Genomic DNA, 71,571 nt, shown 5'->3' on the forward strand with positions numbered 1-71,571 from the left:
TCCAAATTAGAAAATAGGGCACTTACAAATCAGAAATTTTTAACTGACCCCCATACACACACATTTCCTTTTACTATTGGGTTAACTGTTACACTTAGCATTTATCTTTAAGGTAGGTAAAACATGTTATATCAAGGTATTAAGGAAGAAATTACATCTCTTGCATAAGTGGTCCCCTGGGTTGCACTTACAAAAATACACTGGCATTGTACACTCAACTATACTTGTATCATAGGTTACGAAAACTGTTCCAAAATGAATCTTTAAGGTTGAAGGGACCCTTTAATAGTTAATCTTTGGGCTTAAGGAAGAAAAATTAAAATAGTCCCATACTGCATTTCACATCTCTTAAAAATAGGAAGTGTTTTAGCAGCTTAAAACCTTTTCAGTTATATAAAACTTATTACACTAGGACTTACTTTGTAATACAGTGTACAACCAAATCAATTATAACATACATAACACTGGCACTTGAGCACAAGGGCAAACTTTAAAAACAAGTTATTTTGGACCTTTAAAATTAGGCCATAGTATAAAAAAGAGTCAATGGTCTTACATTCAGCAAATTCATACTAAAATATTCTATTTTTGTAGAATAAATGCCAACAAAACTTTACATATGCTACAGGTTTATTACATATATTTACATGGCTCTTTTTTTCCTAGGTACTTCAACCTTTCACATTATACACCTCCCTGCTTTAAGGAAGCTTTGCAGGGATGATTTGAGGCCAGATCACTGTCAGAATAGCTTGTGCAGTGCTATAATACAAAAATGTATTTTCAAAGCTACTCAGTGACCACCAAATACTATTTCTATAAAAATGGTTTTGGTGCATTTGTTGGCAAACACCTACTCACTGTATGTAAGAAACAGGGCCATTGGGGTATACTGTTTCATCTAAGTAGCCCCTACTGCCCTTTCCACATCCACCACCATACAGGAAAAATTCACATTTTCTTTTGGCAGTGCATCAGGTTGTTGGCAAATTACTGGTTTGGCTATTTCTAGGACATTAAACTTGCAAATACTCAACTAGTTTTCAATCCCTGTATGTCTTAACTAGATGCTTACAATCAGATTCACTAGCTTTCAACAAGTAAATCTACCGAAGATTTTCCCTCAACAAGCAATAGGAAAAGTTGATTCCTTTATCATTCCCCAAATCTAAACTTGAATGGTTTCACATAGGAGTTACTCAATTGAGAATACTTAATAAGTACAATTATTGATACTTTAGATATTTTAAGTTGCACTGATACTACCATTACATCACAGTGCACACAACACAAAACAAGATGCAGTCTAATTGTATTTTCTGTTAATTAGCAGTTTTACACAGATTAATTGCCTAGTGAATTTGGTCTGAAACAACTGACAACTACCCTTAAACGTAACTAAATTTAAACATTAGTACTTTATCTTATTTTATACCTGTACTTTAAGTAAGGTTTTAAGTTGAAATGTCATTGTTTCCTTATCAGAAGGATTAAAAGAAACAGGAACCCAGTGGCTTGGTGGTTTAGGAAGAACACTTGGTGATGGCGGCTCACTAAATTTGGCTCCAGCATAGTTCTGATTAGTTTGAGACTTAAAAAGTAAGCTGGGACTTGATAAGCTAGAGTGATTATTTGGAAAATTTCTGTTCTTTCCACCATTTTGCATGGCCTGCCATGCAGCTGCTGATGAGTTATAAGTATGTCCTCTTTCTTTCTTATGAACAATCTTCATCTGGGAATTCTGATCCTTCGTCTTCTGCCTATTAAGCTGTTGCTGGTTCTTACTAACATTTCTAGATTGAGGGGCTGGAATGTTATACCTCTCTCCACCACCCATCTTCAGCTTCTTTGTCACCTGTAAGGGAATGGAAACAAAATACTAAATAAAATTCCAATAAGAGTTCAAAACTTTAAGAAGCTTCAATAGCCCCAACTTCTAACTTCAGAAATGTTGGGGGAAGCCTCAGCTGCTTTCATTTCATTATATGTTCACACTTCATTATATGCATAGCCTTTATCACCTTCCTAAGAAAAATGAGCTTACCCACAAATCTGAAAAAACCCTCTATTTAAAAATAAAAACGGGCCAGCCCAGCTGCATAGCAATTAAGTGCACGCACTCCACCTCAGCGGCCCAGGTTCAGATCCCTGGCGCACACCGACATACCACTTGGCTTGACAAGCCATGCTGTGGCAGCGTCCCATATAAAGTAGAGGAAGACGGGCACGGATGTTAGCCCAGGGCCATTCTTCCTCAGCAAAAAGAGAAGGATTGGCAGAGGTTAGCTCAGGGCTGATCTTCCTCACAAAAAAAATAAATAAAAGAAAAACAATTGGCTTAGGATGAGTCCTTTGTAACGTGTCTGCCCCATTACAACGTGAATTGTTTTATACCTTTCAGTCTGCTTTTCAGATTGCAGGATTTCCACTACCTGTCCTCTTCCTTGCTGCCAAGCCCAAGATAATAGATGTTGCTTTCTGACCGATCCTTTCCTTTGTCTCAATACAGACGTTTTCATGGGCCGATCTGCAGAGTTCAGCCTAGGAGCTGAGGCCAACATCTGAGTCTCCTCAGCACGCAAGTTTGAGAGAAGTCCTAGCTAGGAAAGTAAAGGTTACTTCATTATTTCAATTCAAAAACACGGGAGAAGGTGATCATTTATACTTAAACTAAGAATGGCTACTTCCTGAACTAAAAGGCAGAAAATAAGCCATCTCCGAGATGGCTTTCTGTGACCTTTTAACTGTCATCATTTAAAAACTCTTCTCAACCTTGAGATCCAGGAAATCCTGGAGAATTTTACAATGGTATCTCCAAGTCCCAAAACAAGCTGCTTTTTTCTTCCTGGGGACCTTTTAGAATCTCACACGGTTTTTGTGACCAAGATGTTAAAGTCCAACTAGGGAAGCATTCACCTTTACAACCATTGCCAAGAAACTGGCTTAAAATTAGTTTTCTAAAGAGACCATTTTTGGGGCCCCCCCGGTGGCATAGCGGTTAAGTTGCCGCGCTCCAGTTCGGAGGGCCGGGGTTCGGATCCTGGGCGCGGACCCACTGACTGCCCGTCAAGCCATGCAGAGGCGGCGTCCCACACCGAAGAGCCACAGCTCTACAGCTATGATACACAACTATGTACTGGGGCCTCGGGGACAAAAAAGAAAAAGAGGAAGACTGGCAACAGACGTTAGCGCAGGGCCAACCTTCCTCGAAAAAAATAGACCATGTTTTTAAAGTCTCACTAGAATTTTTCAGTCTTTGGACACATCACCTAGGCGTTTTCGCCAAGCCTCTTCTCCCAGCGTGTCTACGTCATGCAGTGTTTGCTTTAGTGAGGAACACTCGCGACTCCTCCCCGTTTTAAAGTTTTCACAAGCCATGACAACCTAAGCCAGTTTCCCATCTTAATATGTAAAAATGCCTCCCTACAGTGAACAGTGAGCAGTCCAGGAAACCAAGTTACCAAATAAGCACTCCTCTTTTCGAAAGGGCAACGGGGCCTTCCAGACTAATTTTAACAGCCCGGGACCTCGACAGCCAGGAAAAGTCGGTTCTTCCGACGGGGCTGGCTTCCGAGTGGCTCCCTCCCTCTCGAGCCGGCCCGGCCGGGTCCTCCGCGGCCGCCCCTCAGCCCGCCTCCTTCCCCCAACAATGGGGAACGCGGCCGCCAACATGGCCGCGCCCGCGGCGCCGCCACCACTCACCGACTTCAAGCTCGGGACTCGGGCGGCGGCGGCTCCTGCTCGGCGTCGAAGCCCCCCTCCCCTTCCAGGGAGCGACGAGGCACGGAACGAACAAGCCCACGAGCGCCGACGAACGAGCTGCTGGCCCCCTCACCGTCCCGGCCCAACCTCCTCCTCCTGCCTCTACCGACAAAATGGAGGCGGCGGCGAGCGCAGGAGCGGGGCCGGGAGGCTCCGCAGCCAATCAAAGCACGCCTACGCGGCACCCGGCCAATGAGACACCGGCCGCCGCCTGTTGCTGGGGCCGCGGGCGGGGGGGCGGGGGCGAGGGTTTGAAATCCTCCCCGAGAGGAGCATGTCGGGAACAACTGCGGCGGCCCCGCAGCCGCCCTTCGGCGGGCCTCCCGCTGCCCCGGGACGCCTCCGGGAGGCGCCCGCCCCGCCGCCTCCGGCGCCCCCGGCGCCCAGGGCGCGGCGGACTGTGCCCCCTGCCCGGGCTGCACACGCGAGCCCCTCGACCCCGGAGCCCGCTCTGCCCGCGCGCCTCGGCGGCCGTCCGGGCGGCCACTCCTCCTGGGCTCTCCCGCCCGGGCCCCGCGGCCCCTAGAACCCGGCTGGTTTCCCCCGCAGGAACAACTGAAGGGGCATTTGGTTCCCGAGTTAAGTTCACTGAGCCGTGTAACCCATTTTTACAGATGGGAGGTACTCCACAAAGTTGCTTTCGGAGACCTGGCCCCTGCCTGTTTTGACTCTGGCGCCCCTCTCATCCTTTCCTCGGTCGCCGGAACTTCTTGCAGCCCCCGCGGCCTGCGGTTTCCCCGCGGTCCTCTCCTGTCCTCTCCACCCACAGCTTCGAAATTCTTCACAACTTGCCTCGCCTGTGAAGGCGTTTCCGACACACGCGCCGATCAAGTTAATCAGTCCCTCCTTTATGTCTCCACTGGTCCTTACCTTCGATTAGAGCCGTGTGTCATACCGTATTGTCACGACTTGTGACTGCGTGTATCTGTCCACCCGTCCCCACACACACCCTCGAGGGGCAGAGCCAGGTTTTGTTTGTCTGAGCACGGTGCCTCGCACAGTGTAAGTGCGCAAGAAAAGTTTATTGAGAGAATGGGGGCTCTCTTATTCCCCTTTTTGCCCAATTTGTAAGTGAAAAGCGGGAGAAAAGATACAGTTCAGTCGATTATGCCAGCGAACTGCAGGTGAGAGGAAAAGGGCAACTTCTTTGGAGTAAATGGAGAAGCAACCCAAAGTGAAGGTTTTAAAAGAGAACACCAATTTCCATGAACATATGAACATTTTCACTACAGGCTTTATATATACTTTTTATAAGTCCCACATAATTCTTTTTTCTTCTTTTTTTAATTGTGGTAACATTGGTTTATAACATTATATAAATTTCAGGTGTACATCATTACATTTCGATTTCTGTATAGATTATATCATGTTCACCTCCCAAAGACTATAATCCATCACCATACACATGTGCCTAATCGCCCCTTTCACCTTCCTCCCTCCCCCATCCCCTCTGATAACCGCCAATCCAATCTCTCTCTCTGTGATTGTTGTTGCTTGTAATTCTTTTTTAATCTTCAGTTTTTCGCTACCCTTATCCCCCACCCCTGTGTTCTTCTAGCCATGGACCTTAAGTTTTCTTAAGAAAACTACTTAAGCTACTGCATTTTAAAAGAGGAGTTTGTTGTGATCAAATTAATTTGGTAAAATGTAGAAGAGATATTTTTGAGCATGGGACTTTCTGGTGCTAATCGTATTATAGTAAAATAAGAGGTACATGGTAAACAATTGCTAGCTTACTGAAAGTGTATCTATTAACTAAAAATTCAAAAAGCTGGCTTAGACAACTGGCCAGATAACAGCCAGGCTGTATTTAATGGGTTCAAAACTTTCACTTCATAAAAGACTCTTAAAATATATTTTTTAAATATAATTGTAAAGTGAACAGTCTGAGCACTTTCTTTTTCTAATTCTTTTTTATCATCGTCCACATATCTTTCAAATTCATCCCTGCTACACTCCCACCCTCCCTCCTTTCTCTCTACCCTCTAGGGATCCGATTGTGTTACTTTTTTAAAAAACATTTCAGTGATCCCAAACTGTATTACAGAATTTAATCGCCCTTGGAATCTTATCTGTATAAACACATAGGTAATGTATTGGATACTTATAAACACAGACATAATTTATTGGATACTTTGCACACACACACACACCATGCTAAATTGTCTTGCTTACATCGTTTCATTTAATTTTCACAAATTATGGAGTAGGTGCTATTTTGATCTCCACGGTACAGATGAACAATCTGAGGCCCACGCACTTTAAAGCTGAAAAGCCACGCACTAAGATTTCAGAGCCCAGGCTCTGTGTTCCCCGAAGCATCTGTGTCTGAGTCACCTGTGTCCTCCCCAGTGCCTGGAAAGGTGCTTCGCCCAGAGCAGACACTGACTGACTGTTGAGTGGGCTGCCGGGGCTGCTTGGGCCGTATGAAGGCTTCATCCTGCCCACCAGGTTCTCTGCCAGTAGGCCAGAGTCAGGTTGCCCTCAGGAGAGCTCTGTTAAGGCCTTTATCGTGTCCCAGACTCCCAGCAGCCTCTCAATCTAGCTCCTGCCTCATTCTTCATTAATATTTGCCAAGTGCCCACAACAGCTCAGAATTGAAGAGCAGGAATTAAAATTATACCCTCCTGAGGACATCCGATACAGCCTCTGCCTGTCTCATGCTGGTCTTTAAAGTCAGTTCCACCAACACAATCCAATTAGTGGTTCTCAGTTCAAAGAGGAAAATATTGATGCAAACAGCTCTCAGGATGTAGATCAGCCACCTGTGCTGGGAGCCAAATGCATAATAAATCCGTGGGTGTTTAATACCAAACATTTATTTAACAAAGATTTCTCTGGTGCCTTCTTTGAGCCAGGCACTCTGCCAAGCCCTTGGGGATACACCAGTGAATGAGGCTCCATCCTAGCCCTAAAGGAACTCAAAAGCTGTTGTCTTTACTGTTTATCAGAGAGGAAGGCTGGTGTCTGGGGAGATTCATTTCCTCAGTTCTTCGGCTGAGAGTCAAGGACAGGCAATGCCAGTGGTAAACACAAAAATCAACCTGCTGACATCGTTAAGGCGTGCCAGTTACAGACATTGCACCCCAATTCTGTGATGTGGAGGGGAGAAGGAGAGGATTCCCACACTCCCTGAAATCCTCTCCCAGGAGGATCCATTTTGAATTATGTATCAGTGGGAGCCAAAATCAATGAAACCAGTTACGTAAACATTCTCTACCTAATCTGTAAATAGAAGGGGGACAAAAAAGTATTTCTGAAAGTCCAACTTTGGAGGAGTAGCAAGTTACAGGGCAGTTGGGGCAATCATCCAGGTTTGCCAAACCTTTGGAACAAGTCTCTAGTTGGACTGGCTTTCAGGCTGTATCATTTACCTCCCAGTGTGTCTATCTCAGAACAAACTGTGTCTATCTCGAGCTCACCTATGAATTCAGAGTATAACTTTGAATGCTTACAGGTCTGTCAGCTGATGGCTTATTTCAGTTAGGAGAAGCAAGTTCTTGGAACCTGCCAAAAGAGTCAAGTGGGACACCTGCCAGATATCATGATGTGCCTTAGGGCTCTGACCGTGTTGCCATACTGGTATAAAACACACCCCACCTCCACACACCGTGAATTTGTTTCCTGGGGAAGCATCTGTGCAAGTTCCCCAGTTGCTCACACATTCCCGAGCAGTTGCAAATTGGTTCTCAGCCATTACAGTCATTTTGGTCTAATTACTAAATGGGGCACAGGAAGTCAATGCTGATCTCCCATATTTCCTGTGACTCTGACCCACGGGTTCTCAACCTCCAGGACCTTTAAACGGTTCTGATGCATGGACTCCCACCCTAGATTCAGAATCTGTGAGGATGGGTGCTTGGGTGGTCCAATTCCAGCTGAAGGATGGCAGAATATGCCACCCCAAAATATGCCATTTTGGCATAAGGATTATTTTGAGCTAAAAGCACTTGAAAAACAGCAGGTGCAAGAAGGGCACTCTGACCCCCTCCCTTTTTCTTCCTGAAAACAGGAGGGAAAATTCCCATGTGAAAGACGTCCTCCTACACCAGGAAGAAAGAAACATTCTTATCACCAGAGATAGGGGTGTCGTGGCGGAGAGAATTCTGTACAAACAGACCTTGTCAAAATAACTCATCTTCCTTTTTCCTCCCCAGATATTTTAGGTACTTCTCCACAATTGTGTCTTTTGGTTCAATTTAATATAAAAATATTTAGGCTGTACCACTTCTTTGGGTCTTCATTTCCTTTTGAAGGCTCCCATGTCACTTAAAATTTATAGTAAATAAATTTGAATCCTTTTCTCCTGTTAATGTTTTATGTTAATTTAATTCTCAGGCCCAGCTGAAGATCCTAAGAGGCTAAAGGTAAAAGTGTTGCTTCCCCTACACAGCTGATTCCAGTGTCTCGCTCTGGTTGAGATCTATTGCTCTAAGTGTTTCTAAGGGCACTCCCTGATGTGGGGGTGTATGCATGAGGAGGACCCCCTTTGTCCTGTGTAATTCTCAAGGGTGGTGATCACGCTAAACAAACCACCAAAAAAAGTGAGAAACTAGCTCCTGAATACCCAGAGTTATTTAGATTGGCTTTTAAAAGTCTTCATCACACAAGTGGGCTCCCAGCCTCCACCATCAGACCCCTTGCTAGTCTGTTGATCCAAGCTCTCCATTTCTTGGCCCACTCCAGGGTGTGAGCTCCCAGTCCTTCAGGCCGGAAGTGGTGTGAACAGAGAGATGGGCAGCAATGTTAAGAACAACCAAAACAGGCTCAGACTGGCAATGAATTGATAATAAGAGGAAGTCTGGGATACCCAATACTCACTGAAAAAAAACATAGTGGAATAGGGGAGCCATTTACTTATATATAAGACCGTGACAATACCTGTTTCCCAACAATTCACACCCATAGCATGAAGAAGAGACACACAATCCTCAGCTCAGAAATCACAGAAGGCTCTAAAGAGAATCAAATGAGAAATGGAAACACTCAAGCTCCCACACCATGTTTGCTCAGCTTGACAATTGCTGAATTCCTATAGACGTTTTAGCCTTATCACTTTCTACTTCGTGTTGCATTGTATTGTAGCACCTAGCGTTTTTAACATAGTCTAAAGCTATACTATCAGAGTGCTTTCAAGTTTATTATCTCACTCGATCTTGGCATTAGCTCTGCAAGATAGGCATTACCATTCTACAGATGAAAAGTCTGAGGCTCAGAGAGACCTGTTCAAGTCTGCAACAAAGATCTTCCATCTTAAACATTTTTACTGGAGTTTGTCCTGTTACCTAAGTAACATGTATTAACTGTAGAAAAGGCAGATAAACAAAATAAAAATAAAAATTACTCAACATCTTACCTCCCAGAAATAATCACTGTTAAGATTTGAGAGTATGTCCTTCCAGTCTTTTTTCTGAGAAGCGGTATTGAGCTGTAAGCACAGACTCCAAAGTCTGTCCAGAGACAAATCTCAGCTCTGTGGCTTACTAACACATGACCGTGGCAGGATTTTTAACCTCTCTGTGCTTTAGTTTCCTCCTCTGTAAAGTGGAGATAATAACAATACCTAACAGTTAGTGTAAAGATTAAATAAGTCAGCATCTTCGAAGTACATGGAACAATGCCTCGCACACAGAAAGCCCTCAATTACTGAGCTTTTTTCTTCTCTTTATAAAAATGGGTAATAAATAGTGTTTATTCTTTTGTTTCCTGACTTTTTCACTTTTTAAACTCAATAATATTGTGAACACATTTCTGTGTATATATACACACCTACATCATTAACAGTATTTTATGTTATAACCATCTGCCATTAATTTCACCATCCCCTACTATTGTTTCCAATTTTTTACTATTATGTGCTGAGCTGAACATCCTTATAGATAAATCATTTTCTTAAATAAATTTCCTTTAAATAAATTCCTAGAGGTGAAATTACTAGGGTAAATATATAGGTAAGCCTTTTGATCTATGCCCCCACCATTAGGGTAAAAGTCACGTCTCAGGCTTCTGGCTTTGAGGGGACTATTCTCCCTCCTTGTTATTTATGGCTGCCTCTCTAACACTGGATCTGTAAGAGGAGTTGGTGAATTTATGTGGAGGGGAAATAGTCGAAAGAATTTTAAAGATATTTTAAAGATCACATGTATATATGGCCCTCTTAAGAATTATGCCTTTCTTTCTTTCTTCAGGGGAACACGATGCTAATAAGGTCTACTTATTCATCGCAGTCGACAGCCTCCATAGCTGTCTATTTGGCAGTTAATGAGCTACGAACATCTGAAATTTTCCACTGACTCAGGCAGCCGGTGTTTGTCCTTTGGCTGATTACATGGGTTTGGGAAGAGACTGTGAGTCAGGCTTCCCTGCCCTGAGAGCCTGTGTTTTGCCACAGCAGAAAAAACATACAGATTGACATAGTTTTAACAGATGATTAAAACTGCTTGGCCTAGTTGACACCGTGGTATGACTTCCTCTCTTGGGAACAGCAGGCACCAAGGGCGTCTCCATTAAACCCACAGCTTCTAAGGCATGAGGAGGTGAGGTAACTTGCCCAGGACAGTCTGATCTCTTGACTCCACTTCACCATGGCTGAATTTTTATACCATCTCCTTGTCTTTAACTGATACATCTTTATTTTATTTTTTTATAACTGTTACCTTGTGCAGTTCAAAGGTATGATCTTTTGCATATTCCAAATGTACCTCTCATTAGATAATAGCAGTAAGTATTGAGCACTTTACTATGAGCGAGACACTGTACTAAGCAATTTACATGCATTGTCTTATTTAATTAATAATAAATAATAATTTATTATTATTTAATTCTCACTGAGGTCAGTAGTGTTATTATCCCCATTTACAGACGGGAAAACTGAGGCTCAGAGAGATAGGTTAAGTGATTTGCCCAGTCACACACAGAGAACTCAAACCTGAGTCGGTGTGATGCCAAAACCTGTTCTTAACCACTCTTTTTTACACTGGCATAGTCTTCAGGGTCAATATTCCTAGGAAGTTCTCAGACTACAGCTTGCTCTGGAATGGAAGGTAGCCACCATTCTGAGTCCAGGCCCAGTAAACTTGCACATATATTCTTAATGCCTTTTAGAAAGCAAACAAAGAAAAACAAGAGTTTCTAGTCCCCCCGTGTGGGGTTATTTTCAAAGGGATCCTGCCCACAAGACTGATTCCTGCAGTGAAAGTATACTGCTAAGAGGCAGAAGCTGAGGAAGTTTCTGCAGCAGACAGCCTGAGGAGAAGCATTGCCCATTTCAAAGAAATTGCATCTAGGGGCCGGCCCAGTGGCGCAGCAGTGGAGTTCCCACGATCCGCTTGGGCGGCCTGGTGTTCTCGGGTTCAGATCCTGGGTGTGGAGCTACTCACCGCTCATCAGGCCGTGCTGAGGGGGCGTCCCACATAGAAGAACTAGAAGGACCTACAACTAGGATATACAACTATGTACTGGGACTTTGGGGAGAAAAAAGAAAAAGAGAACAGATGTTAGCTCAGGGCCAATCGTCCTCAAAAAAAAATAAATAATGGGGCCAGCCCCGTGGCTTGGTGATTAAGTGCGCATGCGGTGCTGCTGGCGGCTCGGGTTCAGATCCTGGGCGTGCACCAATGCACCACTCATCCAGCCATGCTGAGGCGGCGTCCCACATACAGCAACTAGAAGGACATGCAACTATGACGTACAACTATCTGCTGGGGCTTTGGGGAGAAAAAGGGCAAAAAAAAAAAAAGGAGGAGGATTGGCAATAGATGTTAGCTCAGGGCCAGTCTTCCTCAGTGTAAAGAGGAGGATTGGCATGGATGTTAGCTCAGGGCTGATCTTCATCACAAAAATAAATAAATAAATACATACATACATGCATACATACATACCTGCCCTGAGCTATGAGGGGGGGTCACACCCTACTCATTAAAAAAAAAAAAAGGAACTTGCATCTAGGTGAACTCATGAGGAGGAGTTCCTGAAGAACCCCCAAAAGTGCCCATGAGAGAAAGAGGCAGCTTTCGATATCCATCAAGCCAGGAAAACATGAGGCCATCTGACAAGAGCTCTAGTCCAGAAGGAAATTCCTTGTTCTCCTTTACCATTCTTCTTCCTTGACTGCCATCCCAGAGATGTCAAAAACTATAGTTAGCAAGCTGCAGAAAGAAGAATAAGGAAGAACAGAGCATTCAACTCTCAATCAAGTTCAGAGTTCTGATTACAGTCGTGTGCTGCATAATAACGTTTTGGTCAACGAAGGACCACCTATACGACGGTGGTCCCATAACATTAGTACCATATAGAGTAGGTATGTAGTAGGCTACACCATCTTGGTTTCTGTAAGTACACTCTATGATGTTCACACAATGATGAAATCACCTGATGCATTTCTCCTCCGTTGTTAAGTGATGCAGGGCTGTATTTCCTGGACTGGCCGATTTTAATTACTGAATCAAAATTGAGTTTAAAATTTAAAGTGACCGCAGAATTCTATTACCGAAAAGAAAGGATGATGATGAAAATAAGAACTGGTATAGCACAAACAACATCCGATCAGACATTTGATTAATCAAAAGTAGACAACCAGTAGGCCCTTCAGGAGCATACTGGCTAAATGTCAGCCCTGCCTAGGAGTAAGCAAAAAGGTAACCTCCCCACCCACGGCCACAAGGTCTTCATCCATTGGCTGCAGAAGAACTATCAACTTTGAGAAAATTTTAAAAAGAATAAGTTTATGCACCTAATAACAGACATCAAATAAGTGAAGCAAAAATTGATAGAATTGAAGGGAGAAATAGACATTTCTACAATAATAGTTGGAGACTTCAATACCCCACTCTCAATAATGCATAGAACAACCAGACAGAAGATAGGTGAGGAAATAGAGGACTTGAACAACACAATAAATCAATCAGATCTAACAGACATATACAGGACACTCTACACAATGACAGCATACAATTGTTCTCAAGTGCACATGGAACATCCTCCAGGATAAACCATATTTTATGTCACAAATTAAGTCTCAATAGATTTAAAAAATATAGATATTCAAAGAATCTTCTCCAGGGGCCAGCCCCGTGGCTTAGCGGTTAAGTGCACGCGCTCCGCTACTGGCGGCCCAGGTTTGGATCCCGGGCGTGCACCGACGCACCACTTGTCCAGCCATGCTGAGGCAGCATCCCACGTACAGCAGCTAGCAGGATGTGCAACTATGACATACAACTATCTACGGGGGCCTTGGGGAGAAAAAGGGGAAAAAAAAAAAAAAAAGGAGGAGGATTGGCAATAGATGTTAGCTCAGGGCCGGTCTTCCTCAGCATAAAGAGGAGGATTGGCATGGATGTTAGCTCAGGGCTGATCTTCCTCACAAAATAAATAAATAAATAAATAAAATAAAAAGACAAAGAATCTTCTCCTACCACAATGGAATGAAGTTAGAAACCAGAAGGAAAACTGGAAAATTCACAGAACTGTGGAAATTAAACAACACATTCTTAAACCACCAATATGTCAAAGAATATATCACAAGGGAAATTATAACATACTTAGAAATGAATAAAAATGAAAGTACAACATACCAAACTTAGGGGACCCAGCAAAAGTAATGCTAAGGGAGAAATTTATAGGTATAAACACATTAAAAAATAAGAAAGATCTCAAATCAACAAGCTAACTTTGCAAGTTAAGGAACTAGAAAACAAAGAACAAACTAAACCCAAAGCTAGCAGAAGAAAGGAAATAATAAAGATTAGAGCAGAGATAAATGAAATAGAGAATGGAAAAACAATAGAGAAAATCAACAAAACCGAAAGTTGGTTCTTTGAAAAGATCAATGAAATTGACAAACCTGTGGCTAGATTGACTAAGAAAAAGAGAGAGAAGGTTCAAATTACTAAAATCAGGAATGAAAGTGGGGACATTACTGCCAATTCTACAAAAATAAAGATTATAAGAGAGTACCATGAACAATTGTATGCCAACAAATTGGATAACCTAGATGAAATGGAAAAATTCCTAGAAACATGAAACCTACCAATGTTAAATCATGAAGAAATAGAAAATCTGAATAGACCTATAGCTAGTAAGAATATTGAATCAGTAATCAAAAATCTGACAAAGGCCCTCAAACTAATGGCTTCCCTGATGAATTCTACCAACATTTTTTTTTTTTTTTAAAGATTTTATTTATTCAGTTTTTTCCCCCCAAAGCCCCAGTAGATAGTTGTATGTCATAGGTTCACATCCTTCTAGTTGCTGTACGTGGGACCCGGCCTCACGTTGGACGGAGAAGTGGTGCCTCGGGGCACTCCCGGGATCCGAACCCGGGCCGCCAGCATCAGAGCACGCGCACTTAACCGCTAAGCCACGGAGCCGGCCCTCTACCAACATTTAAAGAACTAAGACCAATCCTTCTCAAACCTTTCCAAAAAATTGAAGAGGAGAGAACACTTCCTAACTCATTCTATAATACCCTGATACCAAAGACAAACAAAGACACTACAAGAAAAGAAAACTACAGACCATATCCCTTATGAACATTAATACAAAAATCCCCAACAAAATACTATCAAACTGAATTCAACAGCATAGCAAAGGGATTATACACTATGACCAAGTGGGATCTAGTCCTGGAATGCAGGGATGGTTCAACACTCAGCAATCGATCAGTGTAATACACCACATTAACAGAGTGAAGGAAAAAACCCACATGATCATCTCAATTGATGCAGAAAAGGCATTTGACAAAATTCAACATGTTTTTATTATAAAAACACTCAACAAACTAGGAATAGAAGGAAACTACCTCAACATAATAAAAGCCATATATGAAAAACCCACAGCAAACATCATACTCATGGTGAAAGAGTGAAAGCTTTTCCTTCAAGATCAGGAACAAGGCAAGGATGCCCACTTTCACCACTTCTATTCAATATAGTACTGGGAGTCCTGGCCAGAACAATTGGGCAAGAAAAAGAAATAAAAAGAATCTAAATTGGAAAAGAAGAAGTAAAATTATATCTGTTCACAGATGATGTGATCTTATATATAGAAAACCATAAAGATTCCCCAAAATTAACTATTAGAACAAATAAATGAATTCAGCAAAGTAGCAGGATACAAAGTCAACACTCAAAAATCAGTTGCATTTCTACACACTAATAATGAACAGTCTGAAAAGGAAATTAAGAAAACAACTCCATTTACAATCACATCAAAAATAATAAAATAGTTAATAATTAACTTAACCAAGATGTGAAAGACTTGTACAATGGAAACTAAAAACTAGAAGAAATTAAAGAAGACATAAATAAATGGAAAGACATCAGTGTTCATGGATTAGAAGACTTAAGATTGTTAAGACGTCAATACTACCCAAAGTGATCTACAGATTCAATGCAATCCCTATCAAAATCCCAATGACTTTTTTTTCAGAAATAGAAAAACCATCCTAAAATTCATATGGAATCTCAAGTGACCCTGAATAGCCAATTTCCAAAGCAGAAGAACAAAGTTGGAAGTCTCACACTTCCTGATTTCAAAACTTACTACAAAGCTACAGTATTCAAAATAGTGTGATACTGGCATAAAGCTAGACATACGGTTCAATGGAATAGAATAGAGAGCCCAGAAATAAACCCTTGCATATACGGTCAAATGACTGTCAACAAGGGTTCCAAGACCATTCAATGGGTAAAAGATAGTCTTTTCAACAACTGATGCTGGGAAAACTGCATATCCATATGCAAAAGAATGAAGTTGGACCCTTACCTAACACCATATATAAAAATTAACTCAAAATCGATCAAAGACCTAAACATAAGAGGTAAAACTATAAAAACCTTAGAAGAAAATGTAGGACAAAGCTTTACCACATGAGTTTGGCAATGATTTGCTGGATTATGACACCAAAGGCACAGACAACAAAAGAAAAAATAGACAAAATGGACTTTATGACAACTAAAAACTTTTGTGCATCAAAGGACACTATCAACAGAGTGAAAAGGCAACCTATGGAACAGGAGAAAATATTTGCACATCGTATATCTGATAAGAGATCAATATGCAGAATAAAGAATTCCTAAAACTCAACAACAAAATTCAAAAATAGACAAAAGACTTAAATAGATAGTTCTCCAAAGATGATATACAAATGTCCAATAAGCAGATAAAAAGATGGTCAATATCACAAATTATTAGGGAAATGCAAATCAAAACCACAATGAGATACCTACCACTCCACACTTATGAGAATGGCTACTATTAAAAAAAGTAGAAAATAACAATTTTTGGCAAGGACATGGAGAAATTGGAACCCTGTTCACTGTTGGTGAGAATGTAAATTGGTACAGTCACTATGGAAAACAATATGATGGTTCCTAAAAATGAAAAATAGAATTACCATATGATCCAGCAATTCCACTTTTGAATTTATACCCAAAAGAATTTTAAGTGGGGTCTTGAATAGATGTTTGTTACACTCATGTTCACAGCAGCATTATTCAGAATAGCTAAAATATGGAAGCGACCCAAGTGTTCATTGATGAATGATTAGGTAAACAAAATGTAGTATATATGTACACTGGAATATTATTCAGCCTTAAAAAGGAATGAAATTTTGATATATGCTACAACATGGATGAACCTTGAGAATATTACGCTAAGTGACTAAGCCAATCACCAAAAGATAAATACTGTATGATTCCACCCACATGAAGTTCCTTGCGTAGTCAAAATCATAGAGACAGAAAATAGAATGGTGGTGACCAGGAGCTGAGGGGAAGGGAGAATGCAGAATTATTGTTTAATGGGTATAGGGGTTCAGTTTTGCAGGATGAAAAGAGTTCTGGAGATGGATGGTTGTGATGGTTGCATAACAATATGAATGAACTTAATTACTGAACTGTGCACTTAAAAATGGTTAAGTTGGTAAATTTGGTGTTATGTGTATTTCACCACAATAAAAAAATTGGAAAAAAAACAGAAGAAATAAAATAAAGATACTTCTTTATACCATGAATCTTCTTTTTCAACGTACCATTATAGTTGCTGAGGTCTGTCTCTGACATTTGTGGGTTCTAGGGCAAGAGTACAAATGGAGACCCACGTATCGTTTGTCTAAATACTTAGGTGGGACAAACTAACGAACGTCTAAATGTTTGTTAAGATGTTCTATCTTCCTACCTTGACAAATTTACATTCATAATGACAAAATCAACCACAAACCTTCATATCATTTGGATGCAGTTGCCTCTTGTTTCAAGGTCATGAGGCAAGAGATGTGGAGAAGCATTTCCCCGGGGCCTGAACAGTGTTAGTCATAAGAGTGGATGTGGAGGGTTGTGTGTGCCAGCACTGAATGCCAGATGTGCCCAGGTGTTCTTGTCGTGCAGAGCAACCCATGTGGCCACACAGTCATTCAACTCCTACGGCTGGCAGAATTAGATTAATTCAGATGTTCTGGTTTTTCGTGCCTGTATTCATTCATTTCGAGGTAGAATGACAATCGTCTGGTTGTGTATTTCATTCTTAACAATTATTTCTTGTAATTTGATTTTGACATTTCATTTTTATCTCATTCAATAAATTTATTTTTTTTAAAGATTCTTTATTTATTTATTTATTTTCCCCCCAAAGCCCCAGTAGATAGTTGTATGTCATAGCTGCACATCCTTCTAGTTGCTGCATGTGGGACGCGGCCCCAGCATGGCCGGAGAAGCGGTCCGTCGGTGCGCACCCGGGATCCGAACCCCGGCCACCAACAGCGGAGTGCAGGCACTTAACCGCTAAGCCACGGGCCGGCCCAATAAATTTATTTTATGTGTGGTTGTGATAAGGGGCCCTCTAAATTGTGGGGCCAAGACCAAGGTCCTCTCTTGCCTGATGTAGGAGGTAATGTATTTGCTTATATGTCCCTAAAATCTAGTAGAAATGAAATAGAGATCAACTGGGGTATCTCATAGTCCTGTGACAGCCGTCTCCATTGGAAGGACCTTGGAGCAGGTGTTGGGCACATAAGGAGACCACAAGTGCCACCAACTACCGTGGCTCAGGGTCTTCTCTTTGGCAGCCCTTATCTGATAAGACCCTGGCAAAACTAACACCTCAGGCCTCTGTCTCTTTTTCAAGGATCTGACACATAAGAGTTATAGGCTCTGTACACTGGGACTTTCCTTCATGGAAGCCCTGTAGAAAATCCCATTATGGCTGCCCATATGCCAATCCATTCCTTTGCCTGAATGTATGCAGCTCATTCAAACATCTCTGTGAGTTTGCTGAATAAATGCCTATATGGAAAAGGCGTGGGCCCACATAACTAAATTATGTATCCATACTATGACTTTAAAAAAATCAAGTTGTAGAAAAGTATGTTTTGTTACAGATAGGCGTCAAAATATATTGCCAAGTGAAAAAAACAGGTTATAAAATAGTAGGGGCTGGCCTGGTGGCGCAGTGGTTAAGTGCTCACGCTCAGCTGCGGCGGCCCGGGGTTCCCAGGTTCGGAACCTGGGCGCCCACCGACGCACCGCTTATCAAGCCATGCTGTGGCGGCGTCCCGTATAAAGTAGAGGAGGATGGGCATAGATGTTAGCCCAGGGCCAATCTTCCTCAAGAAAAAAGGGGAAGATTGGCATCGGATGTTAGCTCAGGGCTAGTCCTCCTCACAAAAAAAATAAATAAATAAAATAAAATAGTGTATATAATATGAGACCATTTTTATAAAAATAGTAATAGCTATATCAGTTATTTATGGCTGCATAACAAATTATCCCAAAACTTAGAAGCTTGAAACGACAAACATTTATTATCCCACAGTTTCTGCTGATCAGGAAGCTGGGGGCAGCTTAGCTGAGTCCTCTGGCTCAGGGTCCCTCACAGGATTGTAATGAGGTGTCAGCCAGTCATTTCAAGGGCTGCGGGTTCTTTCAAAGCTTGGTTTGAAGAGGATTCACTTCCAGACTCACTCATACAGCTGTTTACAGGCCTCGGGTCTTCACTGGCTGTTGGCTGAGCTCATCATTTCCTAGCCACACGAGCCTCTCCACAGGACAACTCACAATACAGCAACTATTTTGCCTCAGGGTGAGTTAAAGTGTGAGAACAAGCAAGACGGAAGTCACAGCCTTGCTGCAAAATCATCTCGGAGGTAACATCCCATCACTGTTTTTTTATTGTGGTAAAACATACATAACATAAAATTTACCAACTTAACCATTTTTAGATGTACAGTTCAGTGGCATTAAGGGCTTTCACGTTGTTGTACAACCATCACCACCACTCATCTCCAGAACTTTTTCATATTCCCAGACTGAAACTCTGTACCCATCAAACAATAACTCCCCATTCCCTCTATCATCAGCCCCACCATTCTATTTCCTGTCTCTATGATTTTGACTCCTCTAAGTACTTCATGTAAGTGGAATCATACAATATTTGTCCTCTTGTGTCCAGTTTATTTCACTTAGCATAATGTCCTCAAGTTTCATCCATGTTGTAGCATGTGTCAGAATTTCCTTCCTTTTTAAGGCTGAATAACATTCCACTGTATAGATACACCACGTTTTGTTCATCCATTCATCTGTTGATGGACATTTGGGTTATTTCCACCTTTTGGCTATTGTGAATAATGCTGCTATGAACGTGAGTGTAAGAAATATCTGTTTATGTCTCTGCTTTCCATTCTTTTGTTATATACCCAGAAGTGGAATTGCTGAACCATATGGTAATTCCTTTTTTTCTTCTTCTTCTTTTGTCCCCCCCAAAGCCCCAGTACATAGTTGTGTATAGTTGTAAGTTCTTCTGGTTCTTCCATATGAGCTGCTGCCACAGCGTGGCTACTGACAGAAGAGTGGTGTGGTTCTGTGCCCGGGAACCGAACCCGGGCTGCTGAAGTGGAGTACGGCAAACTTAAACCACTAGGCCATCAGAGCTGGCTCCCATAATAGTAATTGTATGTTTAATTTTTTCAGGAACTGCTATACTGTCTTCCACAGCAGATGCACTATTATACATTTCCACCAGCAATGACCAAGTGTTCCAGTTTCTCCACACCCTTGCCAACGTTTGTTATTTTCTGTTTTTTTGTTTTTGTTTTCATAATAGCCATCCTAATGGTTGTGAAGTGGTATCTCATTGTGGTTTTGATTTAAATTTCCCTAATGATTAGTGTTATTGAGCATCTTTTCATGTACTTACTGACCATCTGTATATCTTCTTTGGAGAAATATCTATTCAAATCCTTTGTCCATTTTTGAATCGGGTTGTTTTGTTGTTGATTTTTAGTAGTTCTTTATATATTCTGGATATTAATCCCTTATCAGATATACAATTTGCAAATATTTTCTCCCATTCCATAGGTTGCCTTTTCACTTTGTTGATGCACGCGATTTTTTAGTTTTCATGAAGTTCAATTTGCCCATTTTTTCTTTTGTTGTCTGTGCCTTTGGCGTCATAATCCAACAAATCATTGCCAAATCCAACATGGTGAAGTTTTTGTTCCAAGTGTTTTTCTAAGAGTTTTAGCTCTTATGTTTAGGTCTTTGATTCATTCGGGGTTAGTGTTTGTATATGATGTAACATGAGAGAGTCCAACTTCATTCTTTTGCATGTGGATATTTTCCCAGCACCATTTGTTGAAAAGACTATCCTTTCCCCACTGAATGGTCTTTGCACTCTTGTCAAAATCACTGGACCATATATGCGAGGGTTTATTTCTGGGCTCGCTATTCTAGTCCACAGATCTGTATGTCTATCTTTATGTCAGTATCACATGGTTTTGATTACTGTGGCTCTGTAGTAAGTTTTGAAATCAGGAAGTGTGAGACCTCCAACTTCATTCTTCTGTTTTCAAGATTGTTTTGGCTATTCAGGGTCCCTAACACCCCATCACTTTTGCTATAGTTTGTTTGTTGGAAGCTAGTCACTGAGTCCAGCCCACAATCAAGAGGAGATTACACAAAGGATGTGACTACCAGGAGGCAGGGGTTACTGGGAGCCTTCTTAGGGGCTGCCTACCACTATAGTTAACATTTATGGAGGACATAATATACTAAGCCGCGTGTATATATACTCACTTACTCCTGATAATAATCCTGGGAATCTGGACCTATTATTATACCTAGTTTGTACTAGAGGGAATTGAGGTTTGACAAGATTAAACTGTTTACCCGTGGCCCCACAGCTACAGAATGATGGAGCTGGGATTCAAACCCACCTTGTCCAATTCCAAAGCTGTGCTTTTAAGTGTTGTACTATCCATGCACACCTGGCTGCTTCAATGTCTCAGATGAATGTGAAATGTTGTTGGTTATAATTTAGAGCTTAGATTTATGATTGGCAAAAATCTCAGGTGACTGCTCATGAGTAGAAGAACGAGCTCTTTCAGCTGTATTTCACTAGTCAAATGAATTTGAGAAATACTTCTATTTTGGTTCAATGTCAACTTGTTGTGGAAGCTTGCTACCCACTGTGGGAAAAGAAGGACACACCCACTAACACAAACATGGTGGAGAATTTCCCTTCTTGCTACACTGGAAACTATTTAGATCTCCTGGTTTCTATAAGAAGGACCTCAGCTTCTGGACCCAACTTCATAGGCAGCTGCCTCATAACATCAAATGTCTCTCCAATTTCCCCAGAGTTTCTGGGTCAGGTCACACACAAGAGAACTTTGTGAAAACAAGTTTCCACAGAACCTCTTGGCCTGAGAGAGTTCTGCTTTCAAATAACTCTGCCCCCGCCTCCTCCCCAGTCAGATTCTGCCACTTGGGCTGGAAAGCCTCCTTCCCACCCTGAGGAATGTGTCAGGGAGTGTCTGACGGAGTCATCAAGACTCTTTGCTTCTCTTTTTCTCCTTCTTTTGTGACCACATCTGCAAACTCCCAGAAAGAAAACATTGGGTTGAGTTTAAAAGCCCAGGATATTAGAGAGCTTGGTTTAGAAGTGTTTCAGGAATGTTGACAATGTTTTTAAACATGTTTTTAAAAGGTGTTCTTGTTTTCATTACGTTTTTATGATCAGATATAATGGCCTTAGTGCTTCAGCTTAGAAGGGGAATCCACTCCATCCACAGTTTTTTCGGAGCCCCACTTCAGTGCTTGGCGCTGGGTTGAATGCTGTGCAGGTGCAGAGATGAATGGAGACATGGGTCTTGCCTTTAAGGAGCTTTGACAGCAGGCTCCAGAAAAAAGAGCAACTGTGTATACTGCAATGCAGAACATGCCAAGTGCCATGAGGGAGCTGCAAATAACCATAAAAAGGGTTCCTCACCTTTGCACACGGCGCTACTTTGGTTTACAGAAGGCTTTTCACTTACTTTCACAAGCTCTCATTCAGTTTCTCCCACCTCAGTTCCAGCACAAGCTCTAAACAACCTGGTTTTGAATCCCAGCTCTGCCACTCAGACGAGGCACAACCTGGGCAACTTCTTAACGTTTCTGGGTCAGTTTCCTCATTGGTGAAATGGAGATAATAACATTCTCTATCTCATTGCGTGGTTGCAAGGATTAAGTGAAGCGGTCTGTTTAAAGGGCTAAGTGCCCAGGATGTGAAGAGCGTTCAAAAAATGTTAGCAGTAATAGCATGTCCATTTTATAAATGATGAGGCTGAGATTTAGCTAGTCAAACAGTCTTGCCTAGAATCATTCAGCTAGTAAGTGGTTGGGCAGAGCTTGAACCCAAGACTTCTGACTCCAAGTCCAGTCTCTTTCTGTTGTTCGGCAGCCTGAAAACTATGGGAGTCCAGAACCTGACTCGGGGGCTGGGGAAAAGGACTGAAGGCTGGGAGTAGTGGAAATCCGGGGAGGTTTCCTAAGACAGTATGGAATGGAGACTTTTCTTTTTTTTTTTTTTTTTAAAGATTTTATTTATTTTATTTTTTCCCCCCAAAGCCCCAGTAGATAATTGCATGTCATAGCTGCACACCCTTCTAGTTGCTGTATGTGGGACTCGGCCTCAGGATGGATGGAGAAGTGGTGCCTCGATGCGCACCCGGGATCCGAACCCGGGCCGCCAGCAGCGGAGCGCGCGCACTTAACCGCTAAGCCACAGGGCCGGCCCGAGACTTTTCTTAAGTTCTGGTATCTGACAGCTTTCCTCTTACTTCCAACAATAACTCAGTTTGGTGGTGTATCCTCTTAGATATGTTACTGTAATTTCTTTCTTCGGGCAGAACATTTAACTACTTTTATTGGCTCCCTCCTCTGTGTTCCCAAACACATTGTACAAATTCTATTATAGTGCTCATCATAGGTATTTGGGTTACCTGCTGTTCTGGTTACTGTCGCTGCATAGTAAATCACCCCAAACCTTAGTGGTTGAAAGCAACAGTAATCATTTTATTGTCTCTCAAGGTCTCTGAGGGTCAGGAATTCAGGAAGACCTCGGCTGGGCGGTCTGACTTGGGGTCTCTCACATGGTTGCTCGTGGTGGATGGTGGACGGAGCTGAAACAGCTGAGAGCTAGCTGGACATCTCTCTGTTTTCATGGACTCTCAGAGCCTCTCTCTGTGGTCTCTCCATGTGGGTGAGTTTGAGGGTCCTCACAGCATGGCAACCTAAGGGCAGTCAGATTGCTTACACGGTAACTGAAAGCTTCAGGAGCGAGTATTCTCAGACTCAAAAGTCACATGGTGTCACTTCTGACTTACTCTGTTGGTTGAAATAGTCACAAAAGTCTTCCTAATTTCAAGGGGAGGCAACATAGACCTCATCTCCCAATAGAAGAAGTCATACAAATGGGAGATATTGTTGAGGTTGTCTTTGGAAAATACAATCTGCCAGAGTTGCTTTGGGGTCTGCCTTCCCTACTAGAACACTCATTCATTCAATCACTCATGAATCAATTTGTACTCTCATTGAACATTTGTTGAGTGCCTACTATGTGTCAAACACTAAGCTAGGCCCTTTATGTAAATTATTTCACTTAATCTTCATGGCAACCTTTTGAAGTAAATGCTTTATCCCCATTAACAAGTAAGGAAACTAAGGCTCAGAATGGCGCAGTGATTTCCCTGAAGTCACACAAATGAATAGAGAAGCCATGATTTGAACCCAGACTGCCCATTCCAGAGCCTATGTCCATTCCTGACACCAGGTCACACTCCCAGCATCAACATAACCTGGTCGCCTCTAGGGCCTTTGTGTCTGTACCTTGGTGAACTTCCTTGCCCTCCTTTCCCCCAGAGCAGGTCAGTGGCTGGAGAAAGGAATGAGGGAGACACTGTCTGGGGCCAGTGGGAAGGAACCCCAAGTCCTGTGCCAGCCCATGACTTCCATTTGTGGTCCCAGAGGTTCCGGCCGCACAGTGCAGGGTTGTGATTCATGCCCTATTGATTTGCCTATTCACACGTGGCAAATAGGGTTTATTTTGGTGCCAACCCTAGTTGACAGTGGCAGCCTGGAGCGCTGTACTGAGGAAGATCATGAGCAGCATCTGGGCTCAGCAGGAACAAGGGCCTTGATCAATGAGTCATGTCTGCCATGGACACATAACTAGGAGTGTGAGCACTCTCCCCCTGCATCTGCCTTCCAGTCTTATAATATTATGTCCTTTTTCATATGAGAGACTACTAGGACGCAAGCACCAGGAGAGCAAGGATTTCATCTGTTTTGTTCATTGCTGTATCCCCAGCACCTAGACAGTTCCCAACAGGAATGAGGATCTCAATAAACATTTGTCGAATGACTGAGACAGTGATGGGATAGAGGTTAAACGGGTTGACTCCAGGAGCGTCACAGTCCTGGGTTTGAATTTCAGCTCTACCACTCGCTGGCTGGCTAACATTGGGTAAGTTACTTTATTGAACGTCTCTGAGGTTCAGCTACTTCATTCATGCATTCATTCAATAACTCAACAAATGTTAGTTGAATACCTACTATGTACCAAACACTGTTCTCGGCACCAAAGAGGCAGAAGTGACCAAAACAGACATAGATCCCTACCCTCATGGAGTTTATATTTTAGGGAGGTGAAACAGACAAACAAATAAGTGAAATGTGAGTGTCAGATGATGACAAGTGCTTTGGAGAAACACAGAGCGAGGCAGGGGGACAGGGAATTCTGGGGTGAGGTAGGAAATTTGCCTTCTAGCCCACAAGACCATGTGAAGATTAGAGTCCAGGGCACAAAGGATAGTGAAGCTGGTTTTCCCCAAAGCACCTGGAGCTTCTCCTACCTCCTTCTTGGGGTATACTGTGTTATACTTCCAGGCGTAACGTAATATGGATAAAAAATCCTTACTGCTAGGTGTTGTGAGGATTAAATGAGAAGATATTTGTGAAAAGTTAGCTCTGTGCCTGGTACAGTGAGAGCTCCATACAAGGAGGTTGTTATTTTTTCCTTTCATTTATTCAATGGACATTTACTAAGCACCAGCAGGAAGTCAGAGCTGGATGGTCCATCCCATCCTCTGATTTTACTGGAGAAGAATCTAAGGCTCAGACTTGTTCAAGATCACACGGCCAGAAGGAGGCAGAACCAGAGCTAGAACTTGGTCCCTGATCCTGTCTTTCCTCTACTGTAGCTTCCTCATCCATCCAAGAATTCCCCACAACCCCTTGCTTGTTGACTGTTTCCTATGTCCTTTCATGGGTCCTGCAAGCTATTGTTAAAGAGAAAATTATTTATGACACTTGTTAAAGACGGTGAGGAAGACTTTATTCGAGGGGGCCCATCGTGATAGGCGTAGGGACCACTGCAATGGGGTCTTGCAGTGGGGGAGAGATTGGGCTCAACTCTGAATACAGCATGGGCAAGTGGGACTTATAGCCAAGGAGCAAGGTGGGAGTCAGTGGATGGAAAATTACTAAGAAGAAACGTCAGGAGTAAGGAGGGATTCTGGCTGAAGCCATCTAACAGGATTCCTGCTGAAGGCAGGCCAGGGTTATCAGACATCACTGGGGGATGATGGAAGATGAGGAACCCGATTAGATACGGAGGATGATCAGATATTGAGGGCGGAGGGATTCTGGCTAAGCCAACCTAGCAGGATGCAGAGACAAACACGGAAATCCAAAAGTCGAGGCCTAATTGAATAGTTCAGGGGAGCCTGAATAGAGTTTGCCCAAGGAGAGAATCTTTGAGGCTATTCAGTTGACGATTTAAAATCATGAAATAATTCAGTCAACTTTCTTTTCCTGGAAGGTTCGAGATAAACCTATCCACAGCTTCTCAAGCAGCTCTGGGTCAGGAGTGTCCAGCCTGTTGGACACTTTGGCATCTCCCCAGAGTGGAAACTGCCGCTGCCAACCCTGGGGTTTCTCAGTCACTGAGATGCAGCCAGTCAGGCGGGAGGAAGCGCCTCCCTCTGACCCGCTTCCCTTGACCCCTGCCCTGGGGCCTTGGATGCGAGCCCCTCTTTGTTTAGTGGAGCTCTTCCTGCCCCTCCTCTGCCTTTGGGCTCATTCTGCCCTCAGCCCTGACTCTCTTTGCCCTCCCTCCACTTCTCAGAATTCTTTCAGGAAGGGGTGGGGTAGGGCAGTGAAAGGAGGATTCTCCCCGCCCCCTCCTCCAGGAGCTTGTCACCCCCCTACTAGCTCCCTTTTCATGTTCCCTGTTCTCTATGTTGCTGATCACTCCAACTCAGCCCTGGACCCTTCCCTGTCTTATGCCCTTTTTGACTCCTCCATAGTCCCAAGCACAGTTCGTGACACGTAAGTGGACAAATACATCCCTACCAGCTAATTGACAGATTTGGCTATTTAATAGAAAAAAGAAACACACAGATTGAGAAGTGGGATTTGTGATGCAGAGCAGGGAAGACTTCCGGTAGGAGAAGTGATTTGGGTTAGGCCTGGAAGGAGTCAAGATCAAATAGATAAGCAGGAAGAAGAGGGGGCAGGCTGGGAGAACCAGAAATGTGCAGGCAGATTAGAATTCCAGACCTAGACAGGAAGCCGTCTAACAAGTGTTTTTCAAATTTCAGTTTGTGACCCACTGGTGAGTGATAAAAACTATTTCTTTGGCTACAAATAGCATTTTTAAAGGAAATAGAGTAGATTGGAAAAGAATAAAATAGAAAGGAAACTATCAGAGTGTATCTCATGCAGTAAGGATTATTACTGTTCCATGAAATTGATGTTGCAATTTTATATACAATATATAAGAATTATAAGTATACTGGGTCATAATGTAAAATAAATTTTTCATGGATTACAGTTAAAAAAAAAAAAAAAGCAAAGCATTTTTTAACAAAACTTCTTACCGAACCCGGTCTGTTCATTTCACAGGTGAGAGGACTGGGGCTCATAGAGAGAGTTGGGGCGGAACTGGGGACAAGACACGGACCTCCTGACTCCCAGTGCTCCTTTTCTACAAACGTTCCTACATTCCTGAGCTAAGCGAACAGATGGAACTCAGCTCTTAAACACTATGGCTCCTATTATTTTTACCATCCCAAGGACACTCAGCCTTTATTCATGTAACAAACACCTGTTGAGGCCTACCCTGGGTTGGGCATTCGTGCTGGGATAGTATGGAGTTTATAGTGGGAGTGTAGGATTTACTGCCTGACATTGGTTTCTCTTGGGCTAACTTTTTTATTTTTTTGGTCCAATTGGGGATGTTAAAGAAAAAGCGTTCTGACACTTGCTAAAATGGTAAGGAAGACTTTATTCAAGAATATTGCAGTAGAGGTGTTGCAATCAGAGAGAGAGATGGGGCTCAGCTCCAAATACAGCAAAGACAGCTGGGGATTAATAGCCAAGGAACCGGGCAAGGGGGTCAATGGACAGACGGTTACTAAGAAGAGACATCAAGGGAAGGGGAATTCTTGTTAAACTGACCTAACAGGATTCTTGCTAAAGGCAGGCCAAGGATTTAGTCATCAAAAGTGGGGGATGTGGGAGGCTGGCCCGGTGGCGTAGTGTTTAAGTTTGTGTGCTCCACCTTGGCGGCCCAGAGTTCGCGGGTTTGGATCCCAGTTTATCAAGCCATGCTGTGGCAGGTACCCCACATATAAAGTAAAGGAAGATGGGCATGGATGTTAGCAAAGGGCCAGTCTTCCTCAGCAAAAAGAGGAGGAATGGCAACAGATGTTAGCTCAGGGCTAATCTTCCTCACCAATAAAAAAAAGAAGTAGGGGGTGAGGAACTTGATCAAATATCAGGGGTGATCAGATATCAGGGTGAGGGGATGACTTAGCAGGATTCTTTGCTAAGACTGGGCTGGGCAGGCCTAAGACAGGACAGGGGCCAAAGCTGAGGCCCAGTTGAACACAGGGCTCAGAGGAGCCCATCTAGAGCTTGGTTGGGGAGAGAGTCTTCATCAGTGACAGCATCTATATGTGTCTCATTAATCTTGTGTTTACACTCATCCCTGACATTTATATGGTGCTTTCCATTTTTTTCATTTAATTGCTATGTAGTATTAGTATAGGGGAAAACTGAGGTTCAAGGAAATTAAGTAACTTGACTAAGGTCACACAGCTGTTCACCGGGAATAGAGGCCCAGGTCCATGTAGCTTCAGAGCCCAGACGCTTAACCACTGTGCTGTGTGGCTTCTCATGGCCAGGACCCAGCTTGAAAACTCAGATCCAGTCTTCTGCTACTGAAGATGCCTGCCACAGGCCTGTTCTGGAGCTCAGGTGTTATCTGCCTGTTCTTGTACTGCTGTCGGAGCCCAGTGGTGTGAGTCAAGGCTATTGTTAAACACTCTCGAGTCTCTGAACCTGGCAGGCTCAGATCTGCCCTCAGCTCCTGCCCATGCTATTATTTATAGAGTTGATTGTTCACTGCTGGGTCAGAATACCCACGTGCTTGGCCTGGGCACCGGAGCCCAAAGTTTGGCTCCAAACTCAGGTGCTGTTGATCAACCCTCTAATTCATCTCTTCCGTTGTTCTCGCTCCTCTGTCTCCATGGTCCCCCACAGACATGCCGAGTCTCTCAAGACCTCTGGCCTGGACTTGTGGCAGCCTAGAGAGAAACACATCTAAAAGTTAGCAGTCGCTACCTCCCTGCAGTGGGATCAGAAGGCATTTTTGTCTTCTTTATAGATTTTCAAAATGTCTGCAATGAGAATTATTACTCTTTTAGGGGCCCCTTGGGTGAGTTTACTGTCTTATGCAGACCCATTCAGGCTATGGCTCACCATCATCGTACTCTGAGCAAGGCTCCTCTCCTGCCATTCATTCAGTGGTGTACTGAGTTTCTTTTATCCCCTTCCCTCCCCACTCCCCCCACCCCTACCTCTTTAGTTGCTAAGTATCTTTAACTATAAATGTACCCTTGTAAAACATGCTGTACTGTTTTGTGTGTGTAGGTGTCTTGTAATCTACAAAAATAGTAGTGTGCTACATGTCTTGTTCTGCTCCTCTTTTTTAACTTGGCACATGCGTGGACTTTGTCTTACTTCTGTTTATTTTCATAATCAGGAAAAAAAGGCCTAACAAATAGCAAAAGTTGGGTCTGATGGATTTCAGGGGTGGCTGTGAGTGGCTGTGAAGTCACATGTTCCCTTCTTTTGAAATAGAAAGGCGATGTTCGGGAAAGGAGAAAATAGGTACCCTGGGGAGGGAATGTGGGTGTAGTCACCTGTGAGAAGGTTCCAGCTGTCCTCCTGGGAGGGGCAGGAGAGGGAGAGGATGGAGCAACAAGGAAATGCCAGAGCCGGAGCCGGAAGGGTCCTTAGGCAAGGAGGCAAAGGTCGCAAACTGAAGGCCTGCAGGATAGATCAGCCCACGGACAAGTGTCGTTTGTTCTCCACAGTGTTTGATTTAAAAAATCAAGGAATTTCACGTACAAATCCAGATTTTTGGCTTCACTTGAAAGATCATGTGGTTGGGCCACTTGAGCCCCTTCCCACAAGGAACAATCGGCAGAGCTGAGAGGCACTGCCTCCTTTAGACAGGGCGAGGGCTCTCCAGTTGGCCGCAGGCCTCCACTCTAATGCCACACTGGTCTCTCTCTCTGCCCCTACACAGCCGTGTTTGTAATAGTCGCCTTAAATTTCATCAGATTCTTCAAAGGGGACATGACCCAAGAAAACCCTTAGGAACCGTATTTCAAGGATTCCAAAACCTGACACCCAAACTACCCCCACCCCTCTTACCACTGCAGACCTCATTAATTGATCATGACACTTTTTCCTACCGAGCATAGACTCAGCTTCAGAACCCTTCTCAACACCATGCTCTGGCATCAACCACCAAAATACCAGATTTAACACTCAAGATAAAATCTATCTGCCATTCCTGGAAACCCAATCGTCTCATTTTCCAGAGGAGGCAACTAAGGCCGAGAGAGGGGAAGTGACTTACCTGAGGTCTGCACAGCTTGAGTGCAGCATTCCCTAAGGATTAATATCATGCTCACCAAGTCTCCTCCTGATTCCAATTTGTCTCTCAGATAAAACTCGAGTGACCTCACCAAGATCTACTCATCACAATTATTTATTGAACACTTACTGCGTGCCAGGCACAGCGGCCAGTTGCCGAGGATACAGCAGTGCGTATGATAGATAGAACTCTGCTGTTGTGGGGTTTACAGTCATCCGAAAGGGAAGGACAAGAATTTTAAGTGGAAGAAGTGCTTGTAAAAGTGGAGCTTAACCTCGCCTGGGTAGTCAGGGAGGGCTTCCCAGGGGAGGCAATGACATTGCAGCTGACATCTGAAAGATGAATTAGGAGAGAACTTTCTAGTTGAGGAGAACAGCACTGAAGGCCCCGAGGTGGAGAAACTGTGGCATCTTTGAGAAACTGAAATAAGGCTCCCAGGCCCCAGTGGCTCAAATATAGAGGGGGGAGGGGAAGACGCCTTACCCCCACCCCAAATCCCCACCACCCACCCCTGCCCCCATTGAGCACCTTCTCATATGGTCAACATCTGGGTATCTTCTTTTGATGTCCAAGTCTTTTGCCCACTTAAAAACAGTTTTGCATTGTGCTCTATTCTCATAATATTATGTTGTGAACATTTTCCAAAGTCATTAGAATTTTTTTTGAAAACTTCATTTTTAATAGCTGCATTACATTCTAATACATGGATGTACCATAATTTATTAAACAATTCCTCTATTTTTGGATGTTTAGAATGTCTCCTGGTTCTCGCTATCAAAAATAACACCACTGTAACATCTTTGATCGTATGATTAATTTCTTAAAAGAAATTTCTACAAGCTAATTACTGACTCAAATGCTATGACCATGTTTAAGATTCACAAGAGTAACGACAGCCTTATATACAATATCTTACATAATACCTACAATCACCCTTGAAGATTCCCAGAGAAGGAAGCTAAGGCTCTAAGGGCAGCATGACCAAGGTCACTTATTCACAGAGGTGACAAGGGAGCTGGTTGGAAATGTGGACGATCGGGCCCAACTCAGACCGGCTGAATCAGCATCTCTGTACTTGAAGAAGCTCTCCTGGTGATTCTGATAAAGTTAGAGTTTAAGAAACATCCACTGGCTCCAAGTTGGTCATTTCCAGTTGAAGAAATTGAGACCAGAGAAAGAAAGTGCTTTGGCAGAGGTAACATAGATTCCCCCCAAGCCAGAATTTAAACCTAGGTCTAACCCAGTTCCAGAGACTGCTCTCAAACCATGACACCACACTGGAAAAGCTCGTGTCAGCGTACTTTCAGATTACCCTCCCATTGAATGTACGGGAGTGTCTGTCTCATCCCACACTTGCCAACGTTGCTAGCGGTTCTTTTTCCTTTTTGTCTAATTTGATAAGTGAATCACCACGTTTTTTGTTTTTTGTTTTGTTTTTTTTTTTGTGAGGAAGATCAGCCCCGAGCTAACATCCATGCTAATCCTCCTCTTTTTGCTGAGGAAGACTGGCTATGAGCTAACATCTATTGCCAATCCTCCTCCTTTTTTTCTTCCCCAAAGCCCCAGTAGATAATTGTATGTCATGGTTGCACATCCTCCTAGTTGCTGTATGTGGGACACGGCCTCAGCATGGCCAGAGAAGCTGTGCGTCGGTGCGCGCCCGGGATCCGAACCCGGGCCGCCAGTAGTGGAGGTGAGCACTTAACTGCTAAGCCACGGGGCCGGCCCAGAATCACCACGTTTTAAACATGCCTATGGAACCACCTAAAAGGGTGCCTGTCATAAAAAATTTGTAAAGATATATAAATCCCTTTCCATATAAATAGCACCACCAACATTTGCTTTTAGTAAATTAAGGCAACTATATGTCAGGTTTCTAAAAGCAGAAAATAGCAACGGTTTGGTGAAAATATGTTATCCCCCATGCTTGCAGGAGCGTTTTGTTTTCGTTTTCCCAGGATAATTCAGGCACCAGTATCCATATTGGAAACTGAGTCATCTGAAGGGGTCAGAGGGCCCAGACATTACAAAGGCTACTTCCCTGGGGCCTGATAGGAAAGACACCACCAGGAAAGTTCCTTCTTCAATCAGGCCCTGAATATGGCAGCACTCTGGGCCCAGCGCGGAGTAGATGCATCCAGTAGATGGCAGCATCTCACAGTACAAAGGCTGGTGAGGATGGCTGTCCACAGGGAACTGAGAAAGCCAGCTCCTGGACTCTGCTTTGCTGATATACCTAGTCTTCTCTGGGGAAAAAAAGAACAAACTTCCTGTGTGGGCCCCCTCAGTCCTGCCCAGGGGACCTAGGGGACTTAGAGAGGCTGGACCGACCAAGCAAGAAGGGCCCTTATCCAGTGCTACCCAAGATGTGCCCAGGGACCAACAGCATCACCTGGGAACTTGTTAGGAATGCAGATTCTCGGGCCCCACCCCAGATTACTTTAGTCAGAAACTTGGGGTGGGGGGCAGCAGTCTGTTTTAACAGCCCTCCAGATGATTCTGATGTATGTGGAAAATATAGAAGCACCTACTATCTCCAACTTCCTCATTTTAGGAGTGGGGAAATTGAGGCCAAAGGAAGTAACTTGTCACTCAGCCAGGCAGTGGCAGAGGCCACCCTAGAACTCAGATTCCCAGTGTTCTGCCCACCTTAGCTTTTAAGTAGCTTTCTTCTTTTCTTCATTCATTCATTCATTCATCATGCAAGCATTCAGCCTGCCACTGCACACTTTGGCCTGCAGTGGAGAGCCAGGCATTTGGGAGCAGCCTCACCCTTCTTCTCCATGGTGGGGTTTCCTCAAGGCCGGGGGTCCAAGATTCAGCATCATGGAAGCATCTGCAGGATCTTTGCCGGCTCGCCCCCAGTGTTCTCCAATTCCCAGACGTCTGACGTAGGCTGTGGGGGGCCTCCAATCCCCAGCTATCTCCTGCCCCCTCTATCCTCTTTCTTGGTGTCCTGGGCTCTCTGTCCCATTCCTTACTGTCAGTGACTTGCTCTTGGGAGAAGCACAGAGCTGGAGGCTGTCACTGTGCCTTCTCCCCAAGGGACTAATTATCAAATTAAAGGCCTCCCAGAGTGCGGTTTGCTCTGAAGGGACCAGCGCTAGGTCTAGAGCCCTTTCTCAACCTCGGCACTATTAACACTCTGAGCTGGATAATTCCTTGTGTTCCGCACACCGGAGGATGTTTTGCAGCCTTCTTGGCCTCTACCCACGGGGTGTCAGTAGAATCTCCTCCCAGTTATGACGTCATCAGACATTGCCAAATGTCCCCTCTGGGTAGGGTTATCAGATAAAATATAGAATGCCCAGTTAAATTTCAATCTCAGATAAACAGCAAATAATTCTTTAGTATACATATGTCTCAAATATTGCCATCCTATATTTTGCTGAATCCAACAACTCCGCCTCGAGGGCAAAATGTCCCTTCCTGAGAACCACTAGCCCAGATCCATCCCTTGGGGTCTGAGGTGTGGAGGGCAATAAGTGAAAAGATCTGATGAGATAATCAAAGGCCATTAGCCTAGGAGGGCAGAAACCTTATCATATTCATCTTTGTATCCCTAGGAAGAAGTAGATTCTCGTTAAATATTCTATCTGATAACAGATATAAAGACACTTTGAACCGTATCAGGTACCTGAGTATTTACCGAGCCCAGGCCTGGGCATTAGGGACACACTCCCTGCCCTCAGGGAGCCAGTGGTCTAACAAACATAACTGAAAATGGTGTTTGGTTTGACATGTTTTAAATATTTGACTGTGTGGTCAACATTCTAAAATTGGAAGCTGTTACCTTAAAGTCAGGATTTCTAGTGTATCTTGGAAAATGTGGCACACCTTCCAAATGCTTGGAACATTTTGCAACCAGGCCTGCACCCCCAAGTGGGAAGGCTTCGCAGAGCTGCAAGATGCCGGCCCCTGTTGGCTGGGCCATGTGTTCCCCTATCCCCCATAGTCCCCACCACTCCCTATTGCTCCACACCAGTACCTGTCACCCATCTATGTTATCTACCTGGCACCTATAGGTATTGGGTTTCAAGGCTCTGGTCTGGTGGGGAAGAAGCATTAGAATGGATTGTCCTTTTAGGTGATCTGCGTGAGGCTGGTGCTGTGCATTTTCCCCAACTTATCAATGAAGAAACTAAGATTTAGGGAGGTTAAGTGAATTGCTCAAGGTCATAACAGCTAGGCTGGATTAGAATCCAAGTCCCTTGACTCCAGGGCCTATACCCATGCCCTACCCTGGCCAGAGTTCTTCGTGGGAAACAGCTCAACTTCAGGAGCAAGAACGTTGTGGCACTGGGGACCTGGTGGGGGAAGTGGTGACAGGGACGGAAGGCCAGATCTCCCCGCGCTCACTCGTCTGTGAGAGAGAACAAAAGCAAGAGAAAGCTGGCTTGGGGACGGCAGTTCGACAGGAGCTCTGACTGGGACGTGGGCCAGGGTTAGACACACGGTCACCAGGACTCCCCTACACCCGGCAGGGCAGAAGCTCAGCCACAGACAACCGTGAGTAGCTTTTTTTATTGTTTTATTTTGGGTTTCTTCCTCATTCCAGAAAACCTGTGTTCTTACCTTACCCCTTCCCTCCAGGGCTGTAGAGGCTGGGTGGGCCTGCCTGGGGCCAGGAGAATGCGTCATGTGAGGACTCCTGAGGTTTCTGAGGACCAGTCACAGGAAGGCTCAGGGCTGGTGCAGTCCTCGCCCTGGGGACAGGACCAGGAATCAGCACTCGGCCGTCATGTCCATGAAGGTCAGGACAGAGGTGGTAACCACCAACACACAGAGAGCCTCCCTGTGCCAGGCACCGCTCTCCGGGCCTTTCATGGTTTGGTTTATTTAATCCTCACAGCTGTCTACAGTAAGTTCTATTATTATTCCCCACTTTACGGACATGGGCTGAGTGACTTACTCAAAGTCACACGGGCCTTAAAGGAGAGCACCTACTTGAACTCAGGCACTCGGGCTCCACAACCCACTCTTTAACCACTAGGCTATCCTGCCTTATAAAGTGCAGGCTTAAATAGCAGCTGGTGGCCTGGAAAGAATCTCAAAAGACGAGGGCTGGAAGAGGCCTTGGAGATCATCTGGTGAGTGCTGGCCTTCATTTTACAGATGGCGAAACTGAGGCACAGAGACACAGCTTGCCCCATTGGGACAGCTCTGCAGAGTAGTGTAGACTAGTCCACACCAGACCCAGGAGGCCAGGGGTCCACTTCTGTGGAGGTCACACACAGTGGAACAGTCGTGTTTTTGAGCGTGCCCTGGGGCCAGTGCCCGGGTGTGCATGCCAGCGCTGCCTGTGGTAACTCTACGGCCTCAGGCAGATCACTCCCACTTTCCCACTCAGCTTCCTCTTCTGAGAAATTTGGGCCCAAGGCCATCGCTCACAGGCTTGTGGGAGGGTTGACGGGATGATGCTGGCACCGGGATGGGTGCCTGCGCTGTGCTCAGCGAATGGCTGTGGTGGAGATTCTGATGATCACCCCAGCTGCCCTTCTGTGGATGGGAGATGAGGATAAAGGAGGCTGCGGGCTGCTTTCCCTAGAATGCATGGTGTGTAGACACCTCAAGGGCACGGAGGCCAGAACCGAGGCAGAGGGGGCGCTGGGGAGAAATTTGGGGAGGCCCTGGGAGGCGGCACCACAACGACCCTGGCCCCAGGTCTGTAACCACCTTGTGGCTCACCTAGAGGTGGCCCCCTAATCTGCCTTGGGCCCCAGCATCAATTTCTACCAATGAAGTGCGTCCTTTACCCTTTAGCCAGCTAAGGCCAGGTTAAGGCCGGCCAAATTGCAGCCCGGCTGAGCTGAGCACCGCCCTCCAGCGCCAGTCTCTTCTCTTCCCTCCTCATCTTGTTGCACCTATTAATCTTACCACATGCTCTCAGATGTGCACAGAATGTTCTTTTATTCATTTTTATTAAAGCACATTCAATAAGACTCTGAGCCCTCATCCTACTAGGCTGATCAGAAATGGAATCTCAGTGTGTTGAGCTTCCCTTGCCCCCACCCCCACTTTCCAGCATCGCACATCTGACTCCTAGGGTCACATACAGAGCACAGTGAGGGAGGCCCCTGGCTTTCACGCCCCACTGGCTCCTCCTGTGATGGATGCTCATTATCCAAAGGAGCTTGATCCCTGAAGTCCAGCCCTGTCCACTTCCCTGGCATGCCTGGAGTCCGGATTCCTTGCCAAGACTCGAATCCACTGTGCCTCAGGTTCAACCTCCAGGGTTGCGCCACCCAGTGACATCCCCCAGAGGTCCCACCATCTCCCCAAGGCACTTCCAGGAAGTAGAGCCCAAGTCCCCAACACTCAAGGGACCCATGACCTTTGGTCTCTTCCCTGTGTGGGGCCATCTCTCCTCTCCCCTTGGCTTTGCATCACAGATGCGGGCTCTTCTCTCTCCACCCACCTGGGACACCACCTCAACATTCTCACTGAGCTCAGGTTCTCACAAAGGACTAAAGGAAGTCACAAAGGAAGAAGGGCTGTCTTCAAATAGCTTCTGCTTTCTACCCCACCTCTGCAAAAAGTCCCTGAGCCAGCAGACACCAAGGGCGCTCTTTAAAGGGAGACAGACAGCCCTTATCTTACAGAGAAGGAAAACTAAGGCTCTAAGGCAATGACGACTCACTCAGGGTCACAGGGCGAGGAATAGGGGAGCCAGTGTGGAGTCCTGCCCTGTGGGCTCAGAAGCCTGTGCTGTCAATCACTGGGTCCTGTGGAAGACCCAAGTCTCCCTCACAAATATCAGGTGACCTTGGGTGAGTCACATCACCTTTCCAAAGCTCAGTTTCTTCAACTCTAAAAATAAAGCTATGATAGCATTATTGACCTGCCTCAAAGGAGTGCTCGTTTATTTTCTTAAGTTCACATTTATTGAGCATTCACTACACACTAGAACTCTGCTAGCACCGTGACCTTACCTCGTTCAATCCTCACAACAGCCTGTGGGAGAAATGCTGTCACCACCCACATTTGAGAGGTGAGAAACCGAAGCTCACACAAACTTAAGACCTTACCCAAGGTCACACAGCTGGTGGTACGTGACAAAGCCAAGGCTCAAACCCATGTCCGCCTGAAGCCAGAACCGTGCTCTACTGTGATGAGAATGAAATAGGAGAACTGGTGTGGAAAGTGCCTCGGAAGCGCTAAGGCAACGCAGGCTCACGGACAGTCAGCCTTCTTCCAGCAGAGCTCAGAAAGGATAGAACTGCTCCCTCTTCCCTCCATCTCCTGCGGAGAGAAAGGGTCCACAGAGCATGGGTGTGTCCTGCGCCCACCCCCATGCAGTGAAGACCCCAAATGCCAAGGAAAGAAAATGACAGACAAGATCAGTGGGGTAGATGAGATGGGGAGGAGCCCCCCAGTGTCATTAGAGCCAGGCATGGAAGTGAAGGCTGCTGGGATCCCAGCCAAATGAGGAGCATGCTGGTGAGACCCTGGGGCAGAAGTGACTACATAGGTTGGGGTGGGTGTCCCGTGGGATTTGCTGCTTCTCCTCTCCTCTCCCACCTGCTCCCACCCCTAGAGAGGAGGCCCCCGATCTTCTGCTCACACAGTGAGTCAGAGGCAGCCCCTTCCACCCAACCCCCCGCCGCTGTCCTCTCCCTGGGGACTGGTGCCACCAGAGTTCCTCTTTGAGAATCACACCTGCGTTCACAGTGTTGCTTCTGTCAGAATTCAATGAGTCCATCCTCTGTGTGTCTCCGTGGATCTGTTTGGGTCCTGGGGAATCTTAGGGAGCTGAAAGCAGGGGATGGGAGCCTCCTGAAAACCAGCGGGGAGCGAGATGCTTCATGGTCCTTCTCTAGTCCTGACATGAGGCCCATCTTAATAATACCCACTTGACAGATGAGGCCACCGAGGCTCAGACACAGCAGATAAATGGCAGAGACAAGAGTCAAGCCCAGGTCTGTCTTCCCACTGCTTTTCATCAGCTTTTCCCAACAGGGAGGGAAATGTTCCAGAAGGTCCATGTTATGAGAAGATCATGGCACATATTTCCATTTTTAAAAAATTAGTGAATAATTATTTTACTATTTAAAAGATATTTTTCTCAGTGTGGGAGCTTCTTAGATAAGTGGAACAATCAAAAGCTGTAGTTAGTGGTGATTAAACACAATGATCTCTTGACTCCTAACCAGGCTCTTTATCCTTTGGCCACTGGGGTAGCTTTGGCTGATATATGGTTTTACATTGGGTTTATTCTTAATCTTATGTTGTTTAATTTATACCCTTAATGAACCAATGATTAAAGACAGGGAGCAAAAGGAACTCCAATGTCGAAAACACAAGGAAATAAGGAGGAGGAAGATGATGACGCCCTTGCAAATTTGCCTCAAGATTCATAAATTGCATTTATCTGATCAAATTCCTTATATAGCTTATCAGGGAAATTCTTGTATTTTATGAAATTTCAAAGACCGCTAAAAAGAGAAAATAATATGTACTCTTTCTTCTCCCGTGTGGGGCATAAGGGTGATCTACACCTGCAAGATATATGCAGAGAGGTGCTTGCAAACAGGGACCTGAGATCTATTTTATCTTGCCATATAACAAACATAAAATTCTTTTAAAAAGATACAAATCAGCTTTTTAAGCATCAAATGCAGGAATTCAGACCCTCAGGTCGTGAAAATGATTTCTGTCCTCTTGTTACATACACTTCAGTCCATTTTAATGTCCATTTGGTCCTCCAATAAAAATTACTTTAAAATTTGTTTAGCAACCACACGTTTTCTTCTGTCATGATTTTAAAGTCAATCAAGTACATATGCCACTTACAAAGTAGGGAAAAGTCAAAATTTTTCATGTATCATGCATATAATTTAAATCATTTAAAATAAATGTTAGGGAAAAATCTTGAAAGAATGCATTTATTGAAAATAGTACATTTGACTTAAAATCACTTTCTTTTTCATGGACCATAGAAAATTATGAAATGGCTCAAATAATACCCGTTAGGGTTTGTAACATTATGTATTACTATGAACACTTCCTGAGTTAGAAGAGACTGGAGACATTCTAATGCAAAGCCCTCATTCTATTTTATTTTACTGTTCGATAAACATAAGAGCTAATGTTTATTGAGGATTTATTAAGTGCCAGCCAGGCCCAGGGCTATGCATTTCTACATGCCACTCGACCCATTTACTCCTCACAACAGACCTTAGTGGAGATACTTTCATTATCCCCATTTTACAGATGAGCACACTGAGGCTCAGAGAGGTGAGGTTATTCGCCCAAAAGACCACAGAGTTAATAAGGGCCAGAACTTACCACTGTGACTCAGGGCTGCCTCCTAAACCTCTGTCTACATATTTCCTTCTTAGTCTCTGTAGATCCTCACCTGTTAATGACATGTCTTCACAGAAGCAGGAGATAGAAATCCAGGTCCCCTTGCAGGTTAGTGTGATGAAAGACTCAGTACTGCTGGGTCTGATTCCAAATCCCAGGCCAGAAATGGTAACATGCTTTCCTCTCCATGGCCCCAGAGAGCAAAAACCAAACAGATCCCCAAATGCACATTAATACATTCTATTATAAATGGGTAGGCAGAGTGTGCCCGAGGATCAGCTCCCCGGATGTCTGGCCCATCTCTGGCCTCTCTTCATCTCTCCGTGGCCTGAGTGCGCACACCAGATTTAATTTCTCATCGGCCTCTGTCCTGCTGTCCCCGTGACCCTCTGGCCACTTTGTCACCACTCACAGATCTTAGTGGCCTGAAGCCCCATGAGTCAGCCTCTTTGCTGGTGCCAGCTTCCTCAATTATAAAATGGGAGTGACACCAGTCCCCTCATTGGCTTGTCGTGTAGAATATAAGAGTTAATGTGTAAAGTGCATAAAATGGTGTCTGCTGCACAGTATACAGTAAGCGCTCATTCATTGTTACTTGCAATTATTGTCATGATCACCAGTGTGTTCCAAGTGCTGAGCCTGCTGGGTCCTCCGCATCACTACCCCACCACTCCTGCCTCTGCTAGGGGAACCAGCCTGAATGGGAACCAGCCTGAACTGTAACTCCCACCCTCACTGCTATAACCCTAGAAACAACCAGAATCAAAGTTAAGGCAGGGACTCCACCCTCTGGGGTCGGCCCAGGAGGAAGAAGTACATGGGTTCCAGGAGGGAAACCGCAGGTAAATCAGAACACCCCCATGAGGTTAACCCTTTCCCACTCTCTGCTGTATAGAGAAGCCACCGTCAAAAGTCCTCGCCATCATTCAAAGGCCTCTCTGTCCCCTTGGTTATAATGCTTTGCTTTGTGTGAAGTGTTCTTTCCCTACAGAGAGCACTTTATGGGCAAAAGGGGTGACCAACCACTTTCAGGTATAATTTTAACAAGGATCCCCAAATCTACCCACTCCCCAGCGACATGCACACTTCTCAATGGCTGGTGACCAAGCTCTCACCAGTAGCAAGCTGCCTCCAGGGTAAGGGAGAGCTGTACACTGTTATCAGTCATTTACATTTTCATATGACGGAGTTTCCAAGATTTTCTGTAGCAGGTTTTCTTTGAAAGAGGGATGTAGGCCTTTCAGTTCCTATTATGAAGATGAAGATACAGGGCAGAGAATCAGAGTGACACGTCACAGGGGAGCTCCCTGTAGGGGCAGAACTAAGACACACGTCTTCAGACAGCATGTCAAGGTGCCCATCTTGAGACCCTGAACCCAGGGATCTGGTGAAGCAGGAAACAGGGAACCTCACACTACTTGCAGTTTTTCAGGAGGCCCCCCAGAAAGGATAGAGGTCCCAGGAGAAAGCCACAGCAGCTGGCTGAGCAACCAGGAGCAGGAAGTATGATGATGACGGGCCTGGGCCTGGGTTCAGATTAGACTCTTACTTTTTGTACGACGTTGGGCAAGTCACTTCATCTCTGTGTGCTTCTGTCTCCTCGTCTGTAAAACAGAGACAATGATAATAGTACCACCTTCCCTGGCTTATTGTGAGGATGAACTGAGATTACACGCAGAGCCCAGTGCTTGCACACAGCAAACCATTGTTGTTAAGGTAGAGTGGCCCCACGATCCCACGCTCGCCCATATACCGACAGCGGGTCCTCTTGCCACAGATCCTTTGGAGGCACTTTTGAAATGTTAAGCCAGGCATGCCTTTCTTGCTGATGTATATTCCATCAAGCCATCTTTTCCCCCATAAATAGATCAGTTGTGTCCACTTTGAAAATCTTGAAGAAAGTAACCTTCCTTAAGGATTTTCACAAGTGTCGGAGAGAACTCCTTCAGCCAATGCCTTTGACAAGTATGCATTGAGCAGCTGCCATGTGCCAGGCAGTGTTCTAGGACCTGAGACACAGCGGGGGACAAAGCAGACAATGAGCCCCTGCCCTCTGGGAGCTGACATGCTGGTGCCCTGGCAGCTAATGGGGGTGCTGGATGCCCTGGTGGGAGAAAATGGTCCAAGGAGGAGAGGACGAAAAGGAGAGGCAGGGAAGAGACTATTCCCACAGTGTGAGAAAGACCCCCTGCCCCTCCATCTAGGCGGCCTGTCTTCTAGGGACAAGCTGTGGCACCGGGTGTAGTATAGCAGCCTGGGTTTGAGTTCTGACTCTGCCACCTACAAGCCGTGTGACCTTGGGCAAATCCATCCAGCTGAACCTCATCTATAAGATGATGAAAATAAGACAGTCTACCTGCAAGGGCAGTTTGGAGGATATGGGAGACAACGCAAATAAAAAGCCTCTTGGAGTGCCTGCCACAAAGGAAGCATGAGGAGAAGGTGACAAATTCATTTTCTTCGTATTCTTTAACCACAATGATATATCACAGTAGGTCAAGAGCAGAAGCAGATATGAGAATCCAGCTGCCAGACAATAAGGAGATTTGCCAAAAAAATTATTTTCATTAAAGATATGTTATTTCTATTAACATGTAATAGGCTTATTAAATATAATTTTAAGTTGTCAGTTTTATTTTCTAATACAGTAGATATTGAAAGATGTAACCTACATCAATAAAAGCTCTTCAGAGCCTGGGTAACTTTTAAGATGGTACAGAGGTGTTGAGACCACAGAGTTTGAGAACTGCTGCGCCAGGCTTTCTCACACCACCTCTTTTGCAACCTGACAGCACCCCCACCCCTGCCCTGCATGGTTAATTGCATAACTTCCAAGTTGGAGGGATCCTTTGAGATCTCATCAAAAACCCCCTCCTGGTGCAGATGGACATGCTGAGCAGGGGACTGTTTTTGCCTGAGGTTACCCGGTTGTCACTTCCACCCAAAACGAACCAGACCAGACTCCTGTCTCCTTGGTCCAGGAGGTGCTGGCTGCTTTACCCAGCCTGGTTAATAATGGATCTGGCTGTCAGTTTCCTGTTCTTTTCTCAGTTTCCTGTTCACTCCAAAAATCCTGAATGGAAACAGGATCTTCTCCCTCTGCTCTCCTAACACTGTCCCATCCCTCTCTCCTGCCTGTCACCTCCCTCCTGGACCCCACTCCAGCCCCAGGGCATGATGAAAATGACGCTGTCACTCTCATTCATTGCCAACTAGAAAAGAACTTGGGAAAGTGAGGAGGAAGCTAGAATATGTATGCATGTTAGCTATGAGATAGATGATAGCTAGCTAGATAATCTGCCATCAGTTGGTTTACTGTGTGCCTGGCACTGTATTAAGCATGACAGTATCTCGGTTAATCCTCCTGCCTCCCCACCACCAATGAGATAAGTACTATTTGTTATTCACGTTTTACAGATGAGAAAACTGAGGAAAAGAAGTGAGTGACTTTATCTAAGGGCACAAAGCTAATGTCTGAGCCAGGACTGGAACTCAGGCCTGTCTGACTCTAAAGACCAACAGCCTGACTGGCAAATCCTTGGAGGTAAGGAGGTCAAGACTCCACCAGGTTGGTGGGGACAGGACTAAAGTCTAGGCCAGTTGATGTTAGCAGTGGAGGCATTACTGAGCAAAATTGGTCAGAAGAGGGAAAAGCCAAAAAGAGAGAGAAAAGAAATGTGATTTGCCTCTGGGACTAAAGACAAAAGATTGCCTGTGTCCATTGTCAGGGCCCCTCATCCTGGGCAAGGTCGTGCATTGGATCCTGTCCTTTTACCAACCTGACTTTGTCATAACACAAGGGCTCAAGGTCTGCCACTTGCTGTGGAATTTGGGGCACGTGACTTACCCTCTCTGAATTTGTTTACTTGAGAAATGCTACCTACCTCAGATGTTAGCCCTGAGCCTTTCCCCACTATGCAAACTTCAAGTATGATATGAATGTGGGCACAATTAGTCCATTCTCTAAAAGAGAAGTTGCTGGAGGATAAGGTAGTTGAAAAGAGGAAGAAGATATTTGAAAAGACGCAACAAAACTGTCCTGTAGGCAGATTTGAGATCAGTCAGTTAATATACCAAGTGTTTGGAGGATGTAAAGAATGTAAAGCAAGAAGATGGGACCCTGAGTCTTCAGAGGAATGAACAAGAGCACAGGTTCCCAATGCCCCCAGCAAGGTTCGTCATAACTCCGGGCTCCAATTTCCTCACCTATAATATATGGAAAATAATAATAATACCAGCCTGCAGGGTTGTTTAGAGGTTTAAATGAGATAATGTGTAGAGAGTGGTAGTGCAGTGCCACACACTCACCATCATTATCCTCCAAACTTCTTTTCAAATGGCAGTACTGGGGCGAGAGAGAGTAAGTGACTTCTCCATAGAGCTAACTGGTGCCAGAGCCAGGCTCAAACCCTGAGTATCTGACTCCTAACTGGGGACCCTTTTCTTTCTGCCACATCACACACATTCTCTTTAGTTCAATCAAGCAACCAAGCTACTCCTCAGTTGTTTTAACTAATTGTTTAATTTGCACGTCAAGAATGCAGCTATTAGTTTCCCCTGTCACAGAGAAGAAACTAAGGCTCAGAGAGTTTGACTAACTTGCCCCAAAGTCACACAGCCCACCCGTGGCAGAGCTGGGATTTGAACCCAGCAATGTTTCATTCCAAAGCCTTGACACTTAATCTTCGCTACAGTGGAAAGAGGCCTCAGGCACCATTTAGCTCAATTCTTCCTGGGAGGGAGGCTGGAGATGATACAGACAGATGAGGAAGGGAGGTCCAGGGAGAATGAGTGTCCAGAGAGCAGGTGGTGACCCCTCAGACCCCTGGGTGGGGGTGATGAATGGTGATGAGTGGACAGTCGACTTGGGATGGAATCCTGCAGCCCCAGAGGACAGACTCAGGGGTCCTGGGTTTCCTTGACAAGCAGTAGACGTTTGAGGAAGAAATTATAGAGGAGACCTTAATGATGATCCTTTGCCCCAGTTCTGTAAATTATGAATTCTGTCCTAAAGGGACTGGAGGTGGCCTGTGTTATGAATTAGGGCAGTTGAAATAACAGCAAAGCGTTAGAAACCACGAACAGGAGCAATAAATGAATCAGGAACCAACCTTGAATGACCTGGACCTGCTGGCCTGCATTGCGTTTAGCTCTGAGCTTCCTGGCAGCTGAGGGGAAAAGAAACAAAAGTCTGTCTGAAGAAGCCTGCTTTTCTCCTAATAGACATTTGTTTCTTCATTCATTCATCCATTCAATAAGTCGATTTTTAAATATTTAAGTGCCTACTTTGTGCCAGGCCCTGTGCTCAAGTGCTGGCCATCTCAGGAGAAATGTAGTAAAGAAATCGGTGTGGGAAACAACCCCTTCACCAGCCCTTTGCATCTCTCCCCAGGACAGTTTTTATATTTTGCCTCGCATCAATAAACTTCTCCTGCGACTTATATCACCGGAGAGATTTTAAGTTACTTCCCCCACGTCCTGTCCCACCTCCCCTGCCAAATCCATTTTAAGAATGACTATCCTGGGGCCGGCCCCGTGGCTTAGCAGTTAAGTGTGTGCGCTCCACCACTGGCGGCCTGGGTTCGGATCCCGGGCGTGCACTGACACACCGCTTCTCCCGCCATGCTGAGGCCACGTCCCACATACAGCAACTAGAAGGATGTGCAACTATGACATGCAACTATCTACTGGGGCTTTGGGGAAAAAAAGGAGGAGGATTGGCAATAGATGTTAGCTCAGAGCCGGTCTTCCTCAGCAAAAAGAGGAGGATTAGCATGGATGTTAGCTCAGGGCTGATCTTCCTCAGGAAAAAAAAAAAAAAAAAGAATGACTATCCTGGTGGTCTGTTTACAAGGTCAGCTGCCAATGTTCTAGTTCACTTTCTGTTTAGACCTGCTGCTTGAGGTTCCCGCCTTTTTCTGAAAGTCTGGTTCCCTGGGTAAGAGTACTATGGTGAGAAGCTCATGGTGAAGCTTAGGGTGAATGAGGACTGGGACCCATGGGCAATGTCTGCCAGGGTTTGGGAATGGGGAGTGGTGGCTCAAGGGCCATCTAACTGCTCGCTTATCTGGGCTGAGTTCCACGTCCATACGGGCTGCTTAGCTTAGCTCAGCCTCCTCATGAAAAGATCTCCAAGAATCTACCCTGGGCTTTTTTTGGAGTGAGAGGGAGTAGAACACAAAGATGTCTCCACTCCCTGACCCAGATTCTATTCTCAAGATTAGAAGCTCACAGTGTAGGAAGCAAGATGAGGAATGGACACAGATAATAGAAGCTAGATGGTGATCCATGCAGTACACTCAATGAGTTTCTCCACCTGGCAGGGTAAGAGGAAACCAGAGAACATTTCCTGGAGGAGGTGGCTTTTGATATAGGTCCTGAAAAAAATAGATAAGATTTGAGCAAAGGAACATAGCTGACAGCCCAAAAATCCAAAACTTCCTTGCAACTGCAATCAAATGCTACCAAGCACGGAGGGGGGCTAGGAGAAGAAATGTGGAAGGAAGGCCCCATGACACGCTTCCCATGGCTGGACATGGCGCCAAGAGCCCCGCCTTCTGAGAAGCAGATCAAGAGGGTCATCTTTGTCTGTTACTGATGGATCATTCCTGCAGATCAAACAGGTTTTTAAAAATGTGATGGTTTGGCCTTCATGGTGGAAAGTGTCAGCTGAGAATGGGTGGAGATATTTCTATCTGCCTCGGCAATCAGAGGAAGTTCAGACAAGGCTCGAGCACAGAATCCTGCAAGAATCCTATAAACTAACTCTGTGGAGTATTTCCTGCCTTCCGTGAGACCCGTACTGTGAGCCAGGCACAGTGCCATGAATTTAGTAAACGTCTATCACTTAATCTGCACAACGATGTGATGAGGGTAGGATTTCTCCCAGTTTACAGATGAATGAAACAGAGGCTCAGAGAGGTGAAGTAACTCGCCCAAGGTCAGACAGTCCATAAGGTACAGAGCTGGATTTGAATCCAGGGAGGTCTGGCTGCAAAGCCTGTGACATTGGGATCCGACACGGCGAGTATACCGGAGGAAACCTAAGAAATCACCCAGTCAATCCACCTACTTTAAAGATAAGAAAAGGAAGACCCAGAGAGGAGAAGAGACCTACCCACAGTCACTCAGTAGCAGAACAGGGGCTGGATCCCAGGCCTCCCCACTTCCCATCGGAGATCAAAATGATGGCTCTTGGCCTCCAATCTCAGCTTCTCACTGCGGGTGTGGTCGCCACAGCAAAGGGTCATGCTCCTTTTCACCTGACATGTGGTCCCCGGTGCCTTCAGTCTTTAAACACAGCAGGAACGGTGGGGCCACCTGTGACCGTGGCATCCTTTCACTTCGCACTTTCACTTCGGGTCAGAAAAAACCCCAGGCCCACGTTTTCCTGAGCAGTGTCCCCGGCCCTCACGGTTCCCTTCCCAGACACTCAGCACGAGTCAGGGCTCCAGGCTGCAGGCCCCGGACAGCCACTGCAGCATGGACGTGCTCTCTGGGGAAAGAGGGTCAGGTCGTTTTGGGCTTTGGCATTTTTCTTAGGTTGGGAGAGCACTTGTTGGTTCTCTTTTAATCTTAGATTCATACGGCGTCAGGTCATAACATGTTTCTGCATGCTTCAGTAGTTCTTAATACTTGGGACTCCACTGACACTGATAAAAATATGAACCCTTTCCCCTAGCAACGCACAGACATAAAGTCTTACACGCACTTGCAAAAGATTGATACCCCGTCACAACCTATCCATGGACCCAGTTAAAAAGCCATGGTGGGGCTCATCAACAGATTTGGTTTTCCCAAGAACGGGACAGATATTGTCATTGTCATTTCACACATGAGAAAAGGGGCTCAGAAAGTTGAAGGGACTTGCCCAAAGTCACATGACAAGCGATGGCAGATGTGGAACTGGACACCCGTGCCGCACAGCAAACACTGAGTCTCTCTCTGTGCTGGGCATTCGGACAAGTCTTTGCCTGAAGTCAGACCCTATGACTCCAAGAGGGATTTCTACCCACCCAGAGGGAAGGCAGACAGGGAGCTGGGTTTCCTGTTGCTCTGTGCATCCTGTTGTCATTGGATGTTGTCTTGTGAGGACCTCCATCCAAATGCCTGCATTTCCTGCTCTTACTTAATTTGGACAATAACCACAAGTTGGTGGCCATGCCAGGCCTGGGTGAAGCACAAATGCTGGCCGCCATCACCCCTGGCATCCCTCTTCTAGGCTGGACTCTGCATGGGGTAAGCCATTCTCTGATGGGAAGGGACGGTTTTCTAAGGGAAATATGGGAAAAGAGTGTGTGTGTGTGTGTGGAGTGGGCAGCAGGGAGGAAGCTTCCAGAAGCGGCAGGGTGGGGATGTGGGAGCTGAGAAAGACTTGCACTGTCACTCATTCATGACCAGGCTGACAACTCGGCTGGCACCATTTCCTGTCTCAGCTCAGGTGTGACCTCGGCAGCATTCAGCAAAGGGTGTCTGTCTCAAGAAAACACTGCTTTTCAGCTTCTCTAGGGAGGGTCATCTCGATGCTTACAGCACAAGAGTTTTGTCTTGTGATCTGGGGGATGTGAAATCTAGTTCCAGCTCTGCTGCTGATTCGTTGGGTGACCTTAGGAAATTACATCCCCACCCTTGGATTGGTTTCTCAATGGTAAAGTGATGGAGTTGGGTTAGATGAGAGGTTTTCAATCTGTTCATCGGAGCCTGAGGGCTCCACAGAGGAACCTGGGCTGCCTTGAAGAGAGGACATAGGTGACATGAACTCAGATTTTACCTGATTTATGAATAGGGGTTCCATCGATTGTAAAAACCATTCTGCTCTCTTAGAAATTTAAAAGACACTGGATTATAATAAGGGCTGCCATTTATTGAGCTCTTATCATGTGCCAGGCATACTATTCTTTTTTTTTTTTTTGCTGAGGAAGATTGTCACTGAGCTAACATCTGTGCCAATCTGCCTCTATTTTGTATGTGGGACACTGCCACAGCATGGCTTGATGCGTGGTGTGTGGGTCCACGCCTGGGATCCGAACCCGCAAACCACGGGCCACCAAAGCAGAGCGTGTGAACCTAACCATTAGGCCACGAAGCCAGCCCCGGGGCATATTATTCTTAACAACCTCATGGAGAAGGTGAATTATCCCCATTTGAAGATGCTCCTAATAATAATAATAATAATAATAACAATTAGCACTTCCAGGTATTATATTAATTTACTTAAATCCTCACAAAAACCCATTTTACAGATGAGAAATAAGAAAACCGAGGCATTAAGTAGCTTGAACAAGGCCACCGACTGGGATTTGAACCTACACAATGTGCTCCCCTCCCCCTCACACTCTTACTTGGGGTCCACTCCACTCCATTTGAGACAGCCCCCTTCCATCCAGATGGGTTTTGTTCATTCAGTAGTTTTTGAGCACCTACCAGGTAGCAGGCATTGTGCAAAGCACTGAAGACCCACAAATAATGAAGGCTCAGTCCCTGCCTTGACAAGTTTTGTGGGCTCCGCCAAGTGGTTTAACACCTCTGAGCCTCCATTATCTGTGAAATAATGATAACCATAATTCTTATACCAGAATTGTGTGGATTACCTTAGATTGTGGCTGTGAAAAATATTTTGTGGAATTTAAATTCCATACAAATGCTGGTTAGTGCAGTCATTAGCCCTGTTGGAGAAAAGACTAACGCAGAACCGGTTCCAACATGTGCACAGGAAGGCTGGGAGCTTTGTGTGTGACCGGGGTATGGGGGAAGGGTTCACTGGGTGAAAGATGAATCCAGAAGGAAGATGAAGAAAGAAAGTGAGCCAGAGAAAGAAGCCCTGGGGCAAAGGTGTGGGGAAAGGTGCAAGAAAGCAGAACTATTTGGGAAACCGTGAGGCATCCAGCTGAGCCAGACTGGGGCTGCCTGCGGGGGCTGCTGAGGGATATGTCCTGACCTGGCTGTCAACAGGCAGCACAGTGCGCTGGGGTGAGCTGGCGCTGTCCCATAGAGATATAACACGAGCCACATGTTGTTTAAAATTTTCTAGTAATCACATTTAACAAAACTGAAAGAAATAGGAGAAATAAGTGTTTATTTAGCCCAATATATCCAAAATATTACCATTTCAACTTGTAATCAATATAAAAAATTATTAATAAGATAGTTTATATTCTCTTTTCCATTCTATCTTTGAAATCTGATATGTATTTTATACTTAAGTCACATCTCCATTCAGACTAGCCACATTCACAGAGCAGGTGTAGACAGAGCTGGAGTTGAATCCCAGTTCCCATACTTAAATGGCTAGGTCATCTTGGGCCAGTTCCAAATTAAGAATAGCTACCCCCAGTGTCAAGCTCTCTTCTAAATGTATTTTGCATATTAGTTCACTTAATCCTCATAACATGAATTATCTAGAAAGTAAATTATCCCCATTTTACAGATAAAGAAACTGAGTCCAGGGAGCCCAGAGAGCTTATCATTCCCAAGCCTTCTTCCTCTATAACATGAACATAAGCACGCCTATCCTGGAGGTCATTGTGGGGCAAGATTTGAAAATGCTGTGAAAGCATCTTACCCAGACACACCAAGAAGCCACTGCTCAGGAAGCCACAGACCTCTCTTGCCCCAGCTCACACTCCCTGTGAACCTCCAGCAGGGCCAGAAGTAGGGTAAGGAGAGTGAGGCACTCACCGTGGGTGCAAAATTTAAATGGGTACCAAGAAATTACAGTAAATTCTGTTTTGAGTGTAAATAAAATATTTAAACTTTATAAAATAATGTGAATTTTAATATACCTGGTTTTCAATTTTTCAATAGTAACTACTTTAGTGTTTTAATGTTTAACGTTTTGAAAAAGGAATAGCCACTAAAGAACACATGGAAATGTGTACATAGAGACATACGTTCTCCTTTTGCCTCCAGCAAGGCCCTGCTTTCTAACCTAGTCCGGAGGAAAATGCTGCCCTCTCTCCTGCTTCTCAAGATGCCACCACCTCCAAGTTCTCCTCTCTTTAGCTGCTTCATAAATCCTCTAAATTCTCATCAGGGATTAGACTTTGGGCTCAACACTGTGTTTTTAAGATTTATCCTTGATGATGCATATAGCTCTAGTTTATTTTTACTGCTTTATTATTTCTTTGTATGGATGTTCTATAATTTATTTCTCCATTTTCTAGCTGATGGACTTTTTTTTTTTTTTTTTTTTTTGCTATTTCAAAAATGCTGAAACGAACATCCTTGTGCATGTCCCCTCGGGCACATGTGTAAGAGTTCCTCGGGAGCACGTTGCCAGCGGTGGAGCTGGAGTGTCCAAGGGCGGTGGCACATCTTCATCTTCACTAGATGTTGCCAGATTGCTCTCCAAAGTGTTTGTCGTGGTGCTGAAAGTTCCCGTCACTCCACACCTTTTCCAACACTCGTGGGGGTTTTTTTGCCAATCTGATGGGAGTGCAACCTGCATTTCTGTGGATGCTGTTGAGGTTCAACATCTTTTCAAAGGATGATTGACCATTTCTCTTTCCTGCCTGATATTTTTCTTATTTGTGGGTTCTCTCCTTTCTTCTTTTTTTTTTTTTTATTTTTATTTATTTTCCCCCAAAGCCCCAGTAGATAGTTGTATGTCGTAGTTGCACATCCTTCTAGTTGCTGTATGTGGGACGCGGCCTCAGCATGGCCGGAAAAGCCGTGCGTCGGTGCGCGCCCGGGATCCGAACCCGGGCCACAAGCAGCAGAGTGCGGGCACTTAACCGCTAAGCCACGGGGCCAGCCCTCTCCTTTCTTTTTAAGTAATCTTGCCTGAGGTTTGTCTCTTGCATTATCTTTTCAAAGAACTAGCTTCCGTGTGTGTCAGTTCTTTCTCTTCCCTATTGCTTCCCCGTGTTGTTAGTTTCTGCTCTTATTACTTCTGTGTTCTGCCTTCTTTGTGTTTCTGCTGCTGTTCCTTTTCTCGTTTCATGAGTTGGATGTTTAGTTCATTAGTCTTTTTTCTTTTCTAATATGAGCACATAGGGCTATAAATTTGCCTTCCGGGACCACTCATCTGCATACCACAAATTTTAATATGTTACAATTCTAAGTATTTTCTAATTTCCTTCATGATTTTTTGACCCAAGAATTATTCAGAAGTGTGCTTTTAAAGTTTCATACCTATGAAGTTTGCTAGTTTGTTTTTAAGTTCTTGATTTCTAAATAAATTTCACTGTGGTCAGAGGATGTGGTTTGTACATTACAGATCATTTTAAATTACATTTACTTTTCACCTAAGACTTAGCCAATTTTGGTAAATGTCCACATTTGTTTGAAAATAATATATATTCTCCAGTGCTGAGTTCCATATATGACTATTAGATTAAGCTGGTTAATTGCATGTTCAAATCTTATACATCCTATTTATTAGTATTTTGTCTGCTTAATCTATCAATTTCTGAGAAAGGAATGTTAAAATCACTCACTATTCAATTTCACTTCAATTCCACAAATACTTATTGAGTACCTATTATGTACCCGATACTATTCTAAGCCCTTGTATCAGTGAACAAAACAGTCAGTTCCTGGGCCTCATGGAGTTTAAATTCTAGTGGAACAAACAGACAATAAACAATAAAACATAATAAATAAGTTACGTAGGGTAAATTATATGTTAGAAGGTGATAAGTGATGCGGAAAAAAAAAATTAAGATGAGGGGGGACCAGAAGAGCTGGAGGGTGGGGTGAGTTACAGTAGTAAATAGGGCAGAAGGGGAGCTGCTATTGAAAAGGTAGAATTTGAGCCAAGACTTGAAAAAGGTGAGAGGCTGAGCCAAGTATATAACGAGGGAAAGAGTATTCAGGCAAAGGGAACAGCCAGTGCAAAGGCCCTGCAGCAGGAGGGAGAACCTATCAGGAAGTCAGCGTGGCTAAAGCTGCCTGACCAAAGGGAGCATGGTAGTAGGGAGGTCAGAGAATTAAGGGGGCCAGAACACATACAGCCTTCTAGGCCATTGTTAAGTACTTTGGCTTTTATGCTGAGTGGAATGGGGGCTGTGTGGGGTTTGGGACAGAGGAATGGCATGATCTGACATATTTTAAAAGTGTCACCCTGGCTTTTGTGTTGAAATTAGACTAAAGCTGAGCCTTGTTAAAAAGCCGGGAGCCCAGTTAGGAAGCTAGTGCAGTATACCAGATTAGAGATGATGGCTGATTTTTAAAAGCCTAAATTAGAGCCAGCCCTGATGGCCTAGATGTTAAAGTTCGATGCTCACTTCTTCGGTGGCCCCGGGCATTCCCCAGTCATGGAACCACACCACCTGTCTGTCAGTAGCCATGCTGTGGTGGCGGCTCACACAGAAGAACTAGAATGACTTACGACTAAGATAAACAACCATGCACTGGGGCTTTAGAGAGGGGGGGTAAAAAGGCCTAATTAGATCAACACCTTTACTCACTTCCTAAATAAAGCTTCAATTCAATTCATGTCTTTCAGCTTGTGTTACTGTCATTTACAATTTAACTTCCACTTTCTTTCTATACCTTCCAAATTAGTCATTATCATTATTATTATTATTGCTTTATACAGGCTTTTTAAAATTTACTCATACATTATTAACTTATTTGTTCACAATTCCTTCTTGCCTTTCTGTTCTTCCCTCTGTGTAGAATTTCCTTCTTCTGATGGCGTATCCTTTAGATGTTCCTTCAGTGAAGGTCTGTTAATGGACAATTCTATTTGTATTTCTTTTTATTTTGAGTGACAGTTTAGCTTTCTTTCCTCTATCTTCTGGCTACTATTGTTCTATTGAGAGATCTGCTTTTAAATTCAGTTATGATACCTTTGCAGATACTGTGTCTTTTCTCTCTGATTGCTTTTAATTTTTTCTCTGTCTTCAGCATTCTGGAGTTTTATTATGATATATGTGGATGTAGAATTAGTTTGTTTTTAAAATTCTGCTTGGAGTTCACTGTGATTTCTGAATCTGAGGAGTCAAGTCCAGGAGAATTCTGGACAGTTCTCCACTATCACCTCTTTGAATATCACCTCCCCAATGCCATCTACCAATTCTATTCTTTCCTTCTAAAACTCCAACTAGATATATTTTAAACCTTTTCATTCAACGCTTTATGTCTCTTAACCTCTCTTTCATATTTCCCATCTCTTTATCTCCTTGCACTACATTTTGAGAAAGTTCTTCAGATCTACCTTCTAGATCAATGCTTTTCAACTAGTCTATTCTGCTCTTTAGCCTACCCTTAAGGGTTTCTTTTTTCAATGACTTTATTTTTCACTTCCAGAAATTGTACTTGATTCTTTTTCAAATCTGCCTAGTCTCTCATTATATACTCACGTTTTCGATTCCTTGTTGTTTAATCATATTAAACATATTTCATAACATATACCCAAGAATTATATGAAGTTCTTGAAAGTCTAATTCTACTGTCTGACATTTCTGCTAACTCTGGTTCATATTTCCTTAAGAATTTTGTAATTTTGCATTGTGAGCTCAAATTCTATGGGCCTTTATATGTGGGAATCTTGTGTGACCTGGAGAGAAAGTATATCTGTAACTGAGCAAGGGCTTACTGCAACCTTGAAGACAATCAATTGCAAGACGAGTCTGTGGTTGAGAAAGGGATTTATTTGATTAGCCAGCAAAATCAGAAGATGGTGGACTCATGTCCCAAAGACCATCTTAAACAAGCACAAATTTTAAGCAGTTATAGGGGGCCAGCCCCGTGGCGTAGCAGTTAAGTGTGCGCACTCTGCTGCTGGAGGTCCAGGTTTGGATCCCGGGTGCACACCGACGCACCACTTGTCAGGCCATGCTGTGGTGGCGTCCCACATAAAGTGGAGGAAGATGGGCACGGATGTTAGCTCAGGGCTGGTCTTCCTCAGCAAAAAGAGGAGGATTGGCATGGATGTTAGCTCAGGGCTGATCTTCCTCACAAAAAAAATAAAGTTAATTAATTAATTAATTAATTTTTAAAAAAGCAGTTATATAGGACTAGTGGGCTATGAAGGAGGGACTCAGGACAGTTGACCATCTGACCTTGGCGACTGGAGGCACCACACCAGCTGTTTCAGTTGTCATCGATGATGGATGCCAGCATAGATGTTCTTCTCTGAGGAAGTCGTCATGTTCCTAAGAAACTCAAAAGAACAAAGTTATCATCTATCACCACAGGGAGGTACATGTGTCAGCCAGGATTATAAAATCCACAGAGTGTGCATATTTTCCCAGAGGGTAGCTATTTATCACCTAGGCTACATGTAAGTTAAAACATACACAGGGTGAGTTGGTGAGAGGTTATTCTAAGTTACAATATGGCTTCTCTCGTGTCAACTTTGCTTTAGGCCTATGTCATATCCCTCTAGAGAGATTTCGAGTTTGCTTTCTAATAATCTCTAATAATATACCATACCATATTTAGGTGCCCTGGTTTTTTTCCCCTCAATATTTGGGAAATATTTATACTAAAAAATGATTCATTATCTGACATTCAAATTTAGCTGGACTCTACATTTTACCTGGCAGCCCTGCCAGTGTGAAGCCCAAGTCTTATCTCCCACGCCTAAATAGTTGTTAAAACTTTAGCATCTTACTTACCAAAACTGGGAAACAAAACACCAATGCAAAAAACCCCTCCACCTTATCACTCTGGGTTCCATTTTTTCATGGTTTTGATTTCCTCTTGGTTCTCACTTGGAGATTTCCCTTACTGTCAAAGGGAAGTGTTCGGATTAGCCTTTTTGAAAACAAAAGGCCAAAAAGCTCGCAGGCCACTTCTGCTTCTTGAATTCCCACATACTTCTCCTAAGGCAACTGGTACAGACCTAGCACTTCACTAGAATAGAGAAAGGGCAAAATATAGGGGAACAAAATATAAATTGCTATTTCAACATACGATCCATCTGCACAGGTAAAGGGTCTGGCTACATTCAGTGATTATGTGAGGTCATTATTGCCCTGATTGAAAAAGACTCATTTCTTCTTCTCGTTGCACTACAGCAAAGGCTTCTTGGCAAGCCCAGCAGAAGCAGAGGGACCCATCCCATGGAGAGATGCTGGGTGATGGAGGCAGCCAATGCCTCCAAGGATGGCTTGGATTTCAACCCCATGAAGGATTACATGATCCTGAGCAGTTCCCAAAAGATAGCTATCGCAGTGCTATGCACCCCTCTGGGCCTGCTAAGCGCCTTGGAGAACCTGGCTGTGCTCTACCTGATCCTGTCCTCCCACCGGCTCCGCAGGAAGCCCTCATACCTGTTCATTGGCAGCTTGGCTGGGGCTGACTTCCTGGCCAGTGTGGTCTTTGCCTGCAACTTTGTAAATTTCCATGTCTTCCATGGCGTGGATTCCAAGGCTGTCTTCCTGCTGAAGATTGGTAGTGTGACCATGACCTTCACAGCCTCTGTAGGCAGCCTGCTGCTGACTGCCATTGACCGCTACCTCTGTCTGCGCTACCCACCTACGTACAAAGCCCTACTCACCCGTGGGAGGGCTCTGCTGACCCTGAGCATCATGTGGGTCATCTCAGCATTGGTCTCCTACCTGCCTCTCATGGGATGGACTTGCTGTCCCAGTCCCTGCTCTGAGCTTTTCCCCCTGATCCCCAATGACTATCTGCTGGGCTGGCTCCTATTCATTGCTGTCCTCTTCTCTGGCATCATCTACACCTATGGGCATGTCCTCTGGAAGGCCCATCAGCATGTAGCCAGCTTGGCTGAGCACCAGGACAGGCACGTGCCAGGAATGGCCCGGATGAGGCTAGATGTGAGGTTGGCCAAGACCCTGGGGGTGGTGCTGGCTGTGCTCTTCATATGCTGGTTCCCAGTACTGGCCCTCATGGTCTACAGCCTGGCCACCACTCTTGACGACCAGGTCAAGAAGGTCTTTGCCTTCTTCTCCTTGCTCTGCCTTGTCAACTCCATGGTCAACCCCATCATCTATGCCCTGCGGAGTGCAGAGATCCGCTCCTCTGCCCACCACCGCCTGGCCCGCTGGAAGAAGTGCCTGAGGGGCCTTGCGTCTGAAGGAAAAGAAGAGGTCCCAAGGTCCTCAGTCACTGAGACAGAGGCTGATGTGAAAATCACCCAGTGGCCAGATTCCAGAGGTCTATACTGCTCTGACTGCTGATAAGGCCTCGTTCGCAGTTTTAAACAAGCCAAGTCAGAATCATTTCACTCCCTGGAGAAGAAAGCGTGGTCTTGACCCTCTCATCTTACTTGAACCTAGGGCCTGGGCACTGACCCCTTTTTGCTGATGATTGTTGGCATTGACCCCTGGAGGGTAGCCTGGCCATGCCTATCTGCACACAGTCTGTTGGACAGGCAAGGTGGGCAGGAGGCAAGAGGCCTGGTCCAGGCTCAGTGCTAGTCAGGTCAGGACAACCTTCCTGACAAGATGCTTAGTGCCTGCATCCTCTAGAGACCACAGAAGCCAGAAGGAGCCTTCAGTCTCAGCCATGCGGGACAGGGAGGAAATCTGAATGAGAAGAAGAATGGATTATTCTCCTGGGATCTCAGGGTATCACATAGGATGGACGGCCAGCCTCTATTCCTGCTTAATCGTTGGGGCCTCCTTGGTTCTGGAGCTATGAAAGTCCCCACCTTCAGGTCACCCTTTCCCATTGAGGACCAAGAACTGTGACATGATGAGGATCAAGGATGTTGATCCATCTCTTTCAGAGGTAACTGACAAGCATCCAGTTCAGAGCATCTTGTTATTAGGGCAATGGCCCTCCCTGGTACCCTGATAATCCCCACTTACAGCCACTGTGACCTCTTAAGTCCCTGGGGAGTACAGAGGAGGCTGGGATTGCTCGAGACACAGAATCTTCAGAGAATTTTATTGACCCTGCTAAGTCCTATTTGGTGGTACCACCGGAAGCAGGCAGCATCCAGTCTAACCCAACGCCAAGAAAAAGGAAGATATTCACAAAGATTTTATAAATCCCCAAATTGTTCCCAGTCATCTCTCAATTCAACCCCTTTGTCTCCTCCACACCCCTATAATGAATAATCAACAGAGTAAGTGAGAGGAGGGGGAAATTCCCTTACTCTGTGCCGGGCCCACAATCCATTATCTCCAGCAAGAATACAGCCCCATGCTTTTGAAGATTCCAGGACACTTATATTTTACATATCAGGGAGGCTGGGCTCCTACTAGAGGGGCTTGAAACAGGCAAGAGAAATTGTTGGTGGCAGGGAGAATTGCAGAGGAATTGTAATGCAATTTTTTGGAGCCATGGATGGAATAAAAGGAAAGATATTGATTAAAAATGTCTTCATTTAATACTTACAAGACAAGGGGCCGGCCCTGTGGCTTGGTGGTTAAGTGCGCGCGCTGCGATGCTGGTGGCCTGGGTTCGGATCCCGGGTGCGCATTGAGGCACCACTTCTCCGTTCATCCTGAGGCCGAGTCCCGCATACAGCAACTAGAAGGATGTGCAGCTACGACATACAACTATCCACTGGGGCTTTGGGGGGAAAAAAATAAAATAAATAAAATCTTTAAAAAAAAAAAAAAAATACTTACAAGACAAAGTGTCCACTATTCATTCACTCATCCACCCATCTCACAAATACATCCCAGGTTCTGTGCTAGATCCTGGATGTCCAGCCATAAATGAGACTCTGCCCCGGTCTAATGGGGCTAACATTCTGCATTCCGGTGGGAAGAGAGCCAATAAATAAATGAAGAAGATAATTACTGGTAGTACAATGAAGGAAATTGTCAGGGTCATGGGATAGGGATTAATTGAGGCAACTTTAGGTAGGGTAGACCACTATGTACTCTGATCATAAATGCCAGCTGGCTTTTACTGAGTCTTTACCATGTGCCAGGCACTGGGCTAAGTGCTTTTACATGAGGTATTTCGCTTAGTCTTTACAATAATCTGATGAAGGGGTTTGGTATCTTCATTTTACAGATGAGGAAACCTCTAAGAGGCAAAACCACTTGCCTGAGGTCACACTGCTAACATGTACCCACAGCCGGGGTTTCCAACCCAGTTCTGTTTAACTCGAAAGCCTGCCCTCTTCACCACTAACCTCTTAGCGTAGTTCAGTGAAATTCTGCTTGATTAGGAATAATATTAGACTTCTGTAACATCAGATTGCTGCAACCTTAACTCATCATTATTTCTCAGTGTACATCATTTTATGCCCTGTATTAATTTCCACAAACTGAGTGGCTTGAAGTTTATTCTTTCACAGTTCTGGAGGCTAGAAGTCCAAAATCAAAGTGTCAGCAGGGCCATGCTCCCTCCAGAGGTTCAAGGGGAGCCTCTTCCAACTTCCAGCAGCTCCTGGTGTTCCTCGGCTTGAGGCAAAGCAACTCCAATCTGTGCCTCCATTCTCACACGGCATTCCCCTCCCCCCAGGTCTCCTAGCATCTTCATGTAAGGACGCCAATCATTGGATTAAGGCACACCCTAATCCACTATGACCTTATTCTAATTTACATCTACAAAGACTCTATTTCCAAATAAGGCAAGATTCACAGGTTCCAAGCGCAGATGAAGTTTTGGGGGACACCCTTCAACCCAGCTGAAATGGCTTTTTAAAAGGGAATTTGTGGTTCCTTAAAGTTGGGCCATGCCTTTCTTTATTCATTGGTGGGAACTTTATTCATTTTAGCAAAGAAAATGCACAAGTGCCTGGCATAAATTGATACTCAGTAAATATTTGTTTAATGAAGAAACCTAGAGTTTAAAAGTCATGCATTAAATGCACTTCACACTTTCTGCCTCTCTCTTTTCACAATCACACTCTATTTCTGCTTTAAGTAAAGAACTAGAGTTTATGGAGGGCGACGGCAAGGCGGAAAAGGGACCCCGGATATCACTGAGCCCTGCCCCCACTGTTTAGATGAGGAACGGGCCCAGACAGTGGACAAGACCTGCCTAAGGTAACCCAGCGGGGTGGTGTCCCGTGCAAGAAACACAGGTTTCCCCACTTCCAGTTTTGTCCACTCTACAGCAAGGCCTCTCACCTGCCCCTGCAGATTTACATTTTGATTATGAGGATAAGGACAAATAAAGATCACAGTTCCCATTTTATCTTTCTCAAGACGAGTTCTGTAACATCAAAGACCATTACTCACTCTGATTGCTAGAAGATGTGCAGATGGGTTGTTTTTTTTAAGGCATCCGTGCTTACTGTTTTGGACAATATTTCAACATAACCCTGCAGACGAAGAAACACAGAAGATAAAGAAAATAGCTGTTCATTCAGCAACAGCCATCAAGTTTCCTTATGACTCCTAGAATGAGGAAGTGTTTGGTTCTGTCAGCACAGGCTCTGACCCCTCCCAGGTGCAAGAGGAAAGCAGTATAGATTTTGCATCCGGAGACCTGCCTTCTGGTCCCACCTGTGACCCAAACTAGCTGCATGATCTTGGGCAACTCCCATCCCCTCTCTGGGCCTCAGTTTCCTCCTCTGTAAAATGGGAAGAGTAGGGAAAGGGATAGTGTTGAGGATCTCCAAGGTCCCTTCCAACTCTGACGTGCAACAGTCCTCTCGCTGATGTGTGGGGACTGGCTGTGCCACGTGGGGTCATTAGACTTCCCAGACCTGATGGCCTCACCTCCTGTCTGAGCACACACAGCAGGTATGAATTGTCAGACAAGGCTCACGCAGGTACTCCTTGGGCCCGGGGCTCTCAGTTTTCTCACTCTGCTACTCTAAAAAATGTTCCTTCGTGGCGGCCTGTGCATGAGGCTTGTTTTTCCTGAGGCTTGTTTTTCCAAACAGATATTAAGCTCTTTGAATTGCCCCAGAATTGCCAAAGCAAGTTCAATAAATGTTAGACAGGCAAAAGGGTCACACCTGCTCTTCCTCTTTCAGCGCCCACTGTTTTCCCTCCTCTCCCCTCATAATGCTTCCTCCCATCATCCCCCTACCCCATTATTTCCGCCAGAGCTGTTCCATGCCCTTCCATCTGGTATTCCTGCCTCCAGGCTTGCTCTTCTATACTATTGTTCAAAGAGTCCGCTATGGCTCCCAACGGCAAAATAAGACTACTCTCGGTTCTCTGCACACACAGGGCCTTCCACACCCCCACGACTTAACCTTGCAGTGAAGTCCCTTCTCAAGTTTCCAACGCCCCATTGCGTCTTTCTCCCTTTGAGCGCCAGAAGGCGCTGCAGGAACGGCCGACCCGTACGGGAAGAGACTCGGTAGCCAGGCAGCCCGGCTTGACCCGCCCCCTTTTCCTTCCGAGCCAATCATTAGTTAGAGTGGGCGGGGCCGCGCGTCCCGCACCTGCGCGTTAGGAGGGGCGGTGGAGGCGCGGAGACAGAGATGCGGTCTCCCGAGATGAAGTCGCGGGCGCGGGGCGCCCGGCTGCTGCTGCTCTTGCTGGTGCTCGGGGAGGCCGCGTCGGCGCTCGGGACTGCGTGCCCGGCCGGGCCTGCGTGCCGCTACACCCCGGACTGGCCGAGTCTGGACTCCCGGCCGCTGCCGGGCTGGTTCGACGAGGCCAAGTTCGGGGTGTTCCTGCACTGGGGCGTGTTCTCGGTGCCGGCCTGGGGCAGCGAGTGGTTCTGGTGGCACTGGAAGGGCGAGCGGCGGCCGCCGTACGAACGCTTCATGAGCGACAACTACCCGCCCGGCTTCAGCTACGCCGACTTCGGGCCGCAGTTCACGACGCGCTTCTTCCACCCGGACAGCTGGGCCGACCTCTTCCAGGCCGCCGGGGCCAAGTGAGTGTCGCCGCGCCCCTTCCCCGGCTCTGGCCGCCCGGGCAGTGGGAGGGGCTGAGGCAGGTGGGAACCGAGCGGGCGAGGCGGGGCGACTTGCCCAGGGTCGCACAGCTGTCCCTTTGACTTGAGATACCTGTGTTTGCCTCCTGAAGGATGCAGAATTGAATGTGGCACGCCTAATCCTAAGGAGAAGATGCGTCTGGTTGGGGATTAGAAGAAAAGAAAGGTTTCAGGGAGGTGCTGGGCTGGAAAGCCCTCAGCGTCTACAACTGTATAACGAGAGGATTGAGCTGGGTGATAGCTAATGTCCCTTCCAGGTCCGCAAGACAGGAGTCCAGGATTTTAAGCCAGTGGTATGGACTCTGGCCCTAGTTCGACTGTGAACTTGAACACGGCTGCACCTCCCTGCAGCCTCCTTCCAAGGTGATAGACAGGGATTGTGTTAGTTCCTTTCAGCTTTAATATCTCTGAGAGGGAAAGGGAGAGAAGGGAGTTCTGGTGTGCAGTGTATTTGGGCAGCAGTACGGATTCTCGTTCATCTGCTCTTCTCAACGCCTTGTACACAGAAAGTGCTCAAGTTGGAGCTTGTGTGTGAATGGTTCAGAGAACTGATAGTGTAGAGTGCTGAGAGGGGGAGAGAGCAGCAAGGAGCCAGGAGGTTGTTGAAGGCTGCGGCCAGCCCTGAAAGAGGAATCCTTGAGGGCAGTGTGTTGCTGGGTGGTAAGTCAGGAAATAGTCACCCTCAGCTTCTAAAAGGATTAGTTTGGCTGCTGGGAGGGAAGTGGGTTGGAGGAGAGTAAGAATGGAGGCAGGGAGGTTTCTCTTGGCTTACAGCAGTCTTCCACCCTTACTTTGACTCCTCAGTCGTCTTCCAGGTTTTAGTTTTTCTTGGACTTTAAGTTCTCTTGTACTAAAGAGAAATTACAACTGATATTTAGTGTTTGCCATTAAATGTATGGGAATATAAGGCTTGAATAAACAGAGGAGGTGTTCTCTGTCTTCTAGGAGCCTTAGAGATCCGTAATTTACAAATGAAAAAAATTAAAATCTGGGAGACATCCTCTGTCCAGACCCCTTATTTTATGGGACAAGGTGACTGGGCCAGATAGAGGAAGGGAACTATGTCCTAGACTCCAAGTCTGCTGACTCCAAGGTGAAGGTTCTTTCCACCACACCAGGGATCTGCAAACCGTTGCCAGAGGGATTGGTCCTCTGCCTGTTTTTGTAAGTTCAATGAGATGAGAATGACTTTTACATTTTAAAAGAGTTGTTTAAAAAAAAAAAGAGGAGGAAAAAGAAGATGCCATGGAGACAAATGTGGCCCAGAAAGCCTTACTCTCTGGCCCTTAAAGTCTTAGAGCTCCCCACACCAGCGAGTGGTTAAATTATCAGGTGTAGGCACCATCTATTTTTTCTGCCATAAAAGCAAATGAAACATTGAGTGATTTGGTTGTTATTTCAACACCTGCCTTTTCTCCACAGCTCTTATGGTTTTTTGTCACCTCTGTAAATGAGAGGCAGTTCATATGGGCTTGGTAAAACAAACAGCTTACTTCTCTATCATCTGCTATTTCCTTCTCCTTTAGGGCAAAGGGTTTAAAAAAAGTTTATCATTAACACCCAGAAGGGTTGAAGAACTGGAGAGCTAACCTGCACATCTTTTCCCTCACCTACTCCTTCCTTCTCTCTGGGCCTCCTTGGCTGGGAACTGAGGACTGTGGCTTCCTCAAGTTTGCTTTCATTCCTGGAGCAGTACCCAAGGGAAGTTGTGACTCCAGCAGCTCCCTGGGAGTCACTAATACAGTCACTCATACAAGTACATTTCCTGTAGTCAACTTCTCCCAACCATTTTAAAAGCCTCAGGTGTGCTGGGTAAGTTCATGCTCATGGCCCACTGCCCACTTCCTTTGCTCATATGGTTTTGATGTCCATAGGTATGTGGTCCTGACAACAAAGCATCACGAAGGCTACACAAACTGGCCGAGTCCTGTATCTTGGAACTGGAATTCTCAGGATGTGGGACCCCATCGGGATTTGGTTGGTGAGTTGGGAGCAGCCATCCGGAAGAGGTGTGTACCTACACACGGTCACGCCATCATTGCTTTTGATCTAGCCATTGAGTGTACCATACCTTCTCTGCTCTTGTGTATTTTCTACGTTTGCATTTAGTGAGAAACCTGCAGGGCTTCTGGTCTTTGAATTAGCAGTGTTTGATGCTTGGCAGTTTCCATGTGACCAAAGGTGACACCATCAAAGAAGTTCATGGCCCTGTCTCGTTAGGTGAAGGATACCCAGCATAGACCACAATGCTCCATTTGCACTCTGCGAAGGATTCTTTCTGGAAAGCCTTCCCACCCAGGGCCTTTTCCAGTGTCTGATGGAAGCCAGGGACTGGGTCTCTCATCTTTGCATCCCCCTCAGCTGTCAACACAGAGCTTTGCAGGCATTCAGAGAATGTTTGGGTGAATGGTACAGCCAGAGGGAACTGAAAAGGGCAGTTAAAGCAGCAAAAAGTGAGGGAATGAGCCCCTCAGTCGATTCTAATTAATGCTCCCTAATATTTGCCCCTTAATAAGAAGTAACTTGCCAAGATCAAAGAGCCTGGAAATGACAGAGGTGGGATTTGAACCCAGGTATTCTGGTTTGGGACCCCACAGTTCTGGGTATATTTGCCTGTAAGAAAGAAAAGTGGTATTTGTGCCATGCCCAGTCTCAGCTCTCTTGTCATTTGGTAAACTTGATGTCCTATTTAAGGGGTAGACCAGCTGCCTATTTGTGTAAATAAAGCTTTATTGGAACACAGCTATGCCCATTCATTTATGTGTGGTCTGTGGCTGCTGTCAAGCTATCATTTAGAGTTGGGATAGAGACCACAAGGCCTGCAAAGCCTAAAATGCTAGCTGGCCCTTTAAGAAAGTGTTTGCTGACTCCTGTCACCTGTTCAATATTCATTTTCCCAATGCTGTGCTTTGCTGATAGTCCTGCTGTAAAACTCTGAGATGTTGATTAGATCTGGACTTTAGGGTCCTTAAGTTTTATCTTCTTTGTATCTGTTTAGTCCCCGAGTCATATAATGAAATACTTAACTTCAGTTCTTTCTGCCTTATCTGTGCCATTGCAATGTTATCCTTACTTCTTACTTGAATTATAGTGTTTCTGTTACCAAATGAGTTAAGAAACTCAAAACAAGCTTTACTGTGTATGAAAATAGGTCACTTTAACCACGTTTCATTTGGGGTCTATTATGAATTGTTAGTAAATCTTAGATAAATGAAACAATAAACCCATATTCATTCATTTCAACTACATTAAAAATAGTGCTAATAATTATTTCTGAGTGATAAGATTTTGGATATTTTATTCTTTTTACTGTTCTCTCTCTTCCAGTATGTCTATAATATGTATTCTTATGATTGACAGAGAAAACATTTTTAAAAAATAGGACAATATGTTATTTGAGATAATTGGCTTAAAAAACCAAAGATGGTTTAAATGACATTTGATGTTAAGATATTTATGTATAAAAAGTAGTTATGTGTATTATCAAAAACATAGTAAATCTAATCATTTTGCTTAAGTTGAATGATAAGAGAATTTAAGGAAATGGTTTTGGATCCCACCCTCCTGCATGCCCTTCTGGGTGAGTTTCACTGAGATGTAAAAATGCTGCGACTGATTTTTTTTCAAATAAATTATTTTTCTTTGCTTAATGACAGTTGCTGTCCTGTTTTTCTGTTTAAGGAACATACGCTATGGACTCTATCACTCACTCTTAGAATGGTTCCATCCCCTCTACCTCCTTGATAAGAAAAATGGCTTTAAAACACAGCATTTTGTCAGTGCGAAAACAATGCCAGAGCTATACGACCTTGTTAACAGGTAAAAAACAGATGTTTTTGGCCTTATGACTTTTATCAATGAAATCAGAGCTTCCTATAGGATACTGTTAAGTTAGGGGAAAGGGGGAAAAGAGGGGATTATGAAAAACATCTAGAAGACATCGAAATAGTAAAAGTGGTGGTTGTATTAAGACAAAATATATTTTTTTCTCCTACTTTTCAAAACTGCCGTAATGTGGTCATATCGCCTTTATAAATTGAAACAATCAAACAAAACCAAGGATGGTACTTAAGTCAAAACTTCAGTTTCCTCCTTGCATTCTATTTTCTTTGTTTTGGACCTTGGAGAGGGGCAGGAGCGTCCTATGCAAGACCCTACATCGGATTTAGCATCAGACAGATCTGCATTTGAATTCTGGCTCTTGTTACCACAAGCCTTCAACAGATCACCCTTCTCAGCCTCAGATTCTCACTCTGTAAAGGGGGGATAATAACGCCTTCTGTATAGGGCTCAGAATAATATGCAGAAGTATCTGTCACCGTGCCTGGCAAAGAATGAGGGTGTTACTATCATCATAATCACTTTCAGTTTGGGATTTGTCGCTAAGTCTTCACCATGTTTTATTCCTAGTTTGCCCTTCTCACACTTGGGGGCTTCCGGAGAATGGAGGACCTTTAAAGCTTAAGAGGCAGCCATCTCTGCCTGGATTCTCATTTTAGACCAAAAAAACCCTCCTTGCATCCAGATGACTTCTCCGAGGAAATAGTACAGTTGTAAGGGACCAGCAGAGGCTTCAGTCAGTCAGAACTGGATCTGAAATCCAGTTCTTTTTTCTTACTGGCTGTGTGGCCTTGAGCAAACTACTTAATCTGTCTAGATCTCTGTTTCTTTATCTGCAAAATGGGGATAACATTCAGCATAGGGTCGTAGTAAGAACTAATGAGGTAATGAACGTCAAGGGCCTAGTACAGTTTCTCATACACAGTAAAACACAGACTGTCTTGTGTTACGTCTTGCCTCTTAGACAGGCAGTCTTTCTCCTGGAGTCTGCTTGCTGTCCTAATTACAGAGTACCGCAGAAGATGTGGCATCAGGCAGATTTGCATTTAGGTTCCAGCTCCTGTTACTTACGAGCTTCGTCCCCTAAAACAAATTGCCCTGCTGAGCATCAGATTCTCACTCTCTAACTAATAATAGGGAACAATAATGCTTACCTTACAGGTATACACACTCACATCTCACAGAGCTTAGAGTAATAACACGTGAAAGGTGCAACTGTGGCTCAGGTGGTTCTATAAATCCTTTATGGTCGAAGCTTTGGGTCGTTGTCCAAAAACATGCATTTGGTGGAATAGTTGAAGCTCTTCGTACATCTTAAAACCTTAATCCTATGGTTCTGGAGCACCACTCTTTTAATTGGAATTAGTTGCTGAAAGGAAACCAAATTGTATGTATACTGATTACAACTCTATATATATATTTTTTTTCCTGGGGAAGATCAGCCCTGAGCTGACATCGTTGTCAATCTTCCTCTTTTTCGCTGAGGAGGGTTGGCCCTGGGGTAACATCCGTGCCCATCTTCCTCTACTTTATATGGGATGCCGCCGCAGCATGGCTTGACAAGCAGTGTGTCGGTCTATGCCAGGGATCCGAACCTGCGAACCCCAGGCCGCCAAAGCGGAGCATGCGCACTTAACAACTGCACCACTGGGCCGGCCCCGATCTTCCTCTATTTTGTATGTGGGTTGCCACCACAGCATGGCTTGATGAGTGGTGTAGGTCCGTGCCCAGGATCCAAACCTGTGAACCTGGACTGCCAAAGCAGAGCGCGCCAAACTTAACCACTATGCCACCAGGCCAGCCCCACAACTCTGTTTTTAGAAAGACTTTAAAAACAAAAAGATGAGGAGGAAATACACCAAAATGCTGTGTGTGAAACAGTGGTTATGTTAGCAGAGGTTTTTGTGTGTGTGTTGTCTCTTTAGTTTTCCCCATTCTCTTCACTGTGCTAATTCTATGATACTTTCAAAATGAGGGAAAATTAATTTTTAAATATTTGTTGGAAAAATATATCTGTAAGACTTTACCGTGACTGGATTCAGATAATAAACTGTTCTAATTCCGTGTCTTTCAGGTACAAACCTGACTTGATTTGGTCTGATGGAGACTGGGAAAGTCCTGATACTTACTGGAACTCGACATATTTTCTTTCTTGGCTCTACAATGATAGCCCAGTCAAGGTATGTGATTATATGACTTAGCTCTTATTTATCCTTATGATAACAGAGAGGATAAGGAGCCAAGATCTGGAGTGATAACAAAAATGACAGCAGCAGCAGTGATAAATAGTAACATCAACATGAGGTGGGAGGGACTTGGGGACTTAATGGATGTTAAAGGTTTCTCCTTTAATTCTTTTTTTCCTCTTTGCTTGGAGCATAAGCTTTTTTTTTATCCTTTAATTCTTGTGACAACATAGATTTAAATCTTGTTAAAACTAATATACCGAACATATAAAGTTAAATGATAGGAATAAAATGTGAATATCTGTGACCTCACCTACTCTATGTTGATTATGTAGTTTAACTCTTGGGGAAGTTTCATTTCCCTTGTATCTAAATTCTTGAGGGAACTTTGCCTACCTCCTCCTCCCCATAATCAACACTATTACACTGCATCAAAGCAGCCCATTTTCAGTTTGTATTTTGGTACACTTACAAAGTAGCAGAAGTCTTAATCTTCACTATAGAAAATTTCAAAAATTTTACATATTTTGGATTTGTTGTGGATCTAGAAAAATCTAATTATAAAACCAGTTTGGACTGAGCTATTTTGGTGGATTCATAAGCCTCTAAGGATCTTATTGGGTAACTATTACTAAACTCAGAAAATGGGAAGAGAGAAAAAAGGACAGAGATCCTATGTGACAAAGACAAATTAAGAGTAGTTTTCTGGGACTTGCCAAATGTGGGGGGACTCCTGGGGATGCAGCATCACGGTTCTCCCCCAAGGCTCCTCGTGGTGGGGTGGCTCAGACGTGGACCCCTGAGAGGGAGGCTGCAGACCCTGTTCTACCCACTCTTGGTCTGAATGCTTTTTCCACGTGTTAGGAAAGAGGGTTATTTTGGAGCTACACTCACACTAGGCAAGTACTTTTAGGAGAAATAGTCCCCTATCCTTACCATTCCTTCTGCCTGTTCCCACACGGCTCACTCCTGTGCTTCCAGAGGGTCTTCACTCAGAGGTCATCTATTTAGTGCAGTCTCCCCTGCCTCCCTGTCTAAAACAGCAGCGTGCCCCTGTCATGCTACATGCCTTTCCTTGCTTTCTCTTTCCCTTAGCACTTCCCTAGTCTAACAGATTTCAGATCACTGAGCTTTTTTTTTATTATCTGGCTCTTAGTAAAGTGGCAGCTTTATGAGGGCAAGAGTTTGGGTCTGTTCATTGCTGTGTCTCCAACCCCAAGGACAGGACTTGGCCCACTGAGGCACATAGTAAATATCGGTCGGATGTAAACTCAATCCGACTCCTGCCAATTCATATTCTTTCCTGGCGGAAGTAAGAAACACTCCTGGATCAGTGTTCCCCATTATGTTAATCCCTAGGTAATTAACTCTGATGTGATGTCATATTATAATTGTCCCCATATCTGTCTTCTCAGCTGGTCTCTGCTGGATCTCACAAGAACTGTTTTATTCACGTGGGATACCCCAGTATGAGCCTCATAGCAGTAGTAAACATTTACATTAAGATAGTCCATGTAATGATTTCTCATAGTTCAGCTAAACCTTGAAGGAAGGAAAAGAATATGTGGTTGCTGACTTTCTTTACCTACATAATGTAGTGGGCTGAGTTCAGCTACCTGATTCGTAGTCCCAGCTTTCTGAAATTCTGCCCAGGGATGTGATCTTGGGTGAGTCTTCTCCTCCCCATTTCTCCTCTCGTAGAATAAGCGCTTTTCTAGATGATCTTTGAAACAAGCTCTCCCAGCTCTGACATTACATATCCCTTGACCAGGGTTTCTCAGCCTCGGCAATATTGACATTTGGGACTCTACCTACTAGATGGCAGTAGTACCACCCCAGTTGTGACAACCAGAAATGCCTCTTTGCCATATTCCCCTCCAGGGCACAATGGCCCCCAGTTGAGAACTACTGCTCTAGATTAAGTCTGTTCCTTCCTTCCGAATAGACTCTGAATTTATCACGCTGCATTACATAAGGAAGCTAAGTGGTTTGACCCCGGATGACGCAATCCTCTTTCCTCCTTTAGGATGAGGTAGTAGTGAATGATCGATGGGGTCAGAACTGTTCCTGCCACCATGGAGGATACTACAACTGCCAAGATAAATTCAAGCCAAAGACCTTGCCAGATCACAAGTGGGAGATGTGCAGCACCGTCGACAAGCACTCCTGGGGCTATCGTCGCGACATGGTGATGGCTGATATTGCGTCTGAATTTGAAATCATTTCGGTAAGACACCTGTGAGTTAGTTATTTGTTAACTACTATCTCAAACTAGCCTTCTAACTAAGAGTGGTGGAAGCACTCTGGATAGAAGTGCAGGTCGATAGAACCCTTTAGGATTATTGAACATACTCATAGAAACCTGCCCTAAGGAAATAATGATAATTACAGAATAAAGTTTTATGTACAGAGATATTCTTCCCAGAATTATTTTCAGTTGAACATATGGGTTGTTTCAATTTCTTGCAACCATAAAGGGATAGTTAAGTAGATTTGGGGATTTTCTTTAACCATTAAAATGTTTATGAGTGTAATATGGGTTAATGCTTAGAGGGTTGAGTGGAAAAATAAGTTATATATTATCATCACTATACAAAATTAACTACATGGGAAAAAGACCAGAAGGAAACACCAAAAATTAATGGTGTGGTGTCTTTCGGGTACTGTAACAAATTCCCCTTTTAAACATTTTCTGTATGTATCCTTAAGTTTTCTGGGCCACCTTGAAGTGCACCTGTTTGAGGTCACAGTAAACACACACACACATCCCACTCCAGAAGCCTCGAAGAGTGTATCTCTTTACAGCATGTTTTCCCAAAGGGGCAGCATGTACATTGATATAGCCCAGCACATACAGTGTCCTGAAATTCTTCACATCTCTTCCATCTCCCCAAAGTCTCCACAGCAGCCGCTCAAAATCTCTTCTCTCTGATCTGCATATTCTCTCTCTGTGGCTCCATGTGATCCCTTCATGGCCAAGTGCTTTGTTCTTGGCTTCCCTGCTCACACTTTGTGCTCTGACACATGACCCTTCTCACTGCATACGGCACCATGGGAAGTGTAGTCTCCTAGGAAAGTGCCTGTGATCACTCCCTGGAATTCGAGTTAACACATTTCTCCATCTTGTAGCACGAGTTTTCTGTTTTCTCATGTAAGCCTGTCCCGCTTTTTAAATGACACAAATATATAGTATTTTCACAAAGGGAAAGGATATTCACAAAGCAGGGAGACAGTGTGCCCTAGATTCTTTATCTTCTCTTAACATCTGTGTGTTCTAAGCATTATGCCAGGCTTGGCATTCACAGCTAGGATTTCGTTGTTTCTGCTCTCTCCAGGAACTGGTTCAGACAGTAAGTTTGGGAGGCAACTATCTTCTCAACATTGGACCAACTAAGGATGGCCTGATTGTTCCCATCTTCCAAGAAAGGCTTCTTGCTGTTGGGAAGTGGCTGAGCATCAATGGGGAGGCTATCTATGCCTCTAAACCATGGAGGGTACAATTGGAAAAGAACACGACATTTGTATGGTGAGTCTTGTCTTCTGTTGGCTGCAGGAACGGGACTGTGGCCCGTCCTGAACTGGCATCTCCTTGGGTCCACAGTGTTAAAAGCCAGGTTGGAAGTTGTCTTGAGGAAACCCAAAAGCTGTTCTTTTGCTACTAAATTTGTACCCCAGTTTATGTGTTAGGTCGCCAGGATATCTTTGACTAGTGAGGGAGGTTGTAGGCTTGGTGAAAAAAGAAGGAACTTCAAAGCATCAGTCAATTTACTTGACATTGTTACCCTGCCTCCTCAAAACAGTAATAGCTAATACTTGAAGAGCACCTACGATGTGCAAGGCTCCATTCTAAATTCTTCCCACTCATTACACCCCCTCAACAATCCCACCACGTAGATACTTTATGATCCCCATGTTACAAGTGAGAAAGGGGTCCCAGGGCAGTAATATAACTTGCCTAGGATCACAAAACCGGTAAGTGGAGAAGTTACAAGTCATACTTGGAATTGTGGATCTAGTTATTTGATCTTGCGCCTCAGTTTTTTCACCTGCAAAATGGGGTGATAATACTTAACTTCCTAGAGTTGTTGTGAGGATTAGATGAGATCCTGTATGTAAAGTGCCCAGCAGAGTGCCAGGCCCATACTAAGTCTTCGATAAATGTATCTGCTGGTGCTATACCATAGAGCGCAGGTCTCTGCATCAGAGGAAACACGTTCATCCCTCTGTTTTGGATGAGTTTCTATTTAGTGATTTTCATCCTCTTCTCTAAGCGTGGTGAAATCCCAGAACAACGAATCTGTCTTCATTGCACATCTTGCCCTTGTTGTATCCTCTGCTGTTTTCACATGGATTTGGAGTTGAAAAAAGATTTGAATAAGGCAAATGGCGTCAATGTGAAATAACTATATAACAGTTAAAATTTTTTAAAGAGAATTTATAACCCAATAGGGAGGGAAAATGGAAGATATCACCAGAAAGAGTCTTA

The 71,571-nt window shown here is 44.6% G+C and overlaps 3 protein-coding genes across 4 annotated transcripts in view; 2 read left to right on the forward strand and 1 right to left on the reverse strand.

Moving 5' to 3' along the window:
• Positions 1–3,874, reverse strand: part of PNRC2 (proline rich nuclear receptor coactivator 2) — a 4,046-nt gene extending 172 nt beyond the window's left edge. The window contains exons 1-3 of one of the 2 annotated variants that reach the window (XM_087446567.1): positions 3,703–3,874; positions 2,395–2,596; positions 1–1,855 (exon numbers count right to left, since the gene is read on the reverse strand). The exon at positions 1–1,855 is cut by the window's left edge and continues 172 nt beyond it. In XM_087446567.1, coding sequence (XP_087302693.1) covers positions 1,430–1,837 — 408 coding nt within the window. In that variant the 5' untranslated portion in view covers positions 1,838–1,855; positions 2,395–2,596; positions 3,703–3,874 and the 3' untranslated portion in view covers positions 1–1,429. Of the gene's footprint in view, positions 1,856–2,394; positions 2,601–3,702 lie in introns of both variants that reach the window. The other variant, XM_004425727.3, reaches the window with a different exon arrangement.
• A 30,480-nt stretch (positions 3,875–34,354) lies between these two features.
• On the forward strand, positions 34,355–57,560 carry CNR2 (cannabinoid receptor 2). Its single transcript, XM_014783982.2, has 2 exons — positions 34,355–34,536; positions 55,302–57,560. Exon 2 carries the CDS (start codon positions 55,347–55,349, stop codon positions 56,427–56,429), a length of 1,083 nt encoding a protein of 360 aa, XP_014639468.1. The 5' UTR covers positions 34,355–34,536; positions 55,302–55,346; the 3' UTR covers positions 56,430–57,560.
• Positions 57,561–60,583: 3,023 nt separating this feature from the next.
• Positions 60,584–71,571, forward strand: part of FUCA1 (alpha-L-fucosidase 1) — a 12,262-nt gene continuing 1,274 nt past the window's right edge. Inside the window, exons 1-6 of the mRNA XM_004425725.3 lie at positions 60,584–60,999; positions 62,934–63,068; positions 64,741–64,878; positions 66,974–67,079; positions 69,112–69,312; positions 70,421–70,611. Coding sequence (XP_004425782.2) covers positions 60,599–60,999; positions 62,934–63,068; positions 64,741–64,878; positions 66,974–67,079; positions 69,112–69,312; positions 70,421–70,611 — 1,172 coding nt within the window. The 5' untranslated portion in view covers positions 60,584–60,598. The remainder of the gene's footprint in view (positions 61,000–62,933; positions 63,069–64,740; positions 64,879–66,973; positions 67,080–69,111; positions 69,313–70,420; positions 70,612–71,571) is intronic.

The sequence above is a fragment of the Ceratotherium simum genome, chromosome 22 (assembly GCF_057802395.1).
Source record: "Ceratotherium simum simum isolate JZ-2026a chromosome 22, ASM5780239v1, whole genome shotgun sequence".
NCBI classification, from domain to species: domain Eukaryota; kingdom Metazoa; phylum Chordata; class Mammalia; order Perissodactyla; family Rhinocerotidae; genus Ceratotherium; species Ceratotherium simum.

What these genes read in the sequence shown, in the direction of transcription:
- CNR2 (XM_014783982.2), top strand. Translation starts at nt 55,347, where the DNA reads ATGGAGAGATGCTGGGTGATGGAGGCAGCCAATGCCTCCAAGGATGGC.